A 70,604-nucleotide genomic window follows, 5' to 3' on the forward strand; every position below is an offset into this window, starting at 1 on the left:
ATAATAACTCACCAAACAACAATCCCAAAGCCTGCAGTGACCACTGTGTTTCTGCAACACTGAAACACCCTCTTGTTGACCTCTGTTGGCTTTGTCTCTTTACATGCAGCTGGCCTCCTCTGGATTGACACTCAATTTTTTCGACCACAATTGACTGAACTCTTCCATTCCTTCTCATCTTCTCTTTTGTCTTTGTGTTGATCGGTGCATGGTAGTGAGCCATGGTGCTGCTGAAGATAAATTTCACCCTGGAGCGGCGGGTGCATCTGGCCCAGGGCCTGTGGCTGATGTCCTGGATGGCAGTGATGTGGGGGGCGTCATCTTTTGTCTGGGGGTCTACCTCAAGACAGAGCTGCTCCGTAGGGCCGAGGTAGAGAGAGGGATATACACTCATATGCAATGTCAACTTAAAACTAAAGTCCAAGTTTAAAAACACTGGCTTGAATTAATTTAAAGTCACACAAACATAAGTTTATGTGCTCAGACTTTTGCCTTTTCGTCGTGGTTGTTTACTGAGTCTGCTGTGGTGCCGCTTATCTGTGACTTTTATTTAAACTTAGCTCTTCAGTTTAATCCACAAATACAAACACGCAGCACACACAATACCAATGTAAACATGCACACAGTGTCACTCAGGCACACTCATGCATGAGAAGTCGTGAGGACATTGTGTGTTAAAACGCTGTTATAAAAATCAACATTTGTTTCCAAAGTCATCCGGGTTCAATGTGTATTGAATTTAGATAACGTGACCAGCAGGTGAAGGTCATGGCCTCCACCAGCTGTCACTGTGCTGGATTAATTACTGATTGATTTGGATAGGAGGCATGCAGTGATATCCAGTGGGCTGCATAGGAAAGCTGCAGGCCGTGGTTGTGTAGCAAAGCACTTGTTAGAAAAATATATCATTTAGACAGTTTGTTTTGCACTTTACCACAGATCATTGACGAACCTGATTACTCCACAACCAGAGGCCGATGTTATTGTCCTGAACTGACATATGGCTGGATAGATATTACAGAATGATGATGTTACAGAATTAGTTTTTTAATGGTAATCTTTAAACAACAATGGGGCAAAGGGGCTTCATGGCTGACAGGCCATTGAAAACTAAGCCAGCAATAAACTCCCTCTTTATTTTACTTTTGCTGTAACCAGGTCAGTGAATTAAATTTGTCATCATATTGCCATAGTAGCCTTTGCATCAAGCGTATCAGCAGCTAATTGAAGGCCTTGGCTGAATAGATAAGGCTAATTGAATGCAGGATTATTACCTGCTAGTGTTTAGAGGAAATGACAAAGTGACCTGCAGTTGGCTGCTGCTCTTGTGGCTAGAATTGTCTTTGACTGTGCTCTTGCTTTCTTGAGGTGATGGACAACACGGAGATCCACGTGGTGCCCAACATCCTGATGATGGTGGGCCTGGCCTCCATCGGCACCAACTGGGTTGCGAGTCGCGTGTGTCAGGACTCCTTGGACCCGACCCGCTTCCCGCGTTGGAAAGTTCCCCTGCTGGCGTGGTTTGCTGTAGCTGCATTGATCTGTTGTCTGCTCATCGCTGTTGTGGTGCTCAGCTACGCCCTGCAGGGAAGCCTGGAGGAGTCCCTGAAGGTGGGGTCACTAGTAATGATTGTGACAGATCAAGAGGTAGAGGAGGTATCAGTAGATGTCTGTCTAATAACAAAATGGTGTTCGATGATCCTCAAGCAAAACAATAAATTAAACCTTCTCACCCCTGAGAGGCTGTGAATAAGAGAGACATTGATGACAGATGAAAATGGAAGTGTTTATGGGGTTAAGAACAGAGAAAGTCTCATATTCCTTCAAGTTGAACGATGAATGCAGATAAGATAAAAAAAAAAAGAGAACCAAACTGTGTACATTTATCAGTATGACAGAAAACATTCATAACCAACATTTAAGTGAAGAATTAACGCTCTCATCCTTGTTTAATTGTTGCATTGAGACCAGAAATTTGCCCTTTAAATGAAGAGTTTTCAAATCTTTAAGGGATGTTAATGAATTAAGTTACAATGTGAATTTTTTTTACCAACAAACAAGACCTCATCTAATCAAACAGGTCAATTTTTTTTGAAATATAAAACAGAAAACAGCTGCATCTTTGACATGCATTACAGTAAAACCACTGTTGAAAACATCAGATAAAACACCCCACTTCTTTCTCTTCATATCCTCTCTTTCGACTGTCAGGTCGGCCTGAGGAACGGCATTCGGTTCTACAAGGACACAGACGTGCCGGGTCGCTGCTTTCAGAAAGAGACCATTGATCGTCTGCAGATGGAGTTCCGCTGTTGTGGAAACAACAACTTCAAGGATTGGTTTGAAGTTCAGTGGGTCAGCAACAGATACCTGAACTTCACCTCCAAGGAAGTCAAGGAGTGAGTGACTCACAATACAGGGAGCAACAAGTTATGAGATGCAGGCTGGAGGATGAAAGAGAAGAAAAAGGATTGATGAGGGGTTTACAGGAAAGAGAAGAGAAATCTAGATGAATGACAGATAAGTAGACTTCCCATCCAAAAAGGTCAAACAATATTATAGAGGGGATAGAGGGAGAAAGAGAATGATTTTAGAGTAGAGGAAGAGTGTATTAAAAATAGATCTGGCCTTTACATTTGAAGAGAATGGATGGAAAGGTTGGTCATGAAGCAAGCAAAGAAAGGTTGGTCAAAGATGAAATCAGTGAAAAGGAATGCGTGAACAGAAAGGTTACGAGGTGAGGACACTTGAAGAGAGGAGCTGCTCATTTCTCACTAATCTTAAGTGTGTATTGAGCTAAAAGTCAGGCCTTTAACGTCTCTCTCCTCTCTCCTTACTCTTCCAATCTGTTTCCATCATCTGTCCACTCACTGTCCCTCCCTCCTCTGTCTCCAGTCGTATCCGGAGTAATGTGGACGGCCGTTACCTGTTGGACGGCATTCCTTTCAGCTGCTGTAACCCCACCTCCCCTCGCCCCTGCCTGCGGTACCACCTGACAGATAACAACGCCCACTTCAACTATGATTACCATTCCGAGGAACTCAACCTATACAACCGCGGATGTAGGCAGGCGCTGACCGACTACTACATTCAGCTGATGAACTCAACTGGTCCTGGTGTGCTGTCAGTCATCTTAATACAGGTGGGATACATGATGGCACACACACTTTTATTCTGTCTTTTGTGGTGAATACAGAATGTTTAATAACTGTCACAGTTTGGGACAGAATTACAAACATACAAAATTATTTAATAATTGTCTCCTGAAGCACTGGCTGCCACCAAAAGCACCTGAAAGTAAACCTCGCTGACACACAATGATTTCTGTCTTTTAATCAAACATGCACTTTCACTCCTTTGCCAAATAACAGTATTGACAGCACAAACAAGGCCTCAAGCTGGAGCAGAACACTCATACACATGTTTAACAGTGCATCATTACACACTGCCTACAGCTAAACAAACAATCTATTATTTTAAATGCAGAGGCTCAGCATGGTGTTTTTTTAGTCTTCCATGATGGTAATAGATGGCTGCCATGCGAAGAGTTATTGCGGCCTCAAGCTGAGTTGTGGTTAATGTCTTATTTTCAAGTAATATATAAATCCCACAGACCAAACAAAAGAGGGAAGAGGATGCTTGAAATAAAGCTGAAGATATTTTGTTATGCACTGACCTTGTTACAACTCATTTATTTTGAGTGGACTAAAGCAGGGTTCACTCTCAATGTTTGGGGATGTGAACCCATTTTGTATAAGGTACTGTATGAAAATTATTGGAGCGTGGTATTATTTGACCTTTTATTTCAGTTTTTAGAAAGAAAAAAAACAGCAGACTTTAAGATAAGTTTACCAACCTAAACCTTAATGTTTAATTCTAATACGTTGATGGAATAATAATTTTATCCCAACAGTCCCTAATCCATTATTCCATTCAAGTGCAAATATTTTTTATAATTACTCAAATTGACTCTACCTCGTGGTCTCATCTATCTCATATTAATTGATATGATTAAGTGGATTCTTCCATGGTCAAACTGAATCAGCATCCCTAATGAATTAGAATCAAAATTAGAAAATTACTTTATTGGCCATAGTAGTGGCTCAAACTGACTTTTGCTTCTTTCTGTCCAGATGTCAGTGCTCATGAGTCTTCGTTACCTGCAGACGGCTGTGGAAACAGCCATGCTTCTGGAGGACCCAGAGGCTGACAGTGAGGGTTATTTGCTGGAGAAGGGTGTGAAAGAAACCATTGAGGACCTCAAAATCAAGGCCCTCACAATGCTCAAGTTTGGGCAGGTTGACCCCAACGCCGCAGAGGAGTCCTCTGAGGCTGCAGATGCCGAGAAAGAAGAGAAGGATGCTCCTGCCAGTTAGAGGGGAACAAATGTTGAGCTGAGGCGAAGGGATGGTTTCTTGATTGTGTGAATAGGCAGGTGGCGGGTACAACACCTTTTGGGTTGGGACACGTTAGGCTTGATTTACAATGCAGCAGCCACAACTCCCTCGCACATGGCCAAATCAAGGCATAAATAGGGAATCTTATCAGGCCCTGCACAGACACCTAAACAATCATCTCCTCTCATGAATGTGTAACCATCAGAGAATCTGGCGAGGAGATGTGTAGTACTTTTTGTTGTAACTAGAAGAGAGTACATTCAGTTTAAAAGGGGTGTAGCGTTCACACACAGACACATATTTAACACTTTTTGAAAAAAAGCCATCACATGATGCTGAAGTTCATCCCATGAGCACTGTATTATTCATCTCACAGCTGTAGAGTTTATACTAAACTGCAATGAAATGCTTAAGAACCTGTTAAAATGGCACATGAATTATATATTAAAGGTAGAAGTTTTTAACTGCTTTGTTGTGTTGGCTTCCATTTGTACAATAAGTCATATAAAAGAGGAGCATGGGTTATTTGAGTTCAGATAAGAGAGTTGGATTAAGTGTGTGTGTATGTGTGTGCGCGTGAGTGTGGTGCCCTTTATGAAGCTGTCATCTTGTCTATTCTGATAGCTCGGAAACAATCTGATAATCCTGATGTGGTTAATCCCAGAATTGCTGCACAAGCAGTATCAGCACACACGCATACATGGCGACTCATACAGGAACAGACAAAGCACACTGATACAACATGTTGACAGTTATTTTATAAAGCAAAACATTTTTCGAATGCTTTTTATTTGCAAAAAATATAGCATTGTGATCTGTCCTAGCTATCCACTGTGTGCTCCTTCTTCTTAAATAAAACTCTATCACAGAATAAGGTTAGTGAATGTTTTATTTTAGCAGATAAACCACTGAAGCAGATGCCTTCAGTGGTTGCAGAAAGACATGCTTCTTAAAACAGAGATCGACAATGTGGTTTCAGGCTTAGTCGTTCAATTATTTATATTACAGTAGCACAATGGGAAGTAAAAGGTTGCCTATGGTTTTCTTGTATAATTAATATTACAAAGTGAATAGCCTATACAAATCGAGAAAGGAAATATATGAATGAATGACTATTCATTTAAAAAAGCAAACAAACAAAATATTTACTATTTCTAATTGGTCAGTTCTACAAATTTAAGATTCCTTGCAATTAAGTGAAAGATGACACCATATGTGTTCATACAAAGGAGTCCACACTATTGTATACCATTATTGATAAATTAGAGCATCAGGTTAGATATTGAGAGATAATTACGTTTTTATGACAACAATAAATCAACGTCACAGCCAGAACGACTCTCTACAAAACGAGGCATAGTTCGGATACTGAGATCATTTCTTAAAATAATGTTCACTGCACAGGAAAGACGGGCTGCTTAGTTACACTTCCCTCCAGTCATTTTGTTATAGAAATAATGATGTAATGCAACACTTTTTTAAAAATGGCAATGAGGAACTTTCCTTTTAAACCACAGGAGTTCACTGTTGCACAGTGCTTGAATCTGTCTTGAATGCTGTGTGGAAATGGAAAAATAATGTCAGCACTACAACTTCAAGGTAATAACTTCCGTCTAAACCTTCGTCATTTTCACCCAATAACCAGCAAGTTAATTACCAGAAATTAGACAGAAGCAAACTTTTCCGTAGAGCCGTTTGTATATTTAGATGACTTTCATTCAAAATGTGTCCAGTATACTAAATGAAGTCTTCTGTCATATTGTTTAAGAGCAGAAAATAAGGCCCAAATCTCTAGCGCTTCAATCCAGATTATCTCTCCACACAAAACCCAATGCACGTTTTGTGATTTTTGTACAATTGTTAATCATATAGTGTATTTAAAGAGCTTTGTTTATGTCATCCAATGTGTGGAGGGCGTATGAAGATGTCGGCTCAACACACACCCAAAAAAAACGCAACATGTGCCTTCTGAAAATTCCGGTGTGGTTTTGCAATGAAACTAACTGTCACGCAGTCAGAGAGGAAGAGACAGCGAGCTTAAGGGAGGGGAAGGGCAGCAGAAATGTCAAACTACTCCACTTGACGAGCGATGGATTCTCTGTATTTGATTCATAACAAACAGAGTGTTGATAATATTTTTTAATTAGCTTCCTTCTGTAGTGTTACACAGCCCTGGATGTGTAACACGATGGACTCTAACATTATGGAGATAATAGAAGAATTCATGGAAAGTGCGTTGGCGCAATGGGTACGTCATTTATCATTTATCACTTCCAGTTAGAGAAAAAGGTCATCATTTCTAGAGGCAGAGAGGAAAAATAAAACAGGCCGATTTGTGTGGAAACTGTGTAGAAATCAGCCTTGGACAATGACCTGTTTGAAACGTGATTTCCAGTCACAAACATTTATGACATTGTATCTTTTAGAGCAGCATGCTTTCCAGTTCTATTCACCCAAATAAATATAAAAGCAATAGGTGAATAAGCAGCAGAAAATAGCATAGAGATTGCTTTCTGGCCGTTGTATACAGCAAAACATACACCCTACTTCTCCTTTTGGCAGCTTCCCTTGCCTTTTGTTGACCGGCCGTTTTTTTCCTCTAAAGCCTCCACACTTCCGTGTCCTTGGGCTGTTTCTGGTTTGCTAATAAGTAATTTTGTGTTCTCAAGAGAATAAAGTCTCACTAAAATCAGTTGAGGATTTGTTGCCCTTGTAACAGACTGAATTTCCAGCTGGGTTTTCCACATGGGAAACCAATCAGCCCCAGGGGGATATTCCCCCATTCTGGTCAATGAACAGTATTTACGATATCATGTGATGCTGTGCGGAGCCTTGTGGGGATATTCTCTTTATTGTTGCCTTCCTCTGAAGAGGGTCATAGGTCAGATGCAACAGGATGCCTGCAGCTGGGAGAGCTTTAATATTTGCTCAAGGGCACTTCAGCAGTGTGGTTATTCACTGAAATGATATGTCGAAGGACACCCGCTGCCTCCCTGTTTACACTGTCACACAGGGTCTCTGGCTGCTCTGCCTCACCTTATCAGCTGAACCAACTCAAGCTTGTTACTCTGTTTACCAACAGTGCAGTTTTTAGAAGGTGCAGGTGGGAATAAACTTCATTATATTGCAGTTTGCATTGGCACAGCTCTTCTTAGCAGAGAGACAGAGAGAGAGAGAGAGAGACCTTGGCTGCCGTCCTGCTTGGCTGCCTGTCACTGTGAAGTGCTTCCCAGTGTGAGAGCACAGATCCCACCTGTCCAGACAGGTGCACCGACTCAAGTGGCTTCCTGTGTGAAAATGTTTGAACCTCTACATCTCTCTCCTTGTCTCTCTCTCTCTCTCTCTCTCTCTCTCTCTCTCTGGTACCTTCTTTCTGCCCCTGTCTCTGTCCTCCTTGTCTTTGTCGACCTCCTGGTACACACACACACACACACACACACACACACACACACACACACACACACACACACACACACACACACACACACACACACACACACAAACAGACACACAGACACACAACGTAATCCCTCCCTGTCTCTCGTAGGTTCAGCTGTTTGAGAAGATGGTGGAGAGGGAGGACGGCGTTCCGCTCTACAGCCAATACATGGAAGTAAACTCGATTACCCAAAGTGCCCGGGATCGTTACAAGAGGCTGACCAATGGGATATTCCTCAATGAGATCATGAGGATCATGTAAGATTGATCAAGATGTTCTTGCTTCCTGCCTTGCAGCCATAATACAGACTAAAGAACAAGGAAAAAAGAAACAATTTGATGAACGTGTGATGACATTTCCCAGTCAATCTGTGATGCAAGAGGCCCATTTCAGCTTGATTTAAAAAAATAAAACAGTCTTAAGGGAAAATGTAAATGTAAAAAAAAAAACTGAATAAAATCAATTAGTTTAACCTTGTAGTAAGTTGCAAAAAATGGCCTTGGCTTTATTAATAGGTTTAAAAATGCAGAAGTGGCCCACAACCCATTAAACTTTGAGCACATTTTTGAGTGAAGAACCATTTAAAAGCAAATGTACTAAGTATGACTTGCTTTTAGATGGGGATGTTGAAATATATAAACAACTGTTGGTTGATTGCCATGACATTTAGTACAGACATTCATGTTCCCCAGAGGATGAACCTTGACCGTAGCCTCACCATTAACATTTGTGTTTTTTAAAGAACTGTCTCGACAAATTGCTATGAAATATATATAATATAATACATAATATATATTATTATATTATCCTTCACTACAGGATTTGTGTAACATGCATCAAATTCTCTTTTGTAACCTCACCTCCCTCACAGGAGAAATAAAAGTAGAAACTTTACATATTTCCCACAAATTTCCAGTGAATCATGAAAAGAAGTTCTGCGTACGTGCCACCCTGTTAGCCCTCTCCCCTGAATTCCTTATCTTAAGCAGTATAAAACCCTTTTCTATCTCGACAGACGAGATCTGAATTAGTATTTGCTGAACAGCTGATTAATTTGGCCTGACCTAAGCCACGTTATTTCAACAAATAATTGCACTTGAATTCCCACAGCCTGCTTCTCAGGCTCTTTAAAATTTCATTCACTCTTCTTAAATAAACCGCTGCATAAGAATTTGTAATTTGGAAAATCGTGGCACTGGGCTGTTTGATCAAGCTGCTGTATATACACCGTTGTATCCTTTCTGTGTTTGTCCCAGAGACCCCAATCCGAAGGTGGAGCGTCTGTACGACAGCGAGAGAGATGATCACATGCTGAGGGTCCAGAACTTTTCTATTTTAAATCGACACATCAGAGCCTTCTACCAGGTAAGGGAGAGTTGCAGGGGGGAAGAGGGGAAGATAAACGTAAGAGATAATCAGGAGCAAAATCTGGACTGATGGTCTGAAAGAAAGAGAAAAACATTTTTCTCAGGATGTGTTGAAGACAAAAACAGTTAAAGGAAGATTGTATATTGGACTTTCATTCATCATGTAGACAGAAACACGATTGTCTGCTGGATGTGTAGGCGTTTGCTAACACAGATCACCTGTCTGTGTTGTGTTTACAGCTAGTTGTGCTGACATCAAGTGGCAAATAAATCAACTAGAAACGTTCACTCAGTAGAGTGCAGATCTCTGCCAGGTGTGTTTGCAACGACCACTGTTATTTTGTGTGATTGAATGAGTACAACCCACAATATTCTTACCCCTTCGTCTAGACACCAATGGGCTGTAAGGCATCGTAAAACACACTTCATTCTAACTCAAAGACAAGTGACGATGAATGAAGGCAAGTCGTTGTATAAGACATGTCATACAATTCTGCCCAATCACAAACAAAGGTAAACTCATCAAGCTATCTGCTTGCATAACAGTGGCTGATCGCTTGAGAATACAGCAATGTCTGTAACTGTAGTTCATTTAGCTGTTGACGGTTTGCCAAACACTGCCCATACCGTTAACTGTTAACGGTTAGCAGTTAACAAAACACACTGTTCATTCTGTTAGCTGCTGGCAGTTAGCAGAACACACTATTCATTCTATTAGCTTTTAGCCTAACACACCGCAAACTGTTATCACCTCTCTGTGGGTGCAAAGAAAACATTGCCATCTATCGTGTTGTAAAAAGTCAGGAACTTTTCACATTACTTATTTGCCTTTTCTTTTTGAATTAAACTTGTTAAAAAAAATAGAATTTTATTTTTGACATAAAATACGCTTATTTGCTTTCTTGCATGGATGAGAACATTGATATCATTCTTGTGTTGGTCTGCTCACGTTATGAAGCTACACCCAGCAGTCAGCTAGCTTAGCTTAGCATAACGATTGGATACAGGGGGAAACAGTTAGCCTGACTCTGACAAAAATAATTAACATGTCAAATATGTTTGACACATGGATTGAGTTCCACCTGAGATGTTTTTTTGAAAAATGTCTGAATAGCCTTGTTCACTTTCTGTGGCATTTCCAGCAAAAACAGCAAAACAACAACAACAACAACAACAAAACCACACACAAAACAACACCGGTGCAATGCTATTTTGTTGGTGGACTGAAACGACCTCAGCCTATTATAAATAATAAAAGTTGAACTATCCTTCTAAATCTTAACTCAGGGCCACACACCAAATGGTGAGGGAGAAAGGGGGGGAGGGGGAGGGCTGGAGAAGCAGTTGTCTAGCTTTAAGGTAGTACACACAAGAGCACATGATGAAGCTCAACTATCAGTCTCAACACACAAACATTTTGCTCAGGGATATTGTAAGTTTGAAGTCCATGCAGGCGGTGACGCATCATTTGCATGAAAGAGAAAGCGACAAAACACAGACATTTTTCATCCTCAGTAGACGAGTCACTGCTTAATATTGGGCAGATGGGGCGAGAAAAAGTGGAAGAGTGGGAAGCTAAATATTTTAGCAGCAGTCGTGGTTAGGGGGTTGAGGAAGGAAAGTGAATAAAAATCAAATAGGAGTATTGAGCATTTCATAATGTGCATTGTAGGCGCCTGTAGCGGGGGAGGAAATGACACAATTCTTTCCTCGGAGGATGATTCAAAGGCTTCTGTTCTCAGCAAAAGAAAAACCTCCCCAAGCACTAGTCAGGTGGACTGAACATGCGTTGCCTAGCTTGTCACACAATGTGAAAAAACTCGAGTCTACAAGGTTTCACTTCCTAATTTTCAGTGAATCACTAATGTCCCTTGAAAGCTCAGAGCAGCACAAGACGCCAGCAATAATTGGGAAGCTCATATCAGTCGGCGTTACACTACAATTTCACCTGGTGCACTCAGAATAGGCTCCACTGTCTCTGTGGATGTTAAGTTCCACATTGGTCATGGTTTTATTTCTTGCTGCCTTTTTTTCAACGTTTCTTTGCTTTGTACGTGAAGTGTCTTTGTGGTTTTGTGTGTGTTTAAGAGAGAGATACAATGAAAAGTATGTGATGAGTGTAAGCCACAGCAATAGTCTGCAGCCTGGCAGGACTTCATTTTCTCTGTTGTGATCTCATCTTCTCTAATATGATATAAATGATAATACTGATACTGAGCTAATGTGTAGATGATACAGGCATGTGTCATTTATTATTGTAACTGCCACATAGTGGCTGCCCTGATCTGTTTGTTCAATTCTATTATTTTTCATACTGTTTTGTTCTATTTTATTCTACTCTGTTGTTTGTCAGCTTAATTTCTCACTCTATACCTATTGGTGGTATTCAAGTTGAGTTTGTTTGTTTGTTTGTTTCTATTTTGTTCTATTCCATCCTATCCTGTTTGTTATACTCTATTGTATTCTGTTGGTTCAATTCTAACCTATCCTGTTTGGTTGATTCAATTTTTTTCTATTCTATTGTCTTTGTTCTATTCTACTCTATACGATCATGTCTATTCAATGCTATTCTATTCTATTTGTTTTCTTTTCTATTCTATACTGCCCTGTTTGTCCTTTTCTGTTGTTCTAATCTTTTCTGTTCTGTCATATTTTATTCTGTTGTTCTATTCTATTCTGTTTGTTATATTCTATTCTATTAGGTTGTATTATATTTAATATTCTGGTCTGTTCTGTCTATTATATTTCTATACAATCTTATCCTGTTTGTTCTATGCCATTCTGTTCTATTCTTTTTGTGTTGTTTTTCTACTCTATTTATATTATCCCATCCTGTTAGTTTGTGTTGGATTCTGTTCTGTTGGCTTTTGTTCTATCATTTTCTATTTCATTCTATTATGTTGGGTTCTATTATATTGTATTGTATTGCGTTGTATTCTATTCCAATCCATGCCTCTGAATGGAGACACTTATTATTCATCTGTGTGTTAATGGGATTTTAAATGTTAATTTCTCTTGCCTTCTTATTTATTGAGCCTTTACATTTAAAGATCTCTGTCCTCAGAAAACCGAATAATTCAAAGACTACTGAACATCCAATAAATTATTTTTTGAATTAACATAAAAATCTAGAGATGAAATCTGGTTTGCATATGTGAATAAAGGCAAAGAAAAGATAAAGGAAAAGAGAGACAGCCAACAGAACTAATGAAAATCAAAACCAGCACCAATCCAAACAACATAAAGTAAAATTATTGATCGAAAGATGGAATCTGGGAAAGATAATGTTGCAGATGGATTTTAATTCTCTTCAGCGCTGCAGCCAGCAGCTTGATGACAAATGTTACTCCAAATTCAGGACTACTTTATACAACAGTAGATTATTTTCAGAGGCAGACTCACTGAGGGATAAAGGCTAATTTCCTATTTATTACTATGATGTCACCAGGAAAATAAATTAACTTTGAGAGAAATATGCCTGGAAATAATAGACAGATAATAACAGCAAGTACCACTCATATTGTCAATTTCTGCAGGTTGTATAACTGCACCAAATCATGATGTTTAAAATATACGGCAGGAAAGGTTTGAGCAAACACCAACCCATAAAGCATTTTGGCTGTGTGATGCAAGGACGTTAACATCCCAACCACAACAACAACAACAACAACAACAACAACAACAACAACAACAACAACAACAACAGCTTCTATATGATTTCTAGTCTGGCTAATATCTTGCCGAAGTCTCTTTGGCATTTTGAACCATGAGCTGCACAATGACCAACACAGAGCTGCAGTGGATAATGTCCTACATGCCCTGAAGGAGCACAAAGTTCTGCTTGGCTGCACATTACTTCTGATGCCAAACTCACACACGATGGAGTTGCAGAAGAAAGTGCCTGCCTCTTGGTACATTGCCTATCTCACTGTATACAGTTTATAAATTACAGTTAGAGAGAGCTGTAATTGTGACTCTCTTCTGGTGATTTTTCCCGTTGGAATGCAGGAGGATGTAAACAGGCTTTCAGAGCAGTTGGGAGAGGAGCTAGCCAACATCAGAATGTGGCTCTTTGACAGAAACATTTTTAATTAACAGAGAAATTGTTGATCTAGTAAGTTAAGTAATAAAGTATCGGTCGGTTGACTTTGCTGAATTGTTTTTTAGCAAAGTCATCCGTCTGATTGCACTAGATGGCAATATAGGAAGAGGAGCAAAGCACTGCACGTCCAAATGCCAAGTTTCTGGAACCAGGGATGTTAGTGGCGTCTGCCGTCCAGCTTGATTAAACGTCATTTAGAATCCGCCAGGAGATTTTTCCAAGATCTTGAAGCAGGGAATACAACTCGCTGAAACAAGCTGACCAAAGTGTTGGTGGCCCCTCTGTCCTCAATCACCCCTTTTACTCTTTACACATTTTAAATACTTTCTAGCACCGTACCATAGAAACATTCAAGAGCTTATTTTGACACTTGAGGGGATTTTGAGATATATTTGCTTTAGTAAATTCAATTTTTCATTAATTCATTTTTTAAAATAGCTTTTCTATATTAAACACAAACCCTCAGGTGAGATGATACAGAGTGACTATAACAAACAATGTCAGGTCTTTACTTGACAGTTAAAAGCAAAATTTGTATGCTTCCCATCATCGTTACATGAAACCAGTACATAACATACAAACATAACAATTTCCTATCAGTGTTATAATTGTCCCAGCATAGAAATATTAACAACATAAGTCATTTCGAGTACCCCCTCTGTACTCCAGTCAACATGGTACAGTCTGAGTTCCCCTCATATAAAACCAATTGGAAGCTCTCTCTTCCTGCTTGGCAGTTTGGACCCAAAATCAGCAGGTAGAATGGAGGGATCTAATTTACAAACGTTTGGTTGATTGAAGTTGCATAAAACTAATACATAAATTTGAATTAATTTTCAATTTTTTTCATAACAAATTGACTGTGCCTCTGATAAAGTGTCCACAGAAGATTGAATGCTCCAGTAAAGCTGGTCTAACCCTGGCCAGCTTTAAGTATATGCATTGTCTTTGCGGGATGACATGACAAAAGTGGCCAGTCAGACATGAATCAGTTACATGGTAATTTAAGGATTAGCGTCTTCAACTCCTTGGCCGCTAGGAGGCTCAATCTATTCTTTTTATACATTTTATAGTTTTACAATAAACTTTGGGGCAAACAAACAATTTCTTACTAAATTTCATCATGCTGTTGGCATTTCTCTACTGCAATAGTTATCCGCTAACAGACCGAATACTGAGACATCTGTGGCCAGAAAACATCATCTAGTAATAAAAGTCATAGTAATGTACCGAGGCTCTAGTAAATCTCTTGTTAGTTCTAGTAATCTTTGGTTTGTTGCTGGTAATGGATTCTGGTTGTGTGTGACATCAACTGTGATCTTTGTGACTATTTGCATTGTTAATGTGCGTGACAGCATTGCTGTCACATTACCCGTGTTATGCATATCCTTTAACCACAAGGGGAACCATGAAATCAGGGATTTTGTTACAAGAGTATTCGTCAGATCTTTTTTTAAAGTTTCCATTACATCTAGAGAATACTGAGAATGACCTCTACTAAAATATATAAAATCTAATATAAAGACTCTTTTACCTGGAAGGACAAACGAAAAGTCACTCAGTTATCAGCTCTTTGTTTACACCACAAACTGCAGGAGGCTGGTGGAAAATCTTTCTGTTGTTGTTTATCTAGGCTCAATGTGGGCAGACAGACAGACAGACAATCACGAGTTTCTTTTTTTAACTCTTTACACTTATTCTGCTCATCAGGAGGACCTGCAGCAGTTGATACTGATGCCTCTTCCAAATGTTGCCATTCTGGGGCAGGACCCCATAACAGGTACAAGATAACCACACGATGTCTCTCAGCAGCAAGAAAGTAATTATACTTTATATACGAGTCCATATCTCTGCTATCTGCGAGACACATTAAGGTGATAATGGAGGATTGTGTTGGGGGGCAGTGGAGATGATGATGATGATGATGATGATGATAATAATGATGACAATGATGATGACAGTTATTTCTCTGTCCTCAGAGGCAGCCGTGGAAGAGCTCAGGCGACTGCTGCTTCTCTTACTAGGATGTGCTGTGCAGGTGATCACACACTCACATGACCGTCATGCTTTTTGAAGTCTGATAATGACACCTGTATTGTTTGTTTACTGAACCTGGACGGACCAGTATTTTGGTCCAATTGTTTTTAGCATCTTTTGATGCACTTTGATGCAGAGTAAAATAATTATTGGACCCAAATAATTAATCCTAATAACTAAGGTGATCCCCAGTTTTATAGTTATCTAACACTTCAGTTGATGACGGGATACCTTTTATTATTATTATATTATTATCAATATAGGTGCAGATTTATTTTCTGTCAATTGACTAATTGTTACAAATCTAGATTTTTTGGCCGATACACTGTATTATAAAGATACACACACAAACACACAAACACACACACCCCTCTGACTCCATGTCATCCCTTTGTGTTTGCAGTGTGAGGAGAAGGAAACGTTCATTCAGCAGATCCAGTCTCTGGATATTGAGACCCAGGCAGCCATTGCCAGCTGCATCCAGCAGGTTGGTTCAAGTATATAATTAATCAAATCATGTATTCCCCCCCCCAAATATAAAAGGAATTCAGCGACCAATTGTCCAGAGGAGTCAATTTTATGAGGAATGTTGTACTAAAATAAGATTGAGCAAAGAATTTCTTCACTGTCTGGCCTGTAGGCAGAGAGAGTGAAACTAATACACCTTCTGCTGGCGCTTCAAGTAAGTGTGAAAATGAGTTACTTGTTATTCTGCTGGCAGCCTTCTAAGGACCTCTGGGTGCCCCTTGCTGCCACCGTAGGATGGATCCTCCACCTCTCCACCTCCACCTCTGTCACATAATCCTCTCTCCTTCATTTTTTTCCTGTCATTCTCAGCCGTCCTCTCCTATACGGCCTAAATGCCAAATTGTACTCTTTTAAAAATACCCCCCGTGAATAATTGCCGGCATTACAAAAACAGCATGTTGCATATCAGCGTGTCTGAATTACAGTAACAGCATGTTGCCCAGCAGCCCTTTCTGTGCCAGGTTTCTCTGCCTCATAAATCATGGAGGGGAGAGGTGCTCTTCCTGTGTGGATGGACGCACCCCCTGCTTGCTGTTCATATGCCTTCCACCCGAGGACGTTTCAAACCTGTCCACATAATCATTAGTTTTGCATGCATTTGTCAGGCATTTTTGGACACGCTTCCCTAACAGATACAGTCCCAAATATATGTGAGAAATAGTTTTTTCCCTTTAATAAACAGATGCATCTCTGCTTGGTATTCACACAGCCTTCTACACTGCCTGGATTGTTAGACCCCAGATCTGCCATTTTTGAATCAGGTTTCCAAGACGCACATTCATCTTATCATGTGACCTGAGAAACTGTCCTTGCTGCAGGTGACTCAGGATCCTCGAACGGTGCTGCCGCTGAGGTGGGAGGAGCTGGTAGAGGTTGAAGGTGCAGACTTTCAGCTAGTGTTCACCTCTATGGCCAAACAGATCCAAAACCTGCTGGCACATAGAGACACACACCTCGAGGTATATACACATGCACACTTAAAGGACTAGTTTGACATCTTTGAGAATAGGCTTTTCTTTTTTTCTTGCCAAGAGTTAGATGAGAAGATTGATACCACTCTCATGTCAGTATGATAAAGATGAAGCCACAGCCAGTAGCCGGTTAGCGTAGCTTATCATAAAGCCTTGAGAAGGGAGGAACAGTTAGCCTGGCTCTGTCTGAAGGTAACAAAATCTACCAGCACCTCGAAAACATTTTTTTGGTAGCATAATCCCTGAAATCATTTTTTAAAGCTAGCTTCTTGAGGGGCTGGTAAGCTGCTTTTTTAAACTTTTGGACAGAGCTGTGTTTTGGACTAGCTGTGTCCCCCTGCTGTTTCCAATCTATGTGCTGGCTGCTGGTGGTAGCTTCAAATTTACTGCATGTCATATTGATTTCTCACCTGAATCCTGTGTCAAAATATCATGTGATAATGTTTTTACGCCATTAAATCAGTTTGATACTTGAGCATTAAAGCAATTCAATTATACCTGACCGATTGAATGATACAGCTGATTGAACACACGGGACACTAAACTGCTGTGTCCCTCTACATACATACAGCGGGTAAAATAAGTATTTAACACGTCACCATTTTTGACATGACATTTTCACCACATGCCGGTAACAACCCAAGTAATCCATACATACAAAGAAAACCAAACAAATACGTTCAGAAATTAAGTTATGTGTAATAAAATGGAATGACACAGGGAAAAAGTATTGAACACATGAAGAAAGGGAGGTGCAAAAAGGCATGGAAACCCAAGACACCAGTTGAAATCTATCAGTAATTAGAAAGCAATCCTGCCCCTTGTCAGTGCAAATTAATATCAGCTGGTTCAGTCCCAACTGATGGCCTATAAAAAGGTGTCTCATTACCAATGTGTCACACAAGAAACATCTCATGATGGGTAAAAGCAAAGAGCTCTCTCAAGACCTTCGCAACCTTATTGTTGCAAAACATACTGATGGCATTGGTTACAGAAGGATTTCTAAACTTCTGAATGTTCCAGTGAGCACTATTGGGGTCATAATCCGGAAGTGGAAAGAACACCATTTCACCATAAACCGGCCACGACCAGGTGCTCCTCGCAAGATTTCTGACAGAGGAGTGAAAAGAATTATCAGAGTTGTCCAAGAGCTTCAGAAAGACCTGGAATTAGCAGGTACAATTGTTTCAAAGAAAACAATAAGTAATGCACTCAACCGCCATGGCCTGTATGCACGCTCACCACGCAAGACTCCATTGCTGAAGAAAAAGCATGTTGAAGCTCGTTTAAAGTTTGCTGCACAACATTTAGACAAGCCTGTGAAATACTGGGAGAATATAGTCTGGTCAGATGAGACCAAAATTGAACTCTTTGGATGCCATAATACACACCGTGTTTGGAGGTCAAATGGCACTGCACATCACCCCAAAAACACCATACCAACAGTGAAGTTTGGAGGTGGGAACATCATGGTGTGGGGCTGTTTTTCAGCATATGGCACTGGCAAACTTCATATAATTGAAGGAAGGATGAATGGAAAAATGTACAGAGACATTCTTGATAAAAAATCTGCTGCCATCTACCAGGATGATGAAGATGAAACGAGGGTGGACATTTCAGCAAGACAATGATCCCAAACACACAGCCAAGGAAACTCTCAATTGGTTTCAGAGAAAGAAAATGAAGCTGCTAGAATGGCCCAGCCAATCACCTGACTTGAATCCAATAGAAAATCTATGGAAAGAACTAAAGATCAGAGTTCATAGAAGAGGCCCACAGAACCTTCAAGATTTGAAGACTGTTTGTGTGGAAGAATGGGCCAAAATCACACCTGAGCAATGCATGCGACTAGTTTCTCCATACAGGAGGCATCTTGAAGCTGTCATTACCAACAAAGGCTTTTGTACGAAGTATTAAATAAATTTTAGTAAGCATTACTTTTTCCCTGTCTCATTCCATTTTATTACACATAGCTTAATTTCTGAACTTATTTGATTTGTTTTCTTTGTATGTATGGATTACTTGGGTTGTTACCGACATCTGGTGAAAATGTCATGTCAATAGCACCTTTAGAAATATATTTACTGAGAAAAATGGTGACGTGTTCAATACTTATTTTACCCGCTGTATATACCATAGACATCTGTTTCAGACAGATGACATCAGACAGGATTTTTGTGCCTTAAATTATTTAAATATAAGTCTCTATGTGGCTCAGATACATAGAATATAACATCTAACAGCAATGTCCCTGGTTCGGTTCCTATGGCAACCTTTGGTGCATAAATAAAATGAGTTTTACAGTTTTTGACACGTACAGTATTTTCCATAGCACCAATATGGTTATATGTAGGAACATTGTGATAGTTTTTTATGAAGTGATTAAATTAAATTAACTGCAAATTAGGACGTGTGTAAGTAAGTATTTGTTTCATCAGGGATTAATTGCGTCACATTTTTGAATAACATTTTATATCTCAAACTGCTCAGATCTCCTTTTCAATGTGTAGCTATTAATAACCAATCACAGTTGCAGTAATTATGCCTTTAAGCAAAAACAACCTGATATTAAAAATGGTATCTAAATGGCTGTAGGATAGATTCAATTTCACAACAGTATACTGTGGAATTTAAGGCTGACATTATTATCTTTGTGGTCCATGCAAATAACAAAAGTAAACCATTTGCACAGTCTAGTATATTGAGACATACATTGAGGAACATTTTTTGTTGCTAAAATGTGACGACCTAGGCCTAAATAATTACCCATATATGAGTTTATTTTCTTAATTTGACTCAGTCCTGCATTCTCAAATCCACAGACAATCCACAGAGATATTTTACCAGTTTTTGTGGGATTAAAATTCATTATTAAAGAGATTATCTCTGTTTTGATCAGTAAATTATGTTCTTAAACCTGAGCTACAACCTTGATATGAGATCAGAGCAACATAAGATATTAAATTTAATCAAATCATTTCTACTGACTCAAATAAGCCCGAATGTGTTAACATATAAATCAAAAGACAAGAGTCATTTTACAGTATCCTCTATAGAAAGGTGTATAAACACTATAATGACACTGTCAGTTTAAAATTTACATTGACCTTATTAATCACTATACGAAAAACATTTTGAGTATCCAACACTAGTTAATTTTAGTTTTGAAATATAATTAGTTTTTGCTGTAATTCACCCATACTTTATCTCGCGTGTCTATAGTTCTCTCTCCAAATCTTCTTTTCATTTCTTTCTACTCCTCTCTCGCCCTCTCTCTCCCAGAGGATAGCAGAGCTGTGTCGGGAGCGGGAGGCCCAGTCTGACTCACCCACGGCGCCCCTGGGTGGTCACAGCGAGGAGCCATCCCAAGGTCTGGCACTCCAGCTGGCAGACAGCAAGGCCAAACTCCGCCGCCTTAAACAACAACTGTGAGTGTGTGCGTGTGTGTGTGAGAGAGAGTGTGTGTGTCTAATTCAAAAAAGTCAAGAGAACATTATGAAAAGTTGTGATAAAGGTCAACTTGAAAAAATGTGCAAATTATTTTGTCACACAAAACTGTAAGTTGTTACTTAGCAATGAGTAAGATACAAATCAGGTACTCACTGCTTTGACTATATCACAAAGGTCACTGCTGGCCAATTATAATTTCTGCATATACGTGGCCTTTTTACCAATTCCTGCAAACAAATATTTCTCTCAGCCAAAGTATCACAGAAAAAATATCAACAAAAAACAGTTTTGCAGAAAAGTGTAATTGCATTGTTTGACCTGTTTTTTTTTAGGGAAGATAAAGGTGATCAGATATTAGATTACAACCTGGAGATTCAAACCATGGAGGACCAGCTCAAGAAACTTCAGAAGGAGGTACAGACTGGTGCTCTGATTTAGTTCTTCCTCTGTCAGAGAGAAAGAGATACCCTTGCTTTGGATACAGAGAAAGACTTTATCACACATAAAGCTTAACTAGTTTAGCAACGGCTGTGATATACTCTTTATTAGGTCTAAAAAAAACACAATACAGCACAGCCAACAGCACAAAACACAGGTGGCTTTTAATAGCCAATAAGTCAATCCTCCTAGGTTATGTATTTAGCAGCAATTAGATTCCACACATTGCAGCCAACTACAATTTCACCCAGAAGAACATTGTTGTTAGACTTCTTTCCCAGCTAAACTTGACAGTTTAGGCACTCAGAATCCAAAACAAAACAACAGGAACTTACTGAATCACAAGAGGCCTTTGCCGAATCCTCATTTTCTCTTGTAGTTGTGCTAAATTTACTTACAATAGCACCAAACAATGTTCCCAAATCACACAATTGGGAGTATTTGTGGAAACTATTTTGTGCAACAACAAAATATTGAGCTTATCTTCATTTAAATGTCCTTCTTCCTGTAATTGACTTTCTCAACGTTTGCTTAACTGCACATCTTAGATCTGTTCACAACACAACCTCCTTTGACCTCATCCCCTTTGGTGTATGTGTGTCTGTGTGTGTGTCTGTCTGTAGAACCGTTCTCTGCAGGGTGAGGTGAGGGGCATGCGTGCACTGCGGGATGAGCTGGACTGCGCCCGAGAGCGAGCTACACGGGCCGAGCAGCTCCAGACTGAACTTCAGAGCTGTAAACACAGATTGCGCAGCCTGGAGCTCACACGCACTCAGCTGAAGGTACACACACACACACACACACACACACACACACACACACACACACACACACACACACACACACACACACACACACACACACACACACACAAAGACACGCATACACACTCACACAGCTCACTACACATACTTCTGAATAAGAAAACATGAAGCACTGCAACATTTACTCCATGAAATACATTCAAATTGCTTTGGCAGTAAGTTACATATTTAAATCTCCCATACAGAACAAAATCAAACATACTCACAATGCCTTTGTACACATCTACACACAAACATAGACACACTTGTCACAAAGGGACAATCTCATATGAACATGACCAGCGATGGTCACTTCAAGAAGATCACCTTTTTGACCCCCCTCTGAGTAAGTGCTTATTTTTTTAAGAAATACCACTTAATCTCAATTGTCATATATCCCCTATTACGGCTCTGAGCATTTCAATCAAGAGTGAATATGGACAATTCTGAAGCTCAAAGCTAGAGAAAGAGATTACATTGTATGATGTCATCAGGATTTACAGCCTGAAGCTGCTTCATTGACGAAAGAGCAGAAGTACGTCTTCAGTTATTGGAGCTTTTACACCCAAATGAGATTTATTCTGAGGTAGTATAACTATTCTGAGGCAGAAAATGTGCTCATCCTGTTGTAAAGTACCTCACAGTGTCCTCACTGTCACCTTCTCAGTCTTATTTGATTCATTCCGCCTCCATACTGCAGCTCTGTGACAGCCCACATTAGCAGCTGTAGTTGTTAAAACCAGAGAAGCTAAAGTTGAATGTTAACATGTAGAGGTGTTCTCTTTTAGAAGAAAAGTCCAACCTAATCACTTGAAGAGTAATTTACTTTTTTATTACATCTTGAGTTTATTTGAATCGTTGCGGTCATCATTCCTATCGGTAATGTTAATATATTTCTCACAAGGTTAAATGCAGAGATCTGAGAATGCCGGAATAATACTAAAAGAAGACATAGGGGCAGAAAACACTGTCAGGTTATTATCTACATTTTGGATGTGTTCACTTTTGGTTTAACGACCAAGTCAAGTGTTTAAATTGGTCAAACTGTCGGCTTGTTTACATGCGAATGTTTGTCTGCGTGTCTACCTGGCTAAGGTCTCACTGACATGACGACCTCACTATATAAAGTATCTAATGTTTAAATCACTACATGCAGTCTCATGCCTCCTGTCTTTCTGTGCATGGTGCCCCCTGCAGGAGCAGCAACAGCTGTGTGCAGCACTGCAGGAGACCAAAGTTCTTCTGGAAGAACAGCTGGTCGACGCACGAGCGCGCTGCTCCTCGCTAAGGGAGCTCGAGAGGGACAATCTTCTGCTACGTCAGAGAATCTTAGACGTGGAAGCGGTGGGTGTAATTTTAATGTTTGTTTTTTGTGTATATAAATATGTCTAAATATTTATTTTACTGTCTGTATTTGTGTGTGTATGCATGTGTGCAGTAATATGTGAGGAAATGCCAGTCCTTCTCAAAATCTTGGTATGTGTTTGCACATGTACTTCTATGGCAATGGAGTAGCATTTCATGATGAATGAATGTCTCTGTGTGTTCGTGTCTGTGTGTGTGTGTGTGTGTGTGTGTGTTTAGGAGCGGGACACCGAGAGGCAGCGGGTTGATGAGCTGCTGGAGATGAACATGAGCCTTGAGGCGGACCTGAGGCACAGCAGCAGCAGCAGTGGCAGCGTTCCTGCTCGGGTTGCTGCGGCTCACCGACGTTTCTTCCAATCAGAACTGGACTCTGATGAAGAGCTGAGCGACCTGATTGGTCAGAGCACCTGCCTCTCCGTACCTTGTCATTTAAGACATTTTAATTAACTGATAAGAGAAAATATGTTGAGGTATCAATCAACAATAACGAGTGAATCTCTTCTTGTATCCATTTCTCTTTTCCTCCATTTCTTTTTTTTCTGCCTCGGTCCCCTCTCTTTTTTCATCTTTCTCCTGCTTTATTCTTTATTTCTTTCTCCCTCTCTCTCAGATCAGAAGCCACTGAGCGTGGAGGTCGGCGAGGCTTCAACGCTGATGCTTCTGGGAGCCGAGCAGGAGAATGCAGAGCTGAGGAGACGACTGGAGGAGCTGCAGGCCCAGCAGGAGGTCAGGGTTTACGGGTTCGAGGGTGATGACTGGCAGAAATGATAAATAAAAGTTCACCGTTACTCCATGATATGTAAAGTAAATAATAGAGCTTTAACATGCCTGTAATGTGCTTTATAATTGATATGATAAGCGAGTCTTGGTAGAATGAACCATTATAGGCACCAATCTTTAATGAAAAGACAAGTAGACCCACCTTTCAAATCAACCAGGGATCGCTAAAGTCAGACATGAAGCTCGTCGCTATTTGAGTAAATGAAACAGGAAAAGCAGGAAGCAACAAATAGAGGGGTTAAACATTCATCTCCTCTCGCTTCAGGCTGATTCTCCAGATGCAAAAGATGAGCTGGCTTGCCTGGAGACAACGCATCAGAAAACACTCAGAGAGGTGAGCTGAAACGGAAATAAAAGTCGCTGTGGACCTGAATTTAACAGAAACTATTTGAGTCAGGCTCATCAGACACAGTGTTGAGCAACATTAGGCTTTAAGCATACTAATATCATCTTTCTAAGAAGTAGGAAAATTAAAAGAATCAATTTAAACCAATCTACATGTGTTAACATTCACCTACACCTACCCACGTAAGGACCAAAAAAACCACATAATTGATGTGACAAAAAACAAACAAAATCCAAACAGAAAACATATTCTGCATAATACTGCATAAAAATGTGTATATGCACACACTGACACAAAACGAACAAATTGTTATTCACTGTTTCATATAATTTTTCTGTTGAATATTTGTGTGGATACTTCACGTTTGATAACCCTGTGATTGACATCTGTTGATAGTTTGGTATATAAAGATGAAATTATGAAATTTTATGTAAATAATCAATTCAATAAATGATTGCAGCCCTTTAAATGTCACACAGAGTTTGATATAGAAACTCAGTGACTGTTCGAACGGCCAGTTAATACTCTGCTTTTCCATAAAAATGATATTAGTGTGATCATTGGATATAACTCTAACACAAACATTTTCTACAGCTGCGCCAGCTGTATTGAATTTTAAAATTGATAAATTGACAGATCCATAAAAAACACAGATCCCTTTTGATAGCAGTGCAGCTGTTCAAATGTACAAATGCTATATAAATCTTTTTTTTATTTTACATTGTATTATTTATGATGGATGCTGCTTGTCATCTGTTTCAAGCTGCTGGACTGAGATTTCTATGTATTTTTTGTGCAGAGATGTGTTTTGTATTCTATTTTTACAAACAAACAAAAAAAAGAATTTAATCATCGCTAATTTTTCTTTGTAATTTTAGCTTTTTAAATTTTAAAATTTTTTTAATTCCTTGTATGGAACCTGGATGCATTTTCAGTAAGAACAAGAGGCAGTTTCAGTCTTTTTACTCACGATGATTTCAAGTTAAGGCATGTTTCATGCATAAAAAAGGAAAGAAGGACAGAAAATAAGCAACAATGCAGGATTTCTCACTTCCTATATAAACTCCTATTTACTTTTCAGTTTCAAAACTTGAAGAATGAAAATGCCACTTTGAAGCAGCGCCTTGAACAGCTGGTGACCAAACTACAACAAATAGAAGACAAGAGGAAAGTCGAAGGAGTGAAGAAGCCAGACAGAAAGGAGGAGGAGAATGTGGAGAGAGGAGTCCAAGGATCTGAATCCTGCAGGGGAGAGGGTGAAGGAAGGGTGAGGATGATGGGGGTGAGGGAGAGAAGAGGAGAAATCATTGTAACCCGGAGGGAAGCAGGAGTTGGGGAAGAAATTCTCCATATTGTACGAGAAAAAGAAGAAACATGCGATGAGGAGGTGGAGTCCAAATGGAGAGGAGAAGCAGAGGGAGGACAGAAAGACAAGGAGAAAGAAATACAAACAAATACAGAACAGACTACTGTAGCAATAAACGCGGAGATCCAAAATCACCCAAAAACTGTAGAAGATAATACAGAGACCACAGCTGCAGACCAGTCTGTTTGTTCCCTGTCTGGTGCTGATGTGGAGCTTCTGACCAACCGGCTCCAGGAGGCCCATGAGGAGGCTGACCGACAGGCGATCGTGGCCCAGGAACTGCGCTCCAAGCTGGGAGAGCAGAGCAAGAAAACCTGGGAGGCTGAGCAGAGGCTGGTGGTCCTGGAGGCCGAGCTGCAGCGTCTAAAGAAAGCTGCCGGGAGTCTGGGAGACGCCCGCAGGCAGATAGAGGTATGGCTGGATGGATGGATGGGTGGATGGATAGACGGGTGGAATGTGGTTATGGTTGGTAGATGTATGGGTGGAAGAAAATGTGCTAATAGAGATGTTAAGATCATGGATATTTGGTTGGTTGGATGGATAAATCAAACATATAATGTGTTTCATAATATTGAGTCAAGTTGATATTTCGGTCAAAATTCACAGAACAATTCCGAAGGCAGCTACAGGACTCGTTTCAGCATTTATAAAGTTGTTGATTTAAAAGAGAATGCCTTTGTTTTTAGCTATGCTAGTGGCATCGCTCGACAGATGGCAATGTCGGTCTGATGATTTGTCCACCATTTTGGTTTAGACTGAAATATTGCAACAAATATTGGACTAATTGCAATGATATCTGGTACAAATATTCAATGACCCCAGACGATGATGTTCCTGTAGGTTTTGCTCGCAATTTATTGAAATGAATTAATTGGAAGTTTACTAATTTAACGCTCTACATTTCTCTATAATAAGCTCCAAGTTTCAATCCTTTGACAGTTATTTATGAGTTCCTTTCTAAGAAAGTATATGAAACTATGTGACCCATAAAATTAAACCTTGTCCATCAAGTGATTTTAAAATGGATAAATACAGGCGTCTGTATTTATAGATAGTTCCCCAGCTCAATATCCTCCTGTCGTGTTCTTAGGTTCTTCAGTCCGAGGGTCTGGTTATGGAGGAGGAGCTGTGCCGCCTGCGGAGCCAAGCAGAGCTTCACAGGATGCAGAGCACGGTCATCGCCACCCTGGAGGGAGAGCGGGCTGCACTGGAGAGAGACAGGGACACGCTACGCAGCACCATGGACGCCCTGCGCACCGCCCAGCGCAAGGTTGAAGAGTACACATGCACAAACACATGATGCAGCTGTGACACCAAACATTTTCATGACCACGGCAGATGTCATTTTACTTAAGGGAATTTGGATGAATGGCAGGGAAATAAATGTAGAAACGTACAAACCTAATGTAAGGAGGTTTTGTGATGTAAAACAAACCCTCAGTTACAAAAATGTATAACATTTGGTTACATTAAATATGTTACATTAGATGGGGATTCTGCTTGCCAAATGAACGTGTCTATCTTGCTTTAATAACTGGAATATAATCATATTATTGCGTGGAAAAGCTGCACAGCAGGTGTTGGATTTGACAACATGGTGTGAAACTGATGGTTCAAGCTAAGAATGAATCAATTCTTTTATACACACAGTATTGCGATAGCGAGTCTGTTTTAAACTGAGATATCCACATATTGACATGAAAAATAGCGAGAGATCACAAGTGTTGGCACCATTTTTCTACTGCATTTTCCTACATGTAGTTTAAATGAAAAACATGACTAAAAAGGAAACATTTTTGAGACACTCTTGCAGGATGTAGATGTCTTTGAGATCTTCTGAAAAAAATGAATGTAGGATAATGTTTTTAGTGTGCTATTTGCAGTAGAATTGCAAGACATCAGAGAAATTGCAAGCTAAGGGGAAGAGCAGTGCAAAGTCAGCATTAAAGAAATACCATAAAAGGGGTTTGTGAATATCTCCCGTTCAGAGAGGGATGTACTAAATCCTCCTTCTGATGTTGTAATATACAACTGTATAACCTGCCCTGTTTTCATAAAGAGTCTTTATTGTAGATTGTTGTGCCTGGACATCAACTAACCTAAACAGTACTGTACAAATCTTTTTTTTTTACAGTCAGTTTCCACTGTCTGAAATAGGCAGTTTTCAATAAATGTGTTCTGCTATGACGCCATCCAACTATATAATCCCATGAAATCAGGTTCTATAGATAACTCATTTCTAAAACAACAATTATCACTTCATCCAGAAAAATGACACAAAGATTGATTTAATTTGCATTCTAAATCTGAACACACTGGCCCTTAAAGTAGCATTAAAAGTTCCCTGTGGAGTTATCTTTACATTTAGTGTCACTCTGCCAAACACTTTGTGTGTATCCTTAAACTTTAACTAATGTGTTGAATGCACTTTCTTCCGTATAAAATATTTGCAAACAATTTCTTTGTAACATACTGAAGAGAGCATTCTTAATGGTTTACATCCAAGTTTGAAAGCTTTCCTGTCTTTTTTGGCACATTGCCGAGTTTTCCGGGCATTTTTCTTCCCCCTGTAGATCAGTGTAATAGCATGAAACTATTGACAGGATATTCATCTGCCTACTTAAGTACAATTGTCAGTTACTTAATAGTTGTCTATACATAAGTCATATTTTTAATGAAGGAGTGTTACTTTAATGGGGTATTTTTGTACAGTGGAATTGCTGCTTTTACCTGAGGAAAGGATGGAATACTTCCTCCACCACTGCGCATGAGATAAACAAAAGGAGGTCTGCTCCATAGAGCTACTATAGCTTGAAAACTCCACAGGGTACCTTTGAATAATTTCTAACAAACAATTTCCACAAGTTACATCAGGAAAGAAGTAGGAAGAGAGTCAAAACCATTCTTCAGTCTAAAAAGGGTGTTCAGTGACCGGTTACTGTCATCTCAAAAGTTTTGTGCCCACAGCTGTAAAAATGTTCATGTTTTTTTCAACATCATTTTGAAGGTTTTCGGTCCTATTTGTTGCCTGGTTTATTTGTCCTGTTTTTAGGTGCATCACTTGTTGTTGGCCTCTCATTTATAAATTACACAGTTTTTAAATTTTTGTGGCGAGGCAGTGTCCTGAGCTAAATAAATGTCTCTAATCTAAAGTGGCCAATCAGGATAAAAAGCATTAATCATCTATCTTGTCTCTTTTCCAGAGTGACCAGCTAGAGCTCTCCTGTCAGACTCTCAGGGCAGAGGTGGAACGACACGGTCGGAGTTTGGAGACTTCTCGTCGTCGTGAAGAAGAGTTGGAGTCAGAGCTCCGAGAGGCAACTGTGGACGCCGAATCTCTGGCCCGGGCGCGAAACCAGGCGCTGCTGGAGGCGTCGAGGCTGGAGCAGGAGAAAGAGGTGTGTCAGTCGGAGCTGGACAGCCAACGGAAGGAGGGGAGGCAGAGAGAGAGAGAGGCCGCCAGGCTGAGGCAGCAGCTGGAGAGCACAACCCTGGCCCTGGAGCACAGCAACCAGAGAGCTCGGGCCCTGGACGCTGAACACAGGTACACACACACACACACACACACACACACACACACACACACACACACACACACACACACACACACACACACACACACACACACACACACCTGTTCACACACTCCTGTTCGCACACTCCTGTTCGCACACTTAACCTCGATCACAAGCTGAGGTACGCAATTAACTTTACAAGGCATCAGAGAGAGCTACTTGGCTGCACCATGCATTTATCTTTAATGTCAACTCTATCTTCATTCAACCTGTGTCTGACCCGTGCTGCTGCTGCTGTGTGTGTGTTTGTGTGTGCGCAGAAGTGTGTGTCAGCAGCTGTCTGAATCCAAGGAGCTCTGCACTCGGCTGCAGGACCTGGAGAAGGAGTTCAGCACTCGATTAAGCAGCATGGAGGAGGGTAAACAGCAGCTGCAGGAGCAGTACGCAGATGCTCAGGCCAAGATTAATTCACTGTCCCAGGTTTGTGTGTGTGTGTGTGTGTGTGTGTGTGTGTGTGTGTGTGTGTGTGTGCGTGTGCGTGTGCGTGGTAGCTGGGACTTGGTAGTTTAGTCACTGACTGTGGGGATGTAGTCGAGAGTAAACTCACCCACACAGCAGAAAATCTATTTTATAAACTGTTAATAACATACATTTATAGTGATAGTCCATCCTATGATGTTTCTATGTTTGTCCTGCATAATACTTCAGTGTGTTCATCCAGGAAAAGTGACAAAAGTCAGTATTCTCAAAGAACGCAATTTCCATACCAAATTTGATGAATTTTTATGTGTGCTGTTGGATACTATTGTCCCTCAACGTAAAGCAGCACATGGGAAATGGAGACTCTGCTCACAGGTTGGAAGTGTGTTTTCCTGAGCGTGAAATTTATGCACTGTATAGTGTCCTGATGAATTCCCACAATGGAACGATAACACTTTATTCAGCTGACAATCCAAAAATGCATATATGCAAAATGTAAAATACTGTGGCGCAACTACATCTGTCAGTGATGACGCAAAGTGATGATGATTAATAAATGTCCAAAAAGCTTAATCTACTCCACACTGGAAAAAAACAAGCTATTTAATCTTGGGGAAAACATTAAGCTTGTTTTATTGATACCCATCAGGGCATTGGATACTACTATACATACATTTATTGTCTTCTGACTACTTATTTATACTGTGAACATTAGAATGTTCTTACTGTATAGAATTAGTATGCAGTATGGAATTAGGCAACAACTATAGTAGAAAGTGACCACATAAAGATTGGTTCTTTTAGGAATGTTTCGACCAATAAACTCTTCTGAGTAAAATTTATCATTCATAGATTTGTACTTTTGATTTGTTTTATGAAGATCACTGTTGTATTTTCCTCAGATTTTAATCTTTGAGCGCTGCATTGCCTCTTATCTCTCTCTCATCAGGACCTATCCAACAAGCAGGAATGTTCCCAGAAACTGTCCACTGAAGTCGAACGTCTGAGCCAGAAACTACAAAAAGCTGAGGCTGAACTAAAGACGACAACCAGTTCTCTTAACCAATCACAGGAGAGGATAGAGTCGCTCTGCCAGAGCCTTAAGAAAAGTGAATCCCTTCTCCAGTTGGAAAAGAGAAGAGGAAGTGTGGAGGTGGGCACTACGTCCAATTCAAATTCAGACTCCTCTGACAAAGCAGACATTTGTCAGACAAACACTCAGGAGACGTCACATCGGGATCAATCCCCTGCAGCTGGCAAAGGTCGTGACCTTTTCTTGACCCATGATTATGCCACAGGAGAGACAGAGAGGCAGCTGAGTGAGCGGTTGATAGAGCTGGAAAGAGAGGTGTGTATTTGTGTTTGAATATATGTCTGTGAGTGATGTGTGTGGGAGCCTTTTAATCAGATTTTCTGGATGTCTGTGTGATTCGGTGCAGCTCCTCTGTGATGGAGATGATCTATATTATGTTGAAATTCTTGCCCTAGGGATGCTTGACGACTATCAACTCACAGTAGACCACCGCTTCCACGAGTGCAGCACTTTATTTCCAGGACTACCGCTTTATCTCTGCTCATCAGTTTTTATAATGTCACCTTGGCTACTATTAATCTTCCTTATCTTGTCTGTTGCTCTCTTGCTCCAGCTCTTACTTTCTCTCTCTCTCTCGAACACACACAGACACGCACATAAACTCTAACATCAAGCTGTGAGAAGATAAAAAGTAAGAAAAGTTATAAGACAAATGTACTGAAAGTATCAAAAATAGAAGAACATCCTGTGATTGCTTTACTGTACTAGATAATTAATACTGAAGCATTAAAGACATTTTACTGGTGTAGCTGCTCGAGATGGAACTGGTTTTATATAGTTAGTTCGTTTAGTCCAGTGTTTCCCAACCTGGGGGTTGGGCCCCCTCTTTAGTGTCACAATATAAATCTGTTGGTCATGAGATAATTAATGAGAGGAGCAAAAAGAAAAAGGAAAGTTCTGCTCAACAAATTTATATTCCTTTTTCTTTTTTTTTCTTTTTTCTTTTTGTGTGGAATATTATGAAATATTTTGGGGATACCTTCACCTCTTTGGTCCTCAAACTGTTAATTAAATGAAAACATCTGAGAAGTTTTGACAAAAAAACGTTTCTTCAATGAACAACCAGACACTGCATTATTTGTAAGAGTTCACACGCAAAAAAAGATCTTTCAAAATGTATTTTATGTGATAAGCTCTTTACATGTAAAATCTTAAACTGAAACATAACTAATAATTGTAGCTTCCAAATAACTTAAGTGGAGTAAAAAAATGTTCCCTTTGAAAATGTTGTGGGTTAAAAGTAGAAAGAACGAGTGAAGAAGTAGGAAATCAAAAGGAGCCAGTGAAAAAGTAGCAATCCCCCATGTAGCAGTATTATTCAGTTAGGCGCTGGTAGGAAATGTGAAAGAATCTAAAATGAAGAAAAGAGCTGCCACACACCAAAACTGAGCTCCAGACCCTCCAGATGACTCACACATGAACTGTGTTTTTTCCGTGCCAGTACTGCAAAAATGTTCAAATAAATTCACATTGTTTAGTGAATGTAGAGCAGAGTTTTGGTTTGCTTCAAGCTCACTCTTGTTTTGCTTAGATTTCCTCCATCAATTTTGCAAAAATACAACAATGTCTATTATTTTTGAATATATCAATCATATTGCCCAATCAACACACTCCAAGCAAATAACAAATACCTGTGCAGATGTTTTTGATTGGATCATAAATACTCATGCAAATATTCCACTCACTAAAATCTGTAGAATATATTGATTACAAACAACATATGTGAATGTTGTATATATCTGATATGTTGTACATTCCTGCTTAGGCACAAGATGAATTTTTATCTCTGTGTTTATAGATTGACTCAAATGTCATAAAGCTGCTACCTGACTGAGAGCGCTTTGAAAGGTCAGCTGCAAATGAGGTTTAAATATTATGGATATTTTGAGGCGCATGTGACATGAAAGGTAGCGCAGCCCCTGGTGCAGCTGCGTCTCTACACGACTTTGGACGCTCTTTCAATGTAAAATTTTGTGTCTCTCAGAAAGCGGTGGCGATTGCAGGACAGGAGGCTTTGCTGTCGCGACTGTCTCAGTCCCAGGAGGCATGTGAGCACCTGAAGGAGCAGCTGGAGGCTCTGCGCCGGCACTCCCTCAGCCTGCAGGACTCCTGCACCAGACTACAGACACTCAACACCCAGCTACAGGTGACCAAACAAACAGATAGAGAACGTTATTATGGCTGAAATGATTTACTCAATTTGGGGTTTAAGTAGCATATTGGACTCTTGTATCAAATTAGTCTTAATAATTGGGTTTACCTTAATTAAGGCTAATGGACAAATATTGATCCTTAGGCCCTTACATTGAATTTGGACAGAGCTTTAAAGGAATTTATTACATTATTGGACTACCAGACTGCTTTAATGTAGGGACACACCATATTCTTTGCTCAGCTAGTGGGGTGGCTCTGTTGATGACAGTGTCTGTTTGTCTGTTGCTGTGTCTTGAAATTAAATGTGGATTCAGATTTTCGTGAATTTGGTCCCAAAATTCATGTCACCCTAAGCAGGAATTATAAAAAATTGGGTCATCCCTCAACTTTGCATCTATTGCCACTTATAAAACAAAATTTGTATATTTTTATGTTTAAGACTAAATACTTTGTGTTTAATTAGCAATTATTAGCATCATAACACACTAAACTAAACATTATACATGCTAAACATGTTAGCAATCAAATTAGAATTTACTGCAGTGTTAGCGTTGGCTGTAGACTTCAGATTTTAGTTGAATGCTCTACATTGTACCTTGATTATTTTTTCGACAAGACATTCCTCTTGAAAATTACCACGATGACCAAAAAGAAAAGAGTCATATCTATTGATAAGAGTTTTCATGGTACTTGCGGTTTCTGTTGGACTTCTAAAATTTCGGCACACATTTAATATCTTTGTTTTAAAACACACACAGGTGGAGCAAGCATCCCTAAGCTCCCAGCATGCAGCAGTGCTGGCCCGCTGCAGTGATAGCGAGGCCCGGTGTGCGGCTCTGGAGGCCGAGTCCAAGGTGTGGGCGCGGGAGCGTGAGGAGTCGGTGGCCAGGATGGAGGCTCTGAGGCGGGACCACGATCGAATGACTGCTCTGCAGCAGCGGCAGGAGGTGGAGCTGGAGGAGCTGCTGGACAAACACTCTCAGCTGCGGAGCAACAACCGCAGCCTGGAGGCTCAGTACAGGGAACTAGAGGCCAGGTACAAAAACACACCGACTGCATTCAATTAGACCTTCATTTATTTTTCTATCCTTGTGAGGACTTTTTGTTCACCCAAGAACAAAATATACTCACAAATCAACTAACACAACCTTTGAAAACACACTCTCTCTGGTTCTGTCATGCATTTTAGGATATAATTGTTTTTATGTTGTGTTTGTAATCTCAAGGTACAAGGAGCTCCTGGATGGTAAATCCCAGCTGGAGGAGAGAGAGCTGGAGATGAAGATGGAGAGAAAGGCAATGGAAGCAGAGGCCCAGAGGAGACTTGAGAGAGAACGAGAGCTGGAGAGGCTGAAAGAAGACAACGAGAGGTAACAAATACACTCACCAATCAGTATCACGTTAATGAGATCTGCTCATCCTTTCACTCCACTCTTCTCACCGCATGCATGTAGCCTTGACTGTGAAGGAGCAGCAGCATCAATGTCTCTATATGAAGCACAGGGAGCAGAAAATGAATTGGTTTGAATGCAAATGTAACTTAGAAATGCACAGAATGCATTTTAATTTGATCCTGAAGGCTTTTGGGTACAAAATAGCAAAATAGATTTAATCGGCACAAAAAACAGGATTTGGGAGTAGTGGCAAAATGTAGTTTTTTTTATATTTTAAAACCGTAGTTCCAAATCACCAAAAAGCAGAAGTGTAAGTCTTGATGTAAGGCTTTTAGACACTAGATTTTAATTCATGTAAGATGTTGATCACAGTTTTACCTTTTTGTCATCTTGATCACGAAGGTGTATTTAAGCCACAGATCAGTCTTACTGGAGTGCGTCTGATTACATCTTGTCTTGGGGTTGGTGGGTACTGTATATAATGATGATGAGCATCATCATTATAAGATACTTGTGTACCTTGATTAGTCATAATCATTGCCATATTGATGTGATTGATTACTCTGACTGTCTCAATTGAGGAGTTGTCAAGCTAGAAACAGGATGGCCTCCTGGTTGACAGATGAAGCATGACCGAAAATACATGAGTAACGTATAAAATAAATCCATGCAATTAAAATCCTTCTTAGACCTGTTTAGTTATCTAATGTTCTTGCTGAATTAGGTCAAATATATATCATTATATTTATTGATAGCAAAAAAAATCAGCAACAATTTTTAAGCAGCTTTGATCAGTATTTTTATAGTAATGTATCAAATGACAAAATTAAAACAATGTGACAATGACGGGTGTAGTGATGAACTTACAAAGAAAAATCCCCTTTATATATGCAGCTCCTCTTGGATTTATTGAGATTTATAGGAGTTTCAGCCCATTGCTTAGTCATCCAGCAGCAACCATACTGCTCTGACAGATACAGATAGTGACTAGCTGGTGAACGTAGTCGAGAATTTAGCAGTTAAAGAGCCAGGTATTTCCCTCAGGGATTGGGATTGGATTTATAGTCATCAGGTGGACAAAAACACAAATCTATATGATTGATAATGTTGCTCAGTAACTGCTGGATGTATAAATAAGCAACTGTTAGCTAACATGTGCGCAATTTTAACTCAAATATGTCAACGTTCACAACTTGTTTCTGCTGCCATCAAGGGGCCAAAAAATCAGTTATTGAAGGTTTGAGAAAAACTGACAAAAAATTTGTTTTTTGTCTTCTATGATTGCAACCTTATTCATTTTGGGTCTTTGACCATTGGTTGGACAAAACAAAGACATTTGCAGAGGACAGTACAGGCACATTTTTTTTTACTATATGCTTGCATTTTATATAACAAATGTTTCATTGATTAATAAATAATGAATGCAATCATTAGTTCTATCTCTAAAGGAAAAAATATGGAGAGCGGTTGATTTGTTTAATGCTGAGTCACACTGGTTCAGCTTTAATTTAGCATAAAAAGTTTTACTCCAAAACATTTTGAATCCACATTGGGAGCATAAAATGTTGGATGTATAATTACTAAATATTGCCAGATTTCCCCCGCAGTGACCATTAAGAGTTTCATCTAATATCAACAATACAACAAAACAAAGGGAACTGCTTAGCTGTATGTTTTTTAAGCAATGGTCTAAAACCACTGAGTGATCACATAATGTGTTCTTCAACCGCTTAATCGGAGATGATGTCAGATTTATCTGTTGGTTGTGTTCTGGCTCTGTGATCATAATATAATGTAGTGATGAGCTTCAGTTAAAGACACTTTACAGGACACATAACAGTGAGAGCGGTGAGTAAAGCCCGGCTGTGTGTCGGTGTTTCAGGCTGCAGGCCCAGCAGAAGGAGGTGTTGGCGTCGCAGGCGGAGCTGCTGGCTCAGGGCTCGGGGCTGAGGGCCGAGCTGAGCTCCTCCCAGCTGGAACGGACGCGACTGGAGGGAGAACTCAGCGGCCTAAGGGAAACTAACCAGAGCCTGGACCTCAACAGCGCCCGCCTCAGCAGCCAGTATCAGGTATTAACCAGAAACACATAAAAGTATTTACACACCTGCAGATACACGCGTGTTCTGTATTCAAGCTGCCAGCCGACCATTGACATGCTAAAAAGAGATAGTGCTTCACAGACACCCGGATACATTACCCTCTTTATATAAAATGATACATTTAATCAAAGCGTGATTGGGCAATTTAACAAAACGGTTTAGGACTAAATTGCAGGTTTAAGAAAGTATTTTACATCGTTATAGTCATTGGGGAAAAGCTATTGTATCACCAGTGAGGAACAGTGAGTGATTTCTAATGCTTGATATAAAAATAATATTTCAGAGTGACATGTCAGAAAATGATATATTGGTACAAACAGAAACTGAATACCAAGTAGTTAATAAAGAGCAAAAGCATCTTTGCCTCCAGAACAGCTTTACTCTTCCATGTAATGCTGTGAAACGAGCGCTGAATATAGAAAACGTTCTTCAATCAGGAAAGTCTTCCGGAGTTTGAGGGGTGAAACAAGTGGAAATGGACTTTCTGTAAAGGGTTTAAGAAGTCAACAAGCAGATGTTACGTTATGCTGCTTCATCCAGATAAATCCTGAATCAAAAGCTGGTACATGAGTTTTGGTCTGAAGATATATGTGAGGAAATGTTGAACTAGAAGAAGCAGATACACAAAATCACAAATAGCCATTGTTACACATTAGCTTTAGAGGTGCTGCAAGTTTGGCAGTCCAGGGAAAAACCCAGACGCAATGTTGTTTTTTTTCTGGATATATTCACTGTATCCACAAACACCAAGGAAAATTCCTTTTGAGTAAAAACCCACTTGGCAATTAACTTTATTCTGATTCTGATTAATGCAAAAACATTTCAGCCTTGTTTCTTTCCAGATAATTTCTTAGTTGACTCAGGTTAAACTGTTTCTTATTTCAAGTACCAGCATTCCCATGTGCCTCACTGGACGCCTTATTCTGCCTACCCCATGTTATACTGCAGGTAGTTAGGTTTTGATCTCGGGAATCAGACACCCAGGCTTCTCATTATACTGTTTTGTAGAGAAGTGGAGTGGTGGCAATGCTTCTGTTTGATCAAAGAAAAAGTTCAGTTTGGAGCCTGTTTGGTCTCACAATTAACCTGTTGCAGCAGCTGTGCTAACTGATGGCGCTGCAGTAGATTAGACAGGACTGTGGCTATGAAAGGCAAAAATAATTGGAAACAGATTCACAAATAGGAAATTGTGAAAGATGTTCATGTAAAGGTGCAGCCTGTAAGACTTAAATTTAAAGCTTAGACATGTGTTCAGATGAAGAAAGATCACCTGTTTTTAACTTCTTCCAATGCATAGTTACTCCATTCACTAGAGGATGTGGTTTTACGTTTTAACTTTTGCTATTAACTCTGCCTTAAATAACATCTTCAGCTTCGTAGAGCAGCTAGATCAATTATTTGATCATTTGTGAGACACCAGTTAGTCAGTGCTGCTGAGCTCTGACCTTCTGCTTCACAGTTTTGTCAGGTTTCATTAAACAAGTTTACAGTTTCTTTAGACCAAAGCCTGAGCTATTCAGTCACCATCTATTCAGTTGCTTTTGAAACAAACTATGAAAGTCTTAAAGACATTTTTCAAAGCTGTAACATACAATACAGCTGACTGCTTTCCATCTTTGTCTTAATCAACCTGTATAGATATTTCAGCAGATCCATTGTTTTTTTTTCTCTTTTACATTTGCTATTCTTGTGTAAATTGACGGCTATATGTGCCCTAACACGCACATACAAAAACTAAATATTTGTATCTTACCAAACTATTTATTTTGATTGACATTTCTGGTCCTATGTGTGTAGCTGTTGACTCAGCTGAAGGGGAACATGGAGGAGGAGAACCGACACTTAGCAGAGCAGAACCAGAGTCTGCTGAAGGAGAACCGGGCCTTACTGGAGCAGAGCCTGGAGCGCCGAGACCAGCACTACTCACAGCAGAGGGAGTACCAGTCAGTATCACTCACCCACACACACACACACACACACACACACACACACACACACACACACACACACACACACACACACACACACACACACACACACACACACACACAGTCCAAATAATTTGTTTTGTTTGGAATTACTGACAAAACAGAATTACTGAAAACGGAAGCATATTGAAAAAGAAATCTGGTTTCCTAACAACAAAGCATTTAACGCTGTTGCTCAAATTAAACTTGAGTAATGTGTGTTACAGAAAACACTATTTGTTAACATAGTAGGAGGTAACACAGTCTGTAGTCAAATCCAGGACATAAAAGCACTTATGTAAAGGTTTGAGACTGCGAGACAACAATTTCACAGTACAACAGCACTCAGCAGTCCTCCTTTTAAATGACTCACAGACTGGTGACAGATTAATCCAGAACTAATAGTGAGCATGCAGAGCTGGTTTTACCTTTCAAGTATAATGAGACACATTTCTCACAAATTACATCTTTTTTCAGCTTAATTTCAAGCTTTCATTCTTGAAAAAGATCATTTTTATCCACCAAGGTTTCACTTTTATTTCTTAAAAATATTACAGTAAACATAGCACATTTTTGTTCAGCAGCCAACCACACAGTCTCTAAAACCTTCAAAGCTGGAGTCTGCAATTCAGGAGAAATATGTTGATATTTGAATGAAACACCCAAACAAACAAAAACAGATGTTAGCATGTGCCCGATTTACCCTCCCCCTCGGTCAGCCTTTCTTTCTCTTTATACTAGCCTGACTCACAGGATGTAGACTGTTGCTATAGACTGCCATTGGCCGGGTATTTCAAGCGACATTCTCCTTCCGCTATCTCCACTATCTATTTTGCAAGGGCGTTGGTTTAAAGAAATACTATCTGCGTTTTAACCCCCTATAGCAGAATGAAAATGTGTGGAGCCGGAATCTCAATTTGATGAAAAGTGTTGACTCCATTCTTAACACTGGTGGGTCTCTATTACAAATGCATGTTAAACAGCTGTGCATTGTTCAGACCCATAGTAAGTTATTTTAATCTTTAGTCCATATCAGCACAGTTGTCATCTTAAAAAAAAGAAAAACAAATCCTCAGTGCATGCTGGGATAATGGGATAAACAGGATAATTAAGTATTGAAGATGGAAGGATCTTAAGGTTTCACTTACAAGAGTTTATACATGTAGCCTTTATTGTGGCATGATATCACTTCATTGAATCGTTGGGACAAACAGCATGGGTAATTTGTATGTGTGAAATATAGTTTTATCTTAAGAAGAATTTTAGGGTAACATTTAGGTTTCTAAAGGTTAAAAGCAACCTGTGGAGTTTTCGATCATAAGTAGCTATATGAATTGAGTGAGTGTGAGTGGGTTCAGATTTTGTTTATCATTTCCAGGAGGATATACATGCATAGGCAAGAGCACACAACATCACAATATTCCTGCATGCAGTTGGCAGTAATGCATCAAGAAGTGTAGCAATACACCAGGAAAAGACAACAGGAAACTGACAATCGAGAAAACATGGATTGAAACAATGCAGGTTCGAAATGGCTTAAAAAGGAATTGCATTTGACTCATTGGTCGCGATTTAAGGATACACACAATACATTTCGTTTAGAAACAATAAACATAAATGTAACTTTGTCTACAATAAAACTGAACTGGTTACTTTTAATAGGAAGGGGTACTGGGGATCCAACAGTACACTATAATGTTCATGTCCAATTTATTTGACATCTTAACACCTTACCACCTTCTGAAGAGGAGTTAAAGCTACTCTGTTCAATATTTGTTTACATTAACAATAGATCAAATTACTACATAAATAGGTGAAAGGGGTTGTTTGTAGTGACGAACACAGAGTAATCAACCGACGCTCTAGCTACCCTTAGCTTTTTTTTAAATAAAATATAATTAGCTAGAAACTGTCAATCTGTAAGGGCTCTCTAGTATCAAGCGCCTCTGATGATGTAGACAGGAGTCGCTGTTGCTCCAGACTTCCTCTGGGGGCGACCTTCAGGATGTCAGTGAGACTCTGTCAGTTACACTTGAATCCATATCAAACATAACTCAAACTGGTGTCACCCTCTCCACTCCTGCTTAATGCAAACATATTAATGTTATTGAAATAAGTTATTTGAATAGAGTGCTGTTTTGTAGACTGTATCACTTAGATTCAGCGTTGTGATACTTGCATGGAAAATACTTTAAACAACTGAAGGGCTCTTGAAACCACTTCTGAGTTCAAAAGGGTCTTGTTGTAAAAGCTTTAACTGCAACCTCAAAAGAAATCCTGATCAGTCTTTTTTCTGATTTAAATTATTTGATGAGGTAATATCATCTCATGGTCTACATTTCAGAAACAAAGGCTTACAGGGCATTTTTAGAGCAGTTTATTTAGAATGGAGTGTTTATTCTTGCAATTCAGGTTATTTGAGAAGGAAATGCAGGTCTCTGTCCTTAGCCAATTAAATTGCGGCGTGGTTCATTAAGAATTAGAATGTAATCCAAACTATCACTGACATTCAAGTCCAAATAGGGTGGAAGTTCATCATAAATCCCACACTTGAGGACATAACAGTCCCACCAAATATCAATTATCCAGTTTGGTGAGATTTAATGAAATATAGTGTACCTTTAAGATAAACTACCTCATAAACACTTTCTTCAGTATAAACAGATTGAAAGACACAATTCACAGACATCTTGGCCTCCTGCCTCTCAGTCAATGCCATTTCTTTATTGTTATTGAAGAAGTGTCTGACCTTGGTAAGTGCAAAAGACAGTTGAGATTGTTTGCTTTACAAAATCATATTTGTCTTGAGTGACTCAGAGCAAATGATGCATTGACTTTGCCCTTCCAAACTTAATGTTGCAGGAAATGTTGTGAATTCTGTGGGCAAACAAGTGAGGAGGCCTCATAAGCTTTTATGAATGAATTGAACTGGCCTTCAATAGTGCTCCATCAAACTAAACTTATTTAATAAATTTGTTACTGATCTGCTGCCAGATAGATGCTTTGGTTTGTAGCTGATGCATGTACGGAGGAAGTTGAAGAAAGGACTGAAAAATAACCAGAGCCAATGGTCACATTATTACATCCAAAGACATTCAATACACTGGACTTACTAATAACAAATATGAAAACAAGAAGAGTCTAAAACCATGATAGCGTCTCTGTGAGGCTGTTCAAGTCACAGTGGTGCTTTCAGCTTAATGCTAATGTCATGCTAACATGTTATTGCTAAGCAGGTATAATGGTTACCATGTTCAGAGTGCTAGTTTAGCGTGTTTAGCGTTTGTGGCTCAGGAGCTGGAGGAGGTCGTCCTTTAGTCACAATGTTGGTGGTTTTATCCTCGCATGTCGTTGAGCAAGACACTTAACCTCAAGTTGCTTTCTGGGTGATTTAAAGCAGCCCACTGCTCCTAAAATGCTTAGAATGGGTTAAATGCAGAGGTTGAATTTCATGTTTGTACCTGTATGTTTAAGACGATCCCAATAAAGTTCAAGTTTAAGTTAGCATGCTAACATTAGCCGATTTGCACTAAACACTAAGCACAGCTGGGACTGATGCAAATGTCATTATCCTAAAAATGTTTACAATTCATCCTGAAAGCAACATAAAGGTCTGTAATAAAATTCATGGCAATCCATCCAATAGTGTTTGAGATATTTATCTCAAAACAACAAATGTGAACCTCTTGGTGGCACAAGAGGAGAAGTCAGGGATCATCAAAGTCAGTAAGCTTCGTCTTCTGGGGATCATGAATATCTGCCTAGGCTAAAAACAACAAATATAAAAGAGATTTCTGTGGTTGATAAATAAATTAAAAAAGGTAACACAGTATCATCAAATGTTGCCTGTGTGTTACTTGAAATCCATGTGACCTAATGAAGATGTGTTTTTGGCTTTATAGCAGTGTAATCCTGTATGTATAGCAGGACTTCCTAACAGGTTTCCAGAACAACAGAAAAGCATTAATCAGTGTGAAACTGCCATTCTCAAAGCAGAACTTGCTTTAATACTGCTCACAACTGTATTTTTCAAAAAATATACACAGGCCTCGATACTGAATGTCTCTAACCTCTATAACCTCCCTGATCTTTTCCGCTCACTGATGCGTGTCAGTAACCAGTGGTCAACTCATACTGTCAGCGACTTTGTGTTCAGTGTTTTTATTCTGAGCTGTCGTCCATGCAGCACGCAGGCTATTCATGTCCTGCTTTATGTCTGTCCACACATTCGGCTCGAACCATGAACCCTCCGCTCACCAGCAGCACATGAACATAAACATCCAAATCCACACACAGTCTTTTTTCTGATCTGCTGGTTTAAAAAGAGTCCAGTTCAAACAGCACAGCTCCATTTCTCAGTAGTGAGTTTACAGGAACGAGCTGATTCATGCACATCAGCCACGTTACATACCCACTTTGAGAATAATCCCATAAACTTGTACGGATAATGAATGCATGGAATGAATCGAACAGACATTCCTTCCCAGCTGATGTTTCATGTGTTTTTTCTTCAGGGAGAAGCTGAGCGAGCTCCGTCGGGAGAAGCAGAAACTGGTTGAGAAGATTATGGATCAGTATAGAGTCCTCGAGCCTAGCATGCAACCTCCAGCCAGCAAAGCCAAGTACTGTATATAAATATATATATATATATATATACACACACACACACACACACACAAACATCTGTGCATTTCTACATTACAATAGCCCTGCAGAAGACAAGGCTAGGCAAATGTGTTTATGCAGCACATTTCATACACAAAGACAGTTCAAGGGTTCTGAACAAAAAAAAGAAATACAGTAGAGGAAATTAATTATTAATTTAATTAATTAAATTATAACATGAATTGTAACGAAACATTTGAAGGACTTGTAGAGATTAGTTAGATTATTAGTTTAGTTCAAGTAAGGTTAATATTGATGACAGACACAATGGAATACAACATTCTTTTACTTATTTATATCAATAAATATAATGTGTAGGATTGAATCTACTCAATTTCATTGCATTATATTGCAAGGTGTTTCATTTATTTCTCCACCCCATTAGGTATGGACAAAATATTAGAAACACCATTTTAAACCCACAGTCAACAAGTCATGGTGCCATCAAAACCTTAACAGGATAAACAAATGGTTTAATTAGGATTATTTGTTTATTTAATTCAATGTTGCCATTTTAACATATTCGTTACTTTGATGTCAGTTGGGAAGCACTTATGAACCGAGATAGCTGCATGTCAAAAACAAGAAATATGTCAATACTTATATATATATTATCGTTCATGACAGACAGACAGACAGACAGACAGACAGACAGACAGACAGACAGACACACACACACACACACACACACACACACACACACACACACACACACACACACACACACACACACACACACACACACACACACACACACACCTGCGGATGAATCAGGAGGAGGATTTTATTTTCCCTCACATTGTGTTTTCTATCATCTCTAAACCGATGGTTTCTTGTGAGTACATCATCATCAAATATGTGAGGACGACATCTTTCTGTTCCTTTTAGTGTGGTACCACACAATGAAAGGAGGAGGAAACCTCTCTTGTGGTGCTCTCATGAAGGCTTGTTGTGTACAAATTGTTCAAGTCTCTTAGAATTGCATTTTCTCCCTAGTGTTTCAAATTAATATGGTAATGACATTTTAATTATTACATTTCCAACTAGATTTTCTTGACGTCATGGTACAAAGTGCTTTCGTTGGCATAATAAATGACAGTTGGCTGGCACCTTCGGGGCCATTTTATTCTCATTTTGAAAACATGCAGCCCTTGTTACACTTGGCATCCTCCAAGTGTTTTCTGAAAAATCAGGGTGCTGTGCGTGAGTGCGCACACACTCACACACTCACTCCTAGCTCATCCCTCTTTGTAAATGGTCCCTGTCCTCTGTGTCCTCGTAGGAAATCTAACTGGATTGCAGACAGGATGAAGAAGCTAATCAAACCCCGGGGAGGAGGACGAGAGGGACGCGCCCTCTTCACCGCCATGGGCAGCGTGGAAAACCTGGCCGACAGCACTGAATTTACATCAGACACACACACACCTCAGCCTGGTGAGACCACACACACACACACACACACACACACACACACACACACACACACACACACACACACACACACACACACACACACACACACACACACACACACATACAAACAGCCCAGCACACTACCTCTCTTTCTCTCTCACACACACAAACACCCGCCGACTGGTTTTCACAAAGATATGCTCACATGCTCACCCCATCAAGCGTGGCTACAGGCATGCATACAAATCATCTCATGACTACCAAGTGTGGTCGGCATTGATACCACTCTCTTCGCGTTAGATCTCTCCCTATAGAGTGCCAAGACTTACTGAGGCCGGCTTTCTCTGCTAACCACATGTTGAAAGGAAAATATTCACAAGACTTCATCCTTCATTTAATGCACCTTGACTGTGGAATGCATTTTACTGGCTGAGAGAAGGGGAATAAAACTCTCTGCAGACATTTTCAAAGCCAGGCTTTAAGCTCAAACCTACATTTATGCCATGTTTTCTCTCTTTTTGACATACTGTCATTGTCCCCATTTAATTTTATTTTCCCTCTTATTGCGTTTTCTATTATCCCCCCGTAAACCCAGCTCTCTAAACTGTGTTAGGACCAACACTGGGAGGCCAGGCTCTTACTGGTACTCAACAAGAGGACTGTTGGTTTTATTGCGCCTGTTTCCCAGAGAGAGACTCAAGCTGTGGCTACACAAGTGGAAGAAAGAGAAAATCTAAAGATGATGCATGTAGCAAACACTGTATAACAGTTAAAAGTCATTTAAATCCCAGTTTAATTGCTCTAAATAAAGTATATGTCTTGTAAGAAGACAGGTTGTTTAAAGTAGCCAAGACATTTTCCACACCTTTCACACTTCCTATCTTGTATCTTTGTGGTGACATTTCCTACAACTCAAACATTTAACCCTGAAACTAACCCGCTTTATGGTGGGTTAACGTGAACTTAACCACTGGCCTCAGGTCAATTTTCAGGCTGCAGATGGTGTAGCAACTCTGAACAGACACAGTGAGTTCTGCCACAGCAGCTCTTTATCTCATTAAACCAAGTCAGAATTTCTGAATAATGTAAATTATTTTAATTTTAGAATCTACTGTTTGAATAGGTTAGGATTGCCTTTTTGAATATAAAGATCAGGCTTCTAACCATGTTAAGCTGTTTAGTTAACTGTCTTTAGAAAAATGTAATTAATTAAAATATGCATGCATTTGAATCTACAATTTAAACAGCACTATTTAGACCATCATGAAAGAACATTTTGAAAGTGGCAGATTTACCATTTTAAATTGCAGCATCATAAGTATAATTGTTATCTGAAATGCTATATTGTCTGAAGGTGAGGTTGCTACCTTTCAAATATATCCTTACATGCAATTACATGTAGAGCGTAAAAAAAACGTTTGATACATCCCAGGAGGAATTGTTGTTGACAAATACATGGATGAAAACTCAGCACATGTGCTTGACGAAACTACGTTAATGTACTTTACAAAGCATGTACCCTTTATTGTTTATATGCAACTTATAATTGCTAAATAAGGGGTTCAGAAATAAGCACTTACTAACTTTACAATGCATTCGTATGTCACATCACACACTCACAGAATAATGGTTGGCAGAGCTGCCGGGCCATTAGGAGCACATTTTCTGTGTCTAATGTTTTGCTCAGGGACACTTCGACATGTGGACAGGAGGGGCCAGGAATCAAACCACTAACCTTGTGATTAGTGACAAACAAGCTCTACCACTTGAGCCACAGTTATTATATTTCCTTATTTCATTTCGGCATCTTCCATCGTCAGAGTCCCCGGAACGCATTTGCATTGGAAGAAGACAAATGTTGGAAACCATCATTGATTATCATCTTATCTGAACATTAATGAATCAATAATTAACTGGTGTCAACATATTAACATTACTACCATGGCTTTTGTATACACACATGGAGTTTAAGTAATAATAACTTTGAATTCATTTCATATTGTTTCAGACCCCCGCAGTGCTCCAGTCTCTCCCTGTCCCATGAGGAAAGCTCCCTCCCAGACAGAGCTGGACATCTCGGCTCCCGGGACTCCGGCCATGCGCTCCAGCGCGCGTCGTAAGCTGGGATCCCGTCATGGCTGGGGTCTTGGGTTGGCAAGAGGAGGTTCCCAATCTTTCAGTCCTGGTGACCACAAAACACCACCCCGCCTGCGGCTGCGCTCCCAGCCAGAACATCTCTGCTGTCCTCTGGGAGGGACAGAGAGGGGAAACAAATGCACCCCAGGCAGCAGACGCACAATTGAGCAGTCAGGAGAGTGTCGCGGAGGATGAAGGCAGAGGTGAGGAGGAGAAAGTGGGATGAGGTGGATGCGTGTCCATGTCTGTACTGTTTCAGAAATGTCAACACTAACAAGCCATTTAGTCTGATTTTCCTTAAAAGAAGGAAAACAGCTAAATAAGTAGGAAAATGCTGAGATTTTCCTGATAGAATTTAATATTTATTAAAAAAGAATAATTGTTTTAAAGTGTTTGTGTGTGTTTGTGAGTATGCACAGCATTGTGAAAGGTCTATGAGGTAACAAGTTAATTCAAGCATTCAAAATACAGCTGTTTTTATTTATAATAAATCATGTATGCGCTTTTTAAACTGTGATCTTCTCTGCCTTCCAGACAATCAACACTCCAGTGATGACACCACAACGACCTGAGACGGAACAGTCGACTCTCTATTAAAAAAAATATTTTTTCTATGTACTCCTGGCAAAATGTTTTGCTTTTGATATGTCTGACTATTTTAAATATGAGATCCTTCTAGTATATTTTTGAATAGCCTACATGGATGAATAAATCCTTTAAGCAATAGTTAGTGTAGTTAGTTGTGAACCATCTCTCTATTACACTGTATATATCAAATGTTATTAGACAAGTCAAAATAAATCTGAATTCATCACTTAAAATATTATTTTTTCCTTTACCACAAAACAGTCTATCAATTACATGAAGACATTTATTTTAACTTTATATACCTTTCACTTGCCCATTTTATTATTGATATATATATATTTTTAAGTACTTAGATCCTTTTTTGTTTTTGCTATTCCCGGTTTTCAAATCAGTTTATTTTAACTATCTTATAGGTTCATGTAGGCACAATAATCCCCTAACATAATAGTAATTCAAGCCACATCAGGATCTTTTCTCAAACTATTTGTTTTTTGTGCCAAAACCCAACCATAGATACTGTATCTTTATATTCCTTTTTACACTCGTTTTTTTACACATGTTAATTATTTACTTACAATATTATTTATTGATGTTTTGGCTATATTTTTGACCTTTTATTACATTTTGTTACTGTCAGGCATCCGTACTCTACAAACAGACCCTCGCACCAGCTGTGCAGTGTGTGTGAGCCCGCTAAAATACAGATGGTTAGTGAAGACATAAGGAATATCAAAGTGGGTTTTATTACACCATATATTTCTGTTTTAAAGTTCAGTGCTAGAAATGCTACATCCAGTCTTTATAGGATTAACAAAAACAATGTTTTTGGTCCTTCTGATCACCTTCTCTCTAAGTTGGTTAACTAAAAGACAAAGAAGTATCACATATTTTATAGGACATGCTTCAGAGTAAAAAGGAGAAGCTGTTAGATATAAAATATTGAATATTAGCACTGAAACGAAGTAAAGACGTACCCAATAAAGGTGCCACAAGAATTTATTTAAGTAATAAACCAAGACAAAATGATTAAGTCATCTCTAGTCCAGTTTGATCACTCTGGGATTCATAATAATGCAGGAAGACAAATAAATAAATAAATCTATATTGAAGCTCCTTGTAACCCAAAGATCTGATCTGTGCACAGCGGGGTGAACACAGAGAACCCCCCCCATCTGGCTCACATATGGCTATTAATCCCATTTCATTTTAGGGTTCCTGTATAAATCAATTCATTGATCTAATGGCAAATGATTTTCTGCACCACTGCTTTAATGAGAATCCTCTTTAACTCCTTACACTGTCGCACCAAATGGTGTCAGTGTAGAGCCGGCCAGCCCTCTGCCAACAGACAGACAGACGGATGAAGAGGAGGGAATTAGCATGCAGCTTTCCAAATGAGCAGACCTGAGAGTTCATCATAAAGCTAAAGGGCCCTCGTATAAGACAGGCAGCTTCCAAAGAGCTCCTGCCTCCCAGATTAGGGCGAGGTTACGTCAGCATTTCCGGCAGGGCTTGTTTTTGAGTGTGTGTGAGTGCAGAAGACAACACCGAGGATAATAGCAGGCCGTAGACTTGGTCTCTAAAGCCAGCCCTCCCCAGACACAAATCCTGAATTATGATTTGCAAATGACAAATGGGTCGCTAATACAATTCATGAATTATGTAGTTGTCATGGTGACATTAATCAAAAAAAGCAGGCCCCTTCTCTCGGCTCTGAACATTGTGTTTGTGGAATTGAGATGCATGACGGGGGCTGCACACCGAGCCGGCTGAGTGAGCGCAGGGCAAAGCGATAGCAAGATATTGGTTCTGCCAGTCACTCAGAGGCTTATTATGAGTGCAATGCAACAATCACACGCCTTCAGGCACACAGACAGACAGACAGACAGCGCCCACAGACAAAAAGTGAAGGTTAAAGGCCTTTTCACACCGGGGGGCGTTTCTTTTGTGCGATTAGTTTGTACGTCACTATATTTTTCGAACTGCTGTACTTTAACACAACGCGATTATGACGCGGCAAAAAATAGGCCTAATTCTTTTGGGGAGCAATGTTGATTTTTCTAAGAAACGCATCAACCAATCAGCGAAATGGACATACTTAAAGCCTGCATTCAAAGCAACTATTGATTTGTTCGTTAATAGTCAGTGCGATTCGTAAATTCAGAGCGCTGTTGGAAGGTAGCATTTGGTTATTCAGAGCACCACATTCTCAGTGAATGTGTGAAAGTAATTTGTTTGCCTTACAGTAGCTTAGGCTATACAACAATTTACCTCAGACAGACTGAGAGACGCTGCTCTGGGTCCATAGGATCTCAAGAGTTGATCTTCTGCCTGTGCTAATCTATTTGAACCTTGTATTGAAGAAGTGGTGCAACTGTCGCAAATTTGCATCACTGCTGGTATGAATAGTTTTAATGCAAAATATTTGCAGGAGAGTATGTTGCATTTTCGTGTTGTTTATTCGTCAAACCCCAGGTGTGCAAAGGCCTTATGGCTTTAAATTCTCAACATAAGAGCCTTGTGGTTATGCACACAGCGAGAGTGCTCACAGGGTTATTTTTTTCAGATTTTTTGACCTACCGACATTACCGAGAAATTCTTAAAGAGGGGCACTTTGATGAGGATGAATCAAAACAGGAATGCGATTCATTTGCAATTTCACCCTTATTTTTTCAATAGGATGTCTCTCTGAAATAAACCAGTATTTCTTTTCAAACGAAGGGTTTGTTTGTCCCTGAAAGCATAACAAGCAGCAGCAACACAAAATCAGTCAAAAAAAGCCTCAGAGAAAGAAAAAAAAATAGAGAGAGAAAAGTCTTGGCACAAAATGAGTGATTAAGTGCCACCTGTGATTCCTAAAGGGATGAATGATGGATGGTTCCTTGGTTGACATCATGGTTAGATCTCAAGAGTCTGCTCAGCTGCTTAATTATTGAACACCTGAGGGGTGTAACACTATCAGCGAACATCACTTTCTCAACCTTCCTTTTCAACGATTTTTGCCTTCCTCCTTTTGTAACGACCTCCTCTCTCTCTCTCTCTCTCTGAAAACATCTCTCTCTATTTATCTTTCTCAATCACGTTCATCCTTTCTTTCTCCTAACCAAGAAAACTGTCTCCATCTCTGTGGCCCATGTTTGATAGTTATAATAATTTAGAGAGTCCCTTTCATGGAGCTCAAACACACTTTACATGAGTAAAATTGAGAATAAAAAACAACATAATACATAAAAGATGAGTTTTTATTTGGGATTTGAATTCGGACAGGTTGGTTCAGTCTCGGATGTGTTTGGGGAGTTACAGAGTGGGGAGGCAGCTATGGAGAAGTCTGTCGCCCCAGGTCAAAGTTGGTGAGGTAGGAGGCGGCCTGGCTATGGAGGGCTTTGTGAGTGAGGAGAAGAACTTTGAATTGGAGCCAGTGTGGAGGACAGGAGGACAGGGGTGGTGTGAACAGGGGAATGGATGAGCAGATGAGCTGTTCTGAGCTCTGGGTGTGCTGGAGTTTATTCAGGACTTTGGATGATATGCTATAAAGAATGCTGCTGCAGTAGTAAATTCTGGATGTGATGAAGGAGGATTAAAGAGTTTTGGCAAAGTGACGGGTGGAAACAAACTATGTGTTTTGGCATAAAAAGGCAGTCTTGGTGATTTGATTGACGTGGCACTTGAAGGAGAGGTTGCTGTCAAAAAAGACTTGGTTGTGGATGTGCTTATATCTTTCCTTATCACATCCTCCATCCATTAATCTACAGTCCCTTTGTAAGCTATCAAACGTTATATAGTATATAGAATAACTCTATTGTTTTCTACAAGGCCTTCATCAGGGCCACAAGCCGAAATGTGTTTATCCAAACATAAAATTGTTCTATGTACTACAAGTGTTTTGATCTCTTCAGACTTTTTTCCCTCAATGCACCTCGGAAGTAGCCAAAGTTGTGCCAGAAACCCCCACTTTTCTTCTATCAAATTTTAATGATCTTTCTTAAGAGCCTCCAAAAACCTTGCTTAAACCACTTAGTCCACTAACTGAACAGGCTAGACATCCTAAATACTTAGAGGTGCATCAGATTTTTGTTTAGTGTTGGTGCTTGCCGCTGAAATGAATCTGCAACTATTATCTGAATCCAAATCAATGTCTTTGACTCTTCCCAGGCTGGTTTGTGCAGCCTGGCTGATTTAAAAATCAGTGCACACCACAGAAAGTACACTTTGGGTTCTAATTCATGAATTGTTGTTGAGCATTTTCTCCCAGCAAAGGCAGCCAGACAAGAGAGTGGCTTGGTGAACTTTGATTGAAGGTTGGTGGTGTAATTCAATTAATTATATTTTGCTCCAGGCAACAGAAGTCAGGCAGGGGATCATTGAGAGTGAACATAATACAACTAGGAGGAAAAATAACAAGAGGAGTGGTTTTGTGTGCACACACCGGCTGACCCAGCAACCTCGCCTCCTCACAAAACTGTCAAAATCTCCATGCTTTCACCAGGCTTTTACTCAATGAGGTTGACCCAAAGGTGAGTCTGTTCATCTATAACTTCCCTTGCTCTGCCTCCGTCTTTCCCCCCCCCCCCTCCTCTATTTCATCATCCTCCTCTCTCTCTCTGCTTGGTTGTGGATCGTTCCTTCTCTCCTAACAGTTTGTCCCCGCTGCTCCCCTCTCGGCTCCTCCTCCCCCGTGCACTCCCTTTCTCTCCCCTAGTGTATTAAGGGGCTTTGACGCTCTCAGTAAAAGCTGATTTATTCTCTTGGTGGTATCGATCGGTTTCTGCATTAAAGATTATAATTCATTACCCCGTCCCCTTTTAATACATTAAACACTCAAAATAAAAAATAAAATACTCCCCCACCCCACCACCCAGACAGAGGGTGCGGGAAAACACTCTTGTTGAGACGGCCGGCCTGTCGCCCTGGGCCCCCGAGCCCCACCTGTGTGTGTGTGTGTGTGTGTGTGTGTGTGTGTGTGTGTGTGTGTGTGTGTGTGTGTGTGTGTGTGTGTGTGTGTGTGTGTGTGTGTGACTCAGCCTTAGAGATACTCAAAGGAACATTCTCCTTCCTACAGATTGTCACAAACACAAATCTCTTATTAGTGGTCAAAACAGTAAACGATGAATATGTACATAGAAAAAAATATATATAGAAAGACGCACAGATGAGAGAGCGATAGATAGATAGATAGATAGATAGATAGATAGATAGATAGATAGATAGATAGATAGATAGATAGATAGATAGATAGATAGATAGATAGATAGATAGCGTTTCACACCAAACATGAATTAACATGAACATCATGATGTTAGCTTTGTCATTTTTAGCATGCTGGTATTAGCACTAAGCTCAAAGCACTGTTGCTGCTATCATGGCTGTATAATTTTGGTTGATATTTTATATCTGACCTTCAGGACCAAATGGTAAATTGAAACAAATTTGCAATTGATGAAATAATTGTCATTAGTTCGGGTGCATATATAGACAGTGTGTTCTCCCTCAAAGTAGTCTTTTCATCATTTAGATCAATTTCCTGCGCGCACAGCATAAATCACCACCTTCTGCTTTGGCCACCAACAGAATACAGATTTCTTTCAGACAGGTCAAGTTAAAGATTTGTGTTCGCTCCCCTGTTAGTCAATGCAGCCGGCCTCTGTGGGACAGTAAGGATTTAAGAAGCACCATGTGTCCCCTATTGATTTTACCCCAATTGGCTGCACCAATTCCCTGCACAAAACAAGATTGCCCTTCCCCATTGCCTTGACAGATTGATTTTGTATCGGAGCCGTGAGGACTTGAGGAGCGATCCCTCTGATTTGGCCTCCTTGCTCTGTCACCCTGATGGACAATTTCCCTCTCCATCCTTACCGCTCCTTGTCTATCCTCTTTCTCCTTCCATTAAAGGACTCTTCTACCTCTATGCTCTAACTTCTCTCCGTCTGGCCTCCCCCCCTCCTCTGGCCTCCTTCTCCCCCCATGCCTCTCTTTCCCTCTGACAGGCTTTCAGACAGTAAATCAGAGACATTGATCCAGCGCAGCGCCCAAGTGTCCTGGATTCTGCTAAAGAGCCATTTTCATTTCACAAGCAGTTTACTGGCCTCGCTATCCCCCCCCCACCCGTAAACATCGCCCTCCTCCCTCTTCTCTCGCTCTCTCCATCATGGCCTCATCCATACATATCACCCATCTCACCTAACCGCTGGATCCTCATCCTCTCTGAGTGCTGCTGTTTTCCCCCCACTTTTTGCTGGCAACTCACAATTTTCGTAGAAGAGAAATATCTTGAAAGGCCTGAAACATTTCACGAATACATACTGATTGGTCACACACACCCACAAACACACACACACACACACACACACACACACACACACACACACACACACACACACACACACACACACACACACACACACACACACACACACACACACACACACACACACACACACACACACACACACACACATTTGTATATCCTACGCTCTTCCACAACCACGGTCCAGAGCTCGGCAGGGTTTCTTGAATTGGTTCCAGGAGGTCTGACTTCAGCAACATCAGGACTAATTTAACTTCCCTATAATTTGTTTGACATCAGCACAATGAATAAATGTGTGGGTCTACTTTTCAAACAGGTCTCCCTGTCCCCCAACATGATTTGTTTTGACCACATTTCTTTTAAGTTGTATTTTAATGGGGGGAACACTAAAAAGAAAAAGCTGACATTTATCACACTTTGGAGGAATATCTATGCAGTACGTTAATATTTTAATGTAACATAGAATTGCAAGTTTCTATAAAGTAGTGCCTGTTCGTTGCGTGACCATTCAGACCGAGTGCCCATTCTGAAAAGGCGGATTGGCTGGCTCTCAGTATTGCTGCCTGCAGCGTCAGCAGGGGTCATGACTGGTGGAAGCCTTTTGGAACTGGTGCCTGTTAGGAGCAGTACGATGGCTCAGCGCCCGGTAGGGCTGCTTGCAGCATTCTCGAGAGCCGCTTATCTCTTGTTGACTCCAGGGGTGAGAAGAAGAGTTCCTTTGTAACGTTAGTATATCCAGCAGCAAAAGTGAACTGCAGCCAATGAGCCACGGCCTCTAAAGGCCCTCTGCAGACTACATGCTCGACTATGTCTACAGAGCCCAGAAGACCCACCCCTGGTGCTGCTGAGCTATTCCTCGTTTATTCAAAAAGTTTATTTATATAGAAGATGTCACACAATCAAATTCCACATTTTAACTGCACATCCTTCGTTCCTAAGCAATACCCAGAGGTTGCTTGCGCTGTAGTATACCTAGAACTGCTCATTGCTTATCCCCAGGGAAGTAAACAAAAGTTTGACTGTAACGTTAGAACATCCAGTATCCAGCAGCAAAAGTAAACTGCAGTCCATGAGCCGGATCCTTTAAAGGCTGGCTGTGGACGACGATGCTCAACTCAGTCCGCAGAGCCCTGAACCCCCGCTGTTGTACAGAGTAACATCCCTTAGATTCAATGAGCTTTTTTTGACAGGAGATCAAATATCTTCATTTCCAAAGAGTGCTTCTGTGGAACTGGTGTGCATAGGAATATAAAGAACTTGAAACTTTATTTTTTTTATGGCAAACTATACTGTGACTTTTTTACGACATTTTTTTATGTCAAACTATACTATGGCTTTTTTTTATGAGATTTTTTATGACGTACTATCTTGTGATCTTATTATGGCATATTGTACTATGTTTTTTTTAGGACATATATATATATATATATATATATATATATGTGTCTAAAATGTGTATTTTTGGACTATTTCATGACAAATTTTAATTAAAATTGATCATGGCATACTATACTATGACATTTTTTATCACATTTTTGTTACATATTATACTATGGCATACTATACAATCACTTATTCATTACTTTTTTTGACATACTATGCTGTCATATTTTGTCACATTTTCATGACTACACTATGATATTTTTATGACATACCATACTATCACATACTTAATGACATTATTTTGACAAGTATATATGACATACTATACTATACTTACTACGTCATGCCATTTTTTTGACATACTATTGTATGGCAGTTTAATGTTCTATGCCTTTTTTTGATTTTTTTACACATTTATATAGAATACTGTATCATGACATGTTTTTTACATACTATACTATGACATCTTTATGTCATACAATACTATGATGTTAGACACTTTAATTTAGCATATAAAGCATATTATGACTTTTTTTGCCATACTATACTTTGACATTTCTTATGTCTTACAATACTATGATATGTTTATAACATACTAAACAATGGTCCTGTGGCATACTATACTATAAAATGGGATAGTATGACATTTTTTTAAATTTCTTAATGAAATACTTTATTATAACATTTATATAGCATTTTTTGGGACATTTTTTTAAGGCAATTTATACCATTACATACTCAGTTTTTTTGGTACTATATTGATTTACAATAGTATCACTTTGTTATGACTTTTTCATCACATGTTTCCGTCTAACATACTCATACTAAACCCTGATAATTTTTATCTGACATTTTTATGATGGGCCTTTTTTTTTTATTTTTGACACTTTCATATGGCATACTATACTATGACATTTTTTTGACATATTTTACTATGACATTTTTATATTTTTTTATGACATACTATTGTATGACTTTCTCATGACAGACTCAACTATTACAATTATTAACTTTCTTTGTGATATACTTAAAAAAAAAAGTATGACATATTATACTATGACATTTTTTTATGTCATACAATACTATGATATTCTTATGACCTACCATACTATGAGATTTGTATGGCATACTTAACCATTATATTTGCTATGACAAATCATACTACGACATTTTTATGACATTTTTTGACATTTTTTATGAAATACTCAACTATGATATAATAACTTTTAATGACATACTATACTTTGGCACTTCTTATAGCATGTCTTGGCATAATAAACTATGACCTTTTTGGCACACTTTACGATGACATCTTTTATGTTTTATACTAGGACATTTTTTTATCACAGATTTTTATGGCATACTTTACCATTACATACTCATGACGTTCAATGACTTACTATACTGTGACATTTTTATTTACAGATTTAACTATGACATAACTTTTTATTAAATATTATAAAACATAGTATACTAAGTAATATTCATGATATTTTATATTTTAAATTAAGGAATACTGTACTATGATGGATATTTGGATATTTTTTGACATTCTATATTAATACATTTTTATGGCATACCCATGACCTTTTTAATGTAATTTTTTGACATACTATTCTATGACTTTAATTATGACATACATTATTATGAAAATCATATTGCATGACATTTTCATGACTTTTTGGGCACTTTTTATGGTCAACATGGACTCCAGGATACTATTTATTTGAACTCTTACAGGTAACCCCAAGAGAGTATTCTGCCCGGCTGCATCACCACCTGGTATGGCATTTACATCTACCTCAACCATGAGGCTCCATAGAGGGTGGTGAAAGCTGCTCAACACAGCTGCCATCAATGAGAACCTCTACACTCAGCAGTGGGGAAAGGAGGCCAACAGGATAATCAGGTACCAAGATCGACCCAGCCAAAAACTGTTCTGCCTGCAGCTGTCCGAGAGACGGTACTGCAGCATCTGGTCCTGAACCACCAGTCTGACGACAGCTTTATTCCACAGGCCACTGTGGACTTTTAAACTTTTGGGCTCATCACTACAGCACTGACTTATTTCTAACCTCTTTAAATATCTGTGTATATTTATATATGTCTTTTCATTGTACATTACTTCATTATTCATTTTGTAATTACTGTCTACTACACATGTAGAATTACATATTTATATATGTTATATTGAACCCTTTATTATAAGTTGGCACATTTTTTTTCTTTTTATATGTATTTAATGCGCATTGTTAAAGGGAACCTGTGATATGAAATTTTCATTGATAATGTCTTCTTCTTTGTAATTGTTTTGAAAATGACAATAAAGAACTTGAAAATTTGAAACTTGTTAATTTTAGGACATAACATACCTCACTATACTATACTATACTATACTATACTATATTATTCTTTCTGACATACTATACTATGACTTTTTCTGTGATGCACTATAGTTTGACACTTTTTTGCATTTTTGGGCATTATATACTAAAACATTTTTTATGGTATTCTTTGGCACATTTTTTTTACGACATTTTTATGGCAAAGTACAACGTGATTAAAAAACGAAACAATTATTGACACCTTTTTATGTCATAGTATAATGTAACTTTTTTTTTTACTATAGACAATACATTATATACAATCAGATTTTTATGGCTATCTATACTATGACATTTTTTTTATAACAAACCATACTTTGAGATATTTTCATATACTATACCATGTTATTTTATGGCATACTATACTATGAAATTGTTATGATATGCCATACTATGGTATTTTTTTGACATACAAAGCTATGACATTTTTTTATGACAAACCATACTAAGATATTTTATAAAATATTTTGACAATTTTATTGGACCTACTTTTCTATGATGTTATTATGAGTTTTTATTGACATACTATACTATGACATTTTTGTGAAATTATAAAGTATCACATTTAATACATTTTTCATGACATACTATGATATGTTATTTCTATAACATTTATACACTTTTTAATTTTAATTTACTAATTATTAGGTATTATATGACATTTTTTGGAGTTTGCACAGTGCAAAGGGTAGTTATCAGTTGTCAGTGCTGAAGTGCATGTAGAGGTGCATGTGGCAGTGTATAGCAACAAAAACAGAATATAAACCCAACAGAAATGTGTCAAGCCGTTGGCAGAAAGGATCTCCTCTCCTCGAGAGTGAGGCTGCCAAATGAAGAAGGTATTTAAGGCCAGAGCTCAGAACACCAGCTCAGGTGTGGCTCATCCAGCTGATGACCCTCCAATCAGCACCTGCAACAGACAAGCAAAAACAACGGAGACACCTAGTACTTTTGAGGAGGAGGGTCGTCACAGATACTATACTATGATACTTTTTTATGACATACTATAATACTGTATTTTTTGTGACATTCTATAATATGCCATTTTTATGACAAACAATAATTTGACATGTATTTGACATACTATACTCTAATATGTTAAGTCTTACATACTATGACATTTTTGTCTTGACATTCTATACTATAAACATTTTTGTGAAATATAATAAAATGACAGTTTTTATGGAATACTATACTCTGACATTTTAATGGCATACTATGACAATTTTTGTGATAGCTTTTATAGCATACCGTACTATGACGTTTTTATGTAATTTTCATGAAGCACTATACTATTATACTTTATGTGATACTATACTATGGCATCTTTTGACATACTATACAAGGACATTTTTTGTCATTTTGTCATATAATTCCTGAGTTTTTATGTTTTTATGGTTTGTTTTTTTATGACATTTTTAAATCATTTTCATGACATACTATACTGTGACATTTTAATAGCATACCATGTAATGACATACTTATGGCATACTTAACTTTGATGTTTTTTAATGCGATACGACAACTTTTTTCTAACAAACCATACTAGGACATTTTGATGACCTTTTTGGACAATTCTATTTGATGCACTATACTATTTCTTTGACAATTTTTTGGGATGTACTTTACCATGATATCTTTTGTTACAAACTGTGACACATATATGAATTCATATGAGTATATTAATATATATGAGACAGGGTGAACAGCACTACCCTCAGGCAGGGAGGTAAAACAGCATTGACTCAGAGAGAAAGCTTCCAATCAAAACATCTGCGGTTCGATCTCCAGCTCCTCCTGTCATCGGTGTACGAATGTGCGTGACTGTGAATTAGTTTTGGCAGATAAGCAGATTGCACCTTGCATGGTTGCCTCTGCCGTCAGTGTATCAATGTGTGTGAATGGGTGAATAATAACGTGTCGTGTAAAGCAGTTTGAGTGGCTGGAAGACTAGAAAAGCCCTAAATGAAAGTCTGTTTACCTTTTTTCCATTCATACTTCAGCACACATTATGAAACATTAGTTTATAACAGTATCATACAAAGATTCTATTGTTTTGTACTATGCGTTTGACTAACCACTGGAGGAACTACCAGTGCACACCTCTCTGCAACTCATCCGTGGGCAGACAGCTTGGTGAATTTAATTTAGTTTTTTTCAAGATTGTAGGATATGGTATTCATCAATGCTTGTTTTTCAGTTCAAATGGAATTTCTCTGTCAACGCTTTTGCCATTGAAGTCTAGACTGGGGGTTAGCCAATTGGGGACTGTAGTCATTCAATCACACAATACAGAACCCTGAAGCCCCTCATCTGCTGCTGGAGGGATAGCAATCGCTTGTTTATTCCGAGTTTATTAATATTGAACGTGTCATGTGTTCAAATTGCACCACATTTAACACTACTCCTCCTGGGTTCAATCTATCACTTTTGGGGCAGTGACAAATATCTCTATTGTTTTGTCTCCCTATAAGCACATTTGATGTGAAACAGTGACTGAGATTGTTCACATCCATATTGGTTAAAACTGTTTAGGAATCAATCTGTATCATACAAATTTGTTTGCACATAAAAAAAATACAACTTATATAAGATATCTGATAATATGAAATAAGGCTTACACCTTCATATACTCACATACACAGGAACTCAAACAAACAAAATCCTGTGCACACAGGTAAGAAGCTTACAGAGTTATATTTCCTACACTGTTCACTCAGTATTGATGTATAAACCTCTTAGTCGTTTTATTCCAGATCCAATGTGCTGAAGAATAGAGCCAACACAACCAAAGGTGAGTCACTGTTCAAATACTTAAAGATGTGTACTGCAGCTTATTTGAGAACTGACAGGTCTGTCTATCTTGAAGTAACTTTAGTTTATGTGTACTGATGTAGAGGCAATATTATTGGGGATGAGAAAACGTAGTTACAAACATTGGCATTTTACAGTAACTTTTTTTCAATGCTAGTTCAAAGGTCAACAATTAACGTTGAACCTGGCATTTTAAGTCAACATTGGCAAGTCCTTAAAGTGATCACAAAAAAAATTAGATTATTTTGTCTGTTTGTCATATGCTGTGATTGTTTTTCTTGCCATATAAATGTAAATCTTTGGAGCTCTATTAGTTTTCTCATGTTGCTTGAAAAACTCACATCCCACTGTGGTGATTGTCACTGCTAATTGGCTTTTTGTCTAATATGAGCCACCTTTGTAGCAGTGTTTATTTTGATTAAATGTGATTAAGTAATTGTGATTAATAGCGCCCTTAACCACAATTTATTTAGTGGTTTAGTGCCGCTTTACCTCACAAGAATCCAGCTGGAATAATAGCTCATCTTGTCATTTTTATAAAGCTGTTCATTTAAAGCTCTAAACTTAACTTCCCACCTTGAATGTGTCACAACCTGAATCTCAACAGCAGGAGCAATAACCCTCTGCCTGCCAGCATCCTGCAGGGTTGTGAGGCCCTTCAGGGAGATAATATCCCACAACTGCAGATTAAGAAGCTTACAGGCCAGAAGTGTCAGGCAGAAAAATGTCTGCAACAGGCAGTTATACAAATAACTGAGGGACTGGAAGACGACTGTTGACAGCTGGTGCTGTTTCCCTGTTAATGCACTGGTTGACTTTCTTGCTTTTATGTTCAGCAGGGATGGAAATAGTGAAATAATATAATACTTAAGGATGAGTACTGTTACTTTTAACAGGAATTTTACTAAAGCACAGGTTGAATTGTTCAGATAAAAGTAAACAATGGGAAAGGTGAAATGTGGTGAAAAAAAAGTATTTGATTATGATGTTATAGATACATTGAATCACAGAAAACATTTAGGCTACAACATAAAGGACATTTACATTTCAAAGTAAATCCTACTAATCATACCACAGAGCCCCTATATATAAACACATTATACATTGGTACTTTGCTGCCTATGCATACAACTGATTATCAATTAAACAACCAGAAAAGAGGACAAATCAAAGACCATTAAATGAAAATGGCCGAAATAAAATGAGTTATTTATGGCTTGATGGGTGCAAACAGGCAATACTGGGCTACAAGAATCAAATAGCCTGACACATTGTTTATAACTAACAGCAGAATAAAACATCACCAAAGCAGACAACACAGTCATATACTGTAATAACGATATAAACTTCACAGCAGTAACATGTTGTGCAATTTTTGTACAAGGCTTCGTTGCTTGGCAACGTTGACATTTTACTTTGAACAGCAAGTCAGAATACTACAAGTTTTTTATTCTACTCACCTGTCTGAACGGCATCCTGTGGGCCTCTTTGAATCGTCCTCAATCTGCTCCAGGTTCAACGTCTGCTTGTTTATTCTCAGTGCACAATATATCCAGTCCTCTGTCCCACTGCGATCCTTCTGTTGAGCTACCGAGGCTCTGAAGTCAGGGATTCTTGTCACAAAGAAGCAGAAAGGCCTCACACACCTCACTGAAGGTTAGAGTTACTCAGTGAACGTAGAAGTCACAGGTGGACGATCCACAATTAGTGTTTAGCATGTTAGTTAGACAGAGTGCAACTGTTGGATATATATCATCGTGGGTGTGTTGGATTTAGAAACCAGTGATTAATTGAGGTAGATGCCAACCCATTATGACATAATTATTTATGTTATTACATTGTTGAACTGTAGACAAATTGCTAAGGCTGACCCTGACATTCAGCCCGTGAAATTAAACATTGAACATATTGCAACATATTGCATTGTGGGATTGATAGCAGAAAGTAGTGAATGTATCATGAGCATTGTTTCATTCAACTGTTGGGATTTTTGAGGTCACTATATAGAGCATTCAATTACAATAACAGTTATTTCAGCCACAGCTGAAGTATAATCCGCCCATACAATTAAAATCACCTGCGTGTGTTCCCAACGTGTATGCAGGGCCCTTAAGAGCGAAAGATGTGCCAAAATATTAATCTTTGGAAAGTCATTTGCAGTTATCACACTGCAAATTACCTGCTCTGCCAAGGCAACACAATGCACAGCTGAGACACAGCATGATGAAAACCACATCGAGACTAGAAAAAAAGAATCCAGCAAAATATCAAAAGCACCCATTTTCCTGATTTCATATACAGGTAAAGAGCACTTCAGCCACACCAGAAATAGTTCCACAGCAGAGAAATACAGATTCTAAATAAGAGCCACTTAGATTCAAAATTCAAAAGCAATAATAGAAAAAACAGACTTACAATTTAAAGTTTGTTCTCTGTCTCCTTAGTGGAAGAAACTCATGCAAAACAACAGCAAATATATTTAAGTGCCAAGGAAGTGTTGACAAGGCAATAACATACTGTATTAGACTAAAACGAACACAGTCAGCAACAGCAGTCGTCAAGCCAGAAATAATTCTTCATCAAACAGCTGAGAGTTCACTGCTGTGAGATACTGTCAACCTAACAAGCAGTGGACATTTTTCAACACACACACACTCACACGTCCAAACTCTTTTACACACAAAGTCTCTAACTATTTAAGGCATTAAGGTGACACACACACACACACACACACACACACACACACACACACACACACACACACACACACACACACACACACACACACACACACACACACACACACACACACAGGTGCGTTGGCAGGCCGCTTTCAGCAAGTAATTTCCTGGGCCAACCGGATTATCAGTGTATGTTCAGGGAGATGGCAGGGAATCAGCCTTCAAGTTAACGGAACAGTTAGCGTAATTGTTCTTCATCTGTCATTTTCAAAAAGAGCTGTGTCCCACAGAGAGAGAGAGAGAGAGAGAGAGAGAGAGAGAGAGAGAGACTGACTGACTGGACAGTGATGAAAATTGGTCGGAAGATAATGAGTCTCGTTGTCTTTTCATCCTCTCATTCTCTCTCACTCTCTCTCTCTCTCTCATTACTCAGAGTGACTGGTCGGAGAGAAGCTTCACAGTCTGCTGCTTATTAAAAAAACCAGAACGCCTTTAGATGAGTTCATCATGCTTTCCATCCCTCTTTTTCCCTCCATCTCTGCATCCTCCATCCGGCTCTGCATCCTCTCATCCCCACCTTTTTCCTCCCCCTCTCTCTGTTTGAACTCCTACATCCTTCCTCTCTCTGTATCTTTATCCCCCCCCTCCTCTTCCATCTGTTAATTTTTTTCCACCATCCTGTATAGTAAAACGAGAAAGAGCAATAAAGAGGACCGAGAGGAGACGGAGTCCCAGACAGAGAGGGAATCAAAGAGTTCCGCAGAGGAAAAGACGATCCCTTTGTGGCAGATGAAGCTTTTATAATAAAAGGGAACTTACTCCCAATTTCCTGTTGATATTCTTTGTAGTCTATTTTTCCCCCTTCAACCCCTCTACTTCCTTTGTCCCAAAACTACAAACCCCTTGTCCCTGTACGTCTGCACCACCGTGGCAGATTGTTTGGAATCAATAAAGATGGTTGTTGGCAGATGAAAGTTGTGGGGTGGGACTGTTACTTGCTAAACACAAAATTCGCTTCACACAAATCATCGCCTGCATCCCGCCGACACGTAATGGCTACATCCTGCAACAGACAATTAAAAACTCATACAGATGCACTGTAGGGAAAAGCATGATAGCGCTTGCATAAATACACATATGGTGAGTTCTGACAGGCAGACAGGGTGGGTAGGATTTGGACAGCATGCAGACAAAATTGAAATACAGAGAAAAAGGGAAGGAAAGAGGGAGGATTTCTGATTGTTGTTGAAAATGAACAGGTGTTGGGGTCGTCCAAAAAAGGGGAGGGTATGAAAGTGAAAAATTGTAAAATGATATCGCTGGCAGAAGAAGTATTCAGATAATTTACTCAAGTAAAAGAAGAAATCAAATATACGACTACTTAAAGTGCAGGTAGCAAAAATAAATATGTACTGAGTTTGTCACACCACAAAAAAAATGATTGTTAACCACACAGACAAATTGGAGTTGTCTTATTAAAAGTTTCAAAATCATGATACCGTATTCTCTGCACTGAAGGCACTGCAACCACGTCCAGTCGTGGGTGAGGGTTGATGACATATGTACAGTTACAGTATCTACAACATGTTGGCCATCTATTTGCCGTGCACAGCTTTTGCAGAATGTTAATGTGCATGCTCTGTATGAATAGAGGCTGGTAAGGAAACAGACGAGGCTGGATTAATGTGGTGGCCCATCGGTCGACTGCCTACTGAATGCTCTTTATACATGGCTGTGTAGTTTAGTTATAGTTTAGATTCAGATATGTTTTGTGCGTGAAATATGAATCTTCAAAGTAACTAGTTTAGCTACAAATAGAGGTCAAATATATATAGTGCAATGAGAAAGTAATATTTCCCTCTGAAATGCATGATGAAGTATAAAGTAATTTAAAATAGAAATACTCTTGGAAAATACAGTACAACTACCTCCGTAAAGTACTTGTAATAGTAACTGTACTTAGTTACTTTCCACCACTGCTGGCAAATAAACAAAGTCTATCATTCTGTCTCCTTAACATTCAGAAAGCTAAAAAGTAAATGTTGATGTAAAGTGTTCCCTCATGAAACCCCAGTTCACTGACTCGTATCCCATCCCAAGAAATAATCAATTCATACACACCAGGAGCCTGTGTGATTCATTTTAATAAGCTTTTGTTATTGTCTCAACACAGGTACACACACACACACACACACTGGAATACCAATACCAATATTCAAAAAGCTCAGGACACATAACTCATAGCTTGATGCAAAGCTGATCACAGACAATAAAGGTCAAGTTAGAGTGCAGCTTAATGTCAAATATTTCATAAGAATTATCAATATCATTTCACACCTTTCATCACGACACAACTCTAAACCATTAGTGGGAAGAAGAGAGAAACTAATCGACATCTGCAGAAGAGCCAGCATGCACTTCAAAAAAAAACATTTTCCATTAAGGAGTTATCTTCCTGCTGAAAACGGACTCGATCCGCTACAACAACAAGGAGGAGGAATCTTAATGTTGAGCCTGGCGGTGTGTATCCACAGCAACCAAATCGGACCAATCCACTCTCTCAGAGTTTACTCTTGACTGTGGCCTCCGTTGGTGCTGGGAGAGAAAAAAACAAAAAACTTTAAAACAAGGGAGGACAGCAATTTACCTTGGTATTGCAGCTGTTAATAGCATTTTGGCTTTTGGAGCGTCTGGTTGCTTCAGAGGGATCTGTTAGTGTGGATTAGTCACTCTAGGTCCAACGTGGCTAGAGACACACTGAAAACATGCAAACACACGCACATACACATCAAACAGACAGCCAGTGTGGGCAGTTCCAGGTGTTGGAGACACATACGGTTTATAAAGACTTGGAGGCCTGCCTGCAGTAGACAGTTCCAGTCCATCTACCAGCCAAGCACCGCTACTGCTCGCTCACTGCGGCTACAAAATCTGCTGTACATCCATTAGAGGAGAAAGACACCAACAGCTAGTACAGGCTTGGTTTTTTTAAAAAGGACACACCTGCATTTTCTTGGGAATAATAACCTCTTTAGTCAACCAACCCATGCTTCAAGTGAAGAGTTGATGCTGTGTCACAGTTTGAAACAGTAGCTTGTTCAGTGGAAGCCACAAGTTTACGTCATAACTAAAGTATAAAAAAAGGCCCTCTAACTAGAGCTGGATGGATTCATGTGTCATTATTCATCATATATAAAATAACTCAACTTTACAATCCGACCATGAAATCAGAGCTAAATTACACACAAGCCACACAAAACACTCATTCATGTTTGGTCAGCTGCAGATAAACAAGCTATTAACAAAACTCTGACATATTCTAAAGTCAAAATCAATATAGTTAACATGTGAGCAAACAGTTGCATTAACATGCAGTTTCTGGTGAAGTCTAATATCAACTCTCAATTTGCCTTTTTTTGTTTTCCACCAATTCCTTAGGGAAAAATATCTGACACTGTTGCTGCTAAATGCTCCATTATCTTCACCAGCCAGTCAGTTACTCTGTCCTTCATCAGATGAGTGCAGATAAGTTAGAATACAGTGTGTTGATCAGTCTTTATTGTTTCCAAAAAACAGCTGCCTAACTGCAGATCAAAAAAAGGGGTGAAAGCTCTGTAAACCAGCCAACGCTCTGTGGGTTTGTCACTATTAGAGACACTTTTCACTTTTCTTTATTATCACAGCTTTTAAGGGATCAAGAACTTACTTGGTAATTTGGTTCACTTTTAAATTCTGTTTGTTTAAACACGTTGGATGATTTCACCCAATTTGTTCCGCCTCTTTGGCTCTCCACACAGACTGCTGACCTGCAGTCAACCAAAGCCTGCAGGAACCTGATCGGTCAATACAATTGGACTAAGAACAGAAACTAGAACTTTTCTGATGCCAGAATCTTTTCACGTTTCCTACAGATTCTTCATGTGAATGCAGAATCTGTCTACAGAGATGAACATAAGAGTGAAAGCTGGCTTTTCTTTGAGGCCAAATAGTAATCAGCCGCAACAGCACTTTTATTTTTACTTGATTATTAATTTTCCGATTATTTTTTCCAAATTCTTGGGTTGGTGAAATTGAGGTTTATTCCAAAAGCTTAAAGGAAAAGGCTGGTGTTATTTTCCTTATTGTCAAAAAATCTCATGAAAAGAATGAAACATTAAACAATAAACCAGCTTCCTACTTCATTCAAGGCTGAAGTATAAACTCTTAAAACAAGTTAGAAATATGTAGTTTTATGATTGTTTAAAAGGCAAAATAATTTCCTAAAAGAGCTGATCACAAACTTAAGCAAACGTTTAGACATCAGGCTTTGGCTAAATACTTGTTAGTAGGATCAATTGTTGGTTCTGGCATTTTCATAGTATTTATTGAGAATAAGAAAATATAGAATACCAGCAGCATTATCCTTTAGCTCATACTCAGAGTCAGATGTTATGTTAGTGTGAGGAAGCTGCTTCTGCTAAGTCATTGTTACATTTTATCTGCAAAATATTGCTTTGTAAACCTTCTTTATATTTAGGTTTTTGATAAAGTAGAGAGTACAAGGGCATTGCAGTTTGAGATCCCATTATTTTTAGCTATTGATCTTCCCTGAGGCCCACATTGAAATGAGAGAGAAATCCTTCCCAGTATTGGCCACTACTGGTCGGATCTGTCTGCAAAAAGATAAAAATAATTAAGACTCTTAACCCAATGTCTGAAAGTAAAGCTTATGTGGGAGATACAGCTGCAGAGTTGATTGGATTCTGCTCTTATTTTTAATAGGCTGCTCCTCTTTCCTTTTTTTACTCCTCTTTGACTCCTTGTCTGTCTGGGCACATGTGTGAAACGCTTTAAAGTTTCAGTTTACGGTGTCTTTTTCATCTTGTCTTCATCTTTATACGTCTGGTGCTTTTTGGGCAAACATGTCTTAAAACATACTGAATTAAAAAGGTGAGAAAAAAACATGAAATGCATACTGTCTATGTTTAGCCTTGAACTGTTAAGCAGCATGCATATTAATGATATACAGGTTGATACTTCCAAACCCCAGAGGCATTTCTCTGTTGCTTCTACTACTGCCACTGAGACCATGAAAATCCTCCTCCCATTTAAAATTAAACACAACGATTCTTGCTTTAGTTTCAATGTCAAATTTAACTGCATCAGCTTTCTTTTGTTCATGCTGTCAAGATTTTGTTTGTTTATTGTAGTTCATCTTTGATGTTAAGATCGTCTTATTTCAGTTAATAAATAGCTTCTATTTTTTGTCACACAACTCTGTAAAATGTAGTATAAAATGAACACATTTTGATTATTCTAATTGCTTGGTTAGGTCTAAAAGCACAGACAGAGGCAGGTTGTAAAGACACTAATTTAGATCCACAGTTACATCGCCAACTTTTTATACTACGAACATTGGAGTTTAAGTGACCCTGCTTCACCTGAATAACTCAGATTACTGCAAGATTTTTACCGGATTAGACACAAGACCAAGCAGCTGGCCAAAACTTGTGGAGCTGAAAATGTGCAGCAACTTTCTGATTGTTTTGTTGGTCTTGAGTTTTGCTTTTGCAGCAGCTGTGTGCCAAAACAAGCAAAACTGTTTTATAAAAGCAGAAAGCACAAAATGTTTGAGACCTCTCTCTCAAAATGTTTTGAGACGAGAGGTGAGTTTGATTTATAGCAGCGGTAAAGCAAGACATTAGAGGTTAAGGCTGCAGTTGTAATACCAATGCTTAATTTGAATAATTGAGTGAATGACTGATCATGTTTAGGAGCCCAGACTGCTTGGCATTATAACACTATCAATCACGGGTGTAATCAAAACAAATGGGTGAAGTCATCATGTCACAGCTCGAGCCAACATAAAATTTACGTATTTACTAAACTTCATTTAACAATGCAGATCAATCTGCATTGATGGCACACGACTTTCGTTTAGTGTTTTTTGAAAAGCAGGTGAGACGGGGCTTCCAGATCAAAGGAGGAACCTTGGATGCTAGAAATGTGGTTGCTATATTTTTCATTTTAGCCAGACACTTTTCACCTTCAGAGAAAGAGCTTTTAATATTTTATTCCTCGGCAACAGTTTCATTGACCAGCTAGGTTGAGGCCTGGATGTGTTCAATGGAAAAAGCCATTTAAATTTCAATCCTTAGATTTCACACGGGGGTTAAGACTGACCATCTACAAGCAGACCAAATGTAGTTATTCCTTTTGATAAAGCAAACTACACATGTTGACACACACCATGCTGGTTACCTGAACAATAAGCTGCTGTCATTGGTCAGGCTAAAGGGGCGGTACTTGGAAAAGAAAGGCACACACACACACACACACACACACACACACACACACACACACACACACACACACACACACACACACACACACACACACACACACACACACACACACACACACACACTGTACCATTACAGAAGAAGAGATAATTAAGAGAATGCCAGACAGATCTGATGTTTTGACATCATGATTCATTTTTTTGTCTCCATTGCAGTCTCACATTATGATTTTATCAATACACCAAATAACCACCTGAGACATGTGTAAAAAACATTTTTTCTCATAAAATGTTTTTTTTTTCCACTCAGATTTTCTTATGCGCAAATTGAAACTGTGCTTAAACACAGGTGGATGACAACAGACCGAGTGAATGAATACACCTTCACTGAGTCGACACAGTAGCAACATAACGCTCACTTTAAGTGTCTGATATACTGATCGAACCCAGATGTTATGTTAAACACCTTCATTTACACTTACCCACTTATGAATATGTATCTCCGTTAGTAAGATCACAAATATGATGTCACCCATCTTGGCTATATGTAAATCAGTGCATGTACTATTCCAGTTCAGAGGGTGGTGGTTATGTACACAAGTTTTTCGGTAACAGATAAAAAAATCTTCAGGAGAAGATTAACTTGTGCACTTTAGCAGTTTAGTTAACAATATTGTATATTGTGCTTCATCTTAAAGAAATATGTGAACGGCTGTTCCAATAAAAACATCAGAAAAGGAAAGTACCAATGTCTCATTTTTAGTGGTGCAATACATCTAAAAAGACAAAGAAATACTTTTGCATCTCATCTTTTTTGTTCTACTTCTTTGTTCTGCTGCATTCACGACATATTTGTAACCTTGTATCACTATTTAACATTTAAAAGAGTGTCTTAGGTCACCAGAACAAATGTCAATTTGTAAATAGATTTTATTGATTAAATAAAGCAAATAAATCCTCAAGTGAGATATTAAGTATCTCAGGTTGTCCGCTATGGAAAAGGCCATGCCGTTAAACAATACATACATCATATGGAATGTATGTCAGTGTTGTATCTCTGCTCACTTCTGTGTGCATTTGTGCATTTAAATCAATTGTTAAACATGGGTGGGTTGAAGCCCCCTTTATGTGTATTTAAAGGTTTGAAATGTCTGGGGAGCAAAGTATACGTTTATTTGATGTTATTGGACCCAATTAAGTGTGCTATATATACACACACTATAATGTGTCTAATGACCCTCGTGTATGTGTGAATGCATGGATGTGCAAATTGCACACAGAGGATGAAGCAACGTATTTATCTCACCACGGTGTGTGTCTCTATTTGTGTGTGAAGTCAAACTGAGCTGAGCGAAGCTGTCATTACTGTATATATGAAAGGGTGTTTGCGTTTGTGTGTGTGTGTGTTGTATGTGTGAAAGACTACTCACCAGCAGGGAAGTAGAGGGGGAGGGTCTGCAAATACAGCTCCTTATCCGTAGGCAAGAACACACAGAAGATGACTCTGTCCAGCTGACACACACACAAACACACACACACACACACACACACACACACACACACACACACACACACACACACACACACACACACACACACACACACACACACACACACACAGACCTTTAGTACAAGCATATGCAATAACCGTGAATTCATCAACAGCAGTGGGGAAACAGTGTAACAGTGTAACAGTGTGCGAGAAGGCAGCAAATGCATCAGTCCATTACTTCCCTATTAGTTTTCTATTATGATCATGCCAAAACACAGAGCTTATAACACTGAAATGTACTCTGTTGTGTGTGTGTGTGTGTGTGTGTGTGTGTGTGTGTGTGTGTGTGTGTGTGTGTGTGTGTGTGAGA

The 70,604-nt window shown here is 39.1% G+C and overlaps 3 protein-coding genes across 4 annotated transcripts in view; 2 read left to right on the top strand and 1 right to left on the bottom strand.

Moving 5' to 3' along the window:
- Window positions 1–221: 221 nt before the first annotated feature.
- Window positions 222–4,376, top strand: rom1b (retinal outer segment membrane protein 1b). Its single transcript, XM_054597121.1, is given in 6 exon segments — window positions 222–306; window positions 309–370; window positions 1,369–1,611; window positions 2,212–2,399; window positions 2,896–3,142; window positions 4,134–4,376. Coding segments are annotated over 6 exon segments (1,068 nt in total).
- A 2,079-nt stretch (window positions 4,377–6,455) lies between these two features.
- ccdc88b (coiled-coil domain containing 88B) lies at window positions 6,456–47,258 on the top strand. Its single transcript, XM_054597648.1, is given in 29 exon segments — window positions 6,456–6,645; window positions 7,945–8,093; window positions 9,093–9,201; window positions 15,016–15,085; window positions 15,285–15,343; window positions 15,746–15,829; window positions 16,689–16,829; window positions 20,124–20,269; window positions 20,624–20,705; window positions 21,353–21,511; window positions 22,730–22,876; window positions 23,117–23,294; window positions 23,508–23,623; window positions 23,943–24,011; window positions 25,105–25,800; window positions 26,480–26,659; window positions 28,593–28,933; window positions 29,225–29,384; window positions 30,334–30,732; window positions 32,462–32,623; window positions 33,390–33,667; window positions 33,858–34,001; window positions 35,908–36,094; window positions 37,922–38,067; window positions 42,606–42,713; window positions 44,039–44,190; window positions 46,178–46,392; window positions 46,394–46,508; window positions 46,840–47,258. Coding segments are annotated over 29 exon segments (4,902 nt in total). The 5' UTR covers window positions 6,456–6,573; the 3' UTR covers window positions 46,878–47,258.
- Window positions 47,259–64,595: 17,337 nt separating this feature from the next.
- macrod1 (mono-ADP ribosylhydrolase 1) overlaps window positions 64,596–70,604 on the bottom strand; it is a 99,559-nt gene continuing 93,550 nt past the window's right edge. The window contains exons 9-11 of one of the 2 annotated variants that reach the window (XM_054597490.1): window positions 70,173–70,254; window positions 68,703–68,746; window positions 64,596–65,057 (exon numbers count right to left, since the gene is read on the bottom strand). In XM_054597490.1, coding sequence (XP_054453465.1) covers window positions 68,733–68,746; window positions 70,173–70,254 — 96 coding nt within the window. In that variant the 3' untranslated portion in view covers window positions 64,596–65,057; window positions 68,703–68,732. The remainder of the gene's footprint in view (window positions 65,058–68,702; window positions 68,747–70,172; window positions 70,255–70,604) is intronic. The other variant, XM_054597489.1, reaches the window with a different exon arrangement.

This window comes from Anoplopoma fimbria, chromosome 4 (assembly GCF_027596085.1).
Source record: "Anoplopoma fimbria isolate UVic2021 breed Golden Eagle Sablefish chromosome 4, Afim_UVic_2022, whole genome shotgun sequence".
NCBI classification, from domain to species: domain Eukaryota; kingdom Metazoa; phylum Chordata; class Actinopteri; order Perciformes; family Anoplopomatidae; genus Anoplopoma; species Anoplopoma fimbria.